We start from the raw sequence: 72,089 nt of genomic DNA, 5'->3' as shown, positions 1-72,089 counted from the left end.
GTAAATCTTTATTATTTATTGTGAGCTCCTGAATAATCTTTTTATTTTTTTAAGCCAGATCTCCATAATAATGTTTAGTGTTTTTTTTTTTTTTTATAGTCATCTTTTTTTCCCTTTTTTATTGAAATCAAGATCTCCTGTTTTTTTATGATTTGAAAATAATTTTCTAGTGATCTCCATAATTTCTTTTGTGTCAAGTTACCTTATTACATTATTATCTTTTTTTTAACCTCAAGGAGGTTGGTTGGTGTCCCTTGTTAATTTGACATTGTATTTTTGAAATGTACCTGCCTACTCACAAACAAACTGTTCGTTTTAAGAAAAACACATCCAAAACACAATCCATTTATTCTGGGTCATAACAAAATAAAGAGAAAGCCAACGCTGGAGAAACTGCTGGAATTTGCAAAGCCTTTGGACCCCATGGCAGACATCAAGTATTTGCAAATCAAAATTGGTAGCCTGAGAAGTCCATATAATAGGGAGCACTATCTGGTCCAGGACTCCGAGAGATCAGGAACAGCAGCAGATGACATATATGTCCCCAGTCTGTGGTACTACAACAGCCTGTGTCTTCTGTCAGACCAGACTGAACCCAGGCCATCACTTTCTTATGTTCTTTACACACGTCCCTCCACGCTTCCCTCCAGGCTTTCCTCCAGGCTTTCTTCCAGACTGTGGCTCTGGTGGGGGACTTGTGGAAGGAGGTGGAGGAGGAGGAGGATGGTCGAGCTCACAAAGTGTGTTTTTTGTGTCAGTTCATCCCTCAACCCCTTATTTAGGGCCATAACAATAAGTTCCTCACAGAAGAGGCATTGGCCCTCCTCCATGTTCTGCATTTTAGCTGCTACCAATCGGCCATAGGCCTCTGCATTAGCCTCCCTAATGAGACCGAGTGGATACTTGGGGTGTCTCCATGTGTGAAACTTGTGCAAAAAGGGTAAGTATTCCAGCTTTGGTAAGGGAAAAAATCATGTCTTCAGCTTGGAACTCTGCCAAAACAGACAATTGTACCACACTTCCAAGCAATGTTTCATATTCCTATTTCTGTCCTCAAATATCTGTGTGCTAAGTATACCTTTTGTTTCATTCTCATAGGGGAGAAAAGACTTGGGACATCTGAGGACACCAGGAACCCCACACCTCCTAAATAAGGGGAACTCAGCACACCACAACCTGAGGATGTGGAGGGAGGAGAGTTTTATGAAGTGGGCGAAATAGACAACAAGTCAGTGTCTAAAACCTGTAATACATGCATGCCTGCATATTTTTAATACATGGTGTGTTTTTTTTTATTTTAGATGATGTGGATGAACAATCTCGTTTCAAACATTCTTGGTCAACATCAGGATAATGTTTATTTTAAGGAGTATTTAAAGACAAAAATATAAGGTCCACTTATCAGATGGGGGGAGGGTTCCAAATGAGTGACATGGCGACTAGCCTTTGCTCGGGAGTCATGGCTTGCCCCATGCAGGTGTCCTGCTTCGTAATATAAGGGGACAGCAAAGCCAACAGATGGTGAAAAACAGGGTCTGTCATCCGGAGATCATTCCTGAAATCATCAGGATTATTCTCCTGGATCTCGTGCAACAAAGGCATATGAGAGAATTGGTCATGCTGAAGCAACAAATTCTTTGTCCATGAACTCCTCCCCACCCTGTTCATAGACTGGGCTTGGGTCAAAGTAAGAACCCCAACACCAAGTCCCCGCACAGAACGAACTCTAGGACGAGTACGTAGCCGCAACATGGCTAGAAAAACGGTCGGCTGGTCAGAACAAACTAACAGAACACACTGAAGAACAGAAAGGCCTGCGAAGAACGAGCTGAAAATCAGAAACGAGTGGACAAGAATGCACTGAAAACCAGATACGAACTGACTACACGCACTGATATGAACCCACAAGCACAAACTGAAGAGCAGTAACGGACTGAAAAGCATGAAAGCTGAAGCGTGAATCGTCTCTCACCAAACTTCTACTAACACGAGATTAGCAGAAGGAGCCCTTAGGGTGGCGCACTGGGTATTGAACTTTCCTTTTATAGTGCCGTCGTACGTGTTGTGTGTCACCGCGTTCTTGACAGTTCAAATTTTGTGTGACCATGTGTATGCAACTCAAGATTGAGTCAAAATTCAGTCGGAAAAACATCCACGGTTTTCTTGTCGGAATTTATGATCGTGTGTACACGGCATTAGGCTACTTTCACACTGAGGCACTTTACAGGCGTTTTAGCTCTAAAAATAGCGCCTGCAAAGCACCTGTAAAGTGCCTCTCCTGTCACTCCAGTGTGAAAGCCCGAATGCTTTCACACTGGAGCGGTGTAATTGTGAGATGTGAAAAAAAAGTCCTGCTGGAATCATCTTTGAGGTGCTTTAGGAGCGATGTATACACTGCTCCTAAAGTGACCCTGCCCATTTAAATCAATGGGCAGCGCCACTGAAGCACCTGCAAAGTGCTTCGGCAGCGGCGATTTGCAGGTGCCATTAACCCCTTCATAAGCCGCTAGAAGAGGTTTAATGCACCCCGCTAGCAGCCAAAATGCGCCGCTAAAACGATGGTAAAACGCAGCTAAAAATATTGACACATTAACGTGACCCCCCTGCCCTTGTGTAAAAAGTGCCCTAAGATAATCAACAGCCAAACACCCAGAAAATGCTTTGATTAATCAGGGATCCCACAATAATTTTGTAATGAGGTGAAGTGAACACAATACTAGCAGACAGACAGAAACAATAGGTGACTCAATTAACACATGGAGACACCCCAAATTAACAATGGGGATTCACATCTAGGAGGCACACAATGTAGAATATTAGCATAAAGGGTACCACAATAGATTAAAACAAATGTAGCACTAAATTTCATTTATGATGGACAGAACAGAAATACATTACATTATCACACCCAACACTATGGTTATTGGATCACCTTTACTGTTCTCAGTATCAGGAATTTCCTTATACCCTAGTCCTTTCTTGGAGACACTCCTTTCCCCCAAATGATTTTCTTATTTGCTTACCTTTTTCAGATGTCTTCTGTCCAGTTACATTATGCCGGATTGTATTTTTTTCTCCAGTGCTGGGCAGAGCATTGTTGTGTGATCACTAGAGTTAATCAATTCATAAATAGACTGTAGCTGATTTACAGAATGTTGAGTCTGAGGGGGGCAGTACCCAATATAAAGATATTATTTCATTGCAATAATTATATTTTGAGTTTTAATAAATGCTGGACTACTGAATTATAAAGTTGGGATTTAGCTCTTAGGCCCCATACACACCAGAGGATAAATCCTTTGGCGGATTTGGATCTGATGGCTGTACTCACCATCAGATCGAAATCCGCGCGGAATACATCCGCGGTGACGTGTCGCGCCGTCGCGGCGACGATGACGCGGCGACGTGCGCGACGCTGGAAGGTAAGTACTTCCACGCATGCGTCGAATCATTACGACGCATGCGAGGGAGGGGAGCGGACGGACTGATCCGGTGAGTCTGTACAGACGACCGGATCAGTCCGCTGGACTGGATACCAGCGGATAAATTTCTAAGCATGCTAAGACATTTTTATCCGCTGGAAATCCGTCGGCTGGAGAAATCTCCGCCGAAAAATGTCCGCTAGGCCTTACACACGACCGGATTTGTCTGCTGGAACTGGTCCGCGGATCAATCCCAGCGGATAGATCCGGTCGTGTGTACGAGGCCTTAGGTGTGCTAAATAGATCTAAAGGCATGTTAGAATATCATAAAATGTTGATGAATGCTTTATCCCCTCGGACACAGTATGCTCCCACTTGGGGTGGGGTGGAGGGTCTCCTAACCATCTGCCATCTATATATATTTGAATACTAGGACTCTTGAGGTACTACATATGTTATAACACTAAGGCACTGGACAAGAGGGAAAGGTTGGTGGGAGATGAGAGAGGGTGGGTGGTCATTCCAGCTAAGTTTAGTTGCTTTCAAGAAACTTATGCTCTCATGTTCATTTCATTATCTCTTACACTTGGATAGATCAATGTTTAAGAATGAGAAAGAAGTGAACAATGTGTGCTATGATATATAGGGTTGTGTATCACATTGTATTGATATTCTGTAATGTTCTTTAAAGTGTATTGACTCTATTCAGAAAATAAACTTAAACTTGAATGATAAAAAAAAAAAAAATTTTAATGAAAAAATATCACCTTAGCATTCCCTAAATGATCTTTAGGGTTCCATAAATACTGCAAAATGCACAAAATACATTTGTCTGCATCTGCTCTGATACCTGGCTGAAAATGATTAATATGTAATACTTGTAATGTTTTATTAATATATACTGTATGTTTATAAGAAACACTGATGCTTTGAAGTGAGAAAACACAAATGATTATTAAACAGTTAAATTAAGCAATGGAAATTAAAAAAAGGCTCTGAACCTGGTCAAATATGTCCTTAAATTATGTTAGAAGCCATATTATGTCATTCTATTTTTATTTAGCAAATATAATCAGACATTTGCAATTTTTTTTAAATTTAACTTTGGCTTACCAGTATTTGCTGTGTAATGTGTGGTGTGCTAATCCATGTTTAAGCCATTACGACATGTGCTCACTGACCATCCAAGGATGATTCGCCTATTTTAACTAGGATCTGCCAAGCGGCTGACAGCTATTTTGTTAGCTTTAACATCTGTTTCCTAATTCCCTGAAGCCTTTGTCATCACAACCAGGTTTTCCAGGTATATTGTAAATGTAATCCTGCAATTAATATCCACTAATGTATTTTATTGCCAGATTGCCTTCCTTGTACTTATAGAATTATGAATATTTATTGTGATTGTATTTGATACATCACTGGCATAAATGTTAGTTATATAAGTTTAGTAGCAAAAAAAAAAGAAAAAGAAAAAAAAGAACTGTCCCGAATTTCCTGGGATTTAGACCTTATTCCCGTTTTTGCGATTCCCGGAAAATCCTTTTTTTCCAGATTTTTCACCACCGCTAGAGGTCTGCTGCCAGCGAAGACATTGGCCCGGATTCACATACATCGGTGCATATCTATGCCGCGTAGCGTATCTTTTTTACACTACACCGGCGCAGTGTGGAAAGGCAAGCATGGAATTCACAAAGCAAATGCTCCCAACATTGTGCCGGCGTAACGTAAATTCGTAGGCGTAAGCCGGCGTAGGTGGAAGTGGGTGTGACCCCATGCAAATGATGGTCCGAGCGTGGAGCAGTGTTTTACGCCCGGCGTATCATGAGCGTCGCATGCACAGTGACGCGGACGTATGACCGCACCCCTGTGCACATACTCACAACTATGCTGGCGCAACTTCCTGGGATATGCCGGCCCACTGGCTTACGCCAAGCGCATAAATGCGCCCAGCCATACGCCCGTCCGGCGCAAAAGTACATCCTGCTTGTTTCCCCCCCTGAAGGAGGAAGAAAAATTTCTCACCAGATGAGAGGACTGTCCTCATCTCTGCTATAGAGAAATTTGATGTTTTCCTCCATGGCTCCCAGAGTGCCCAGACCAGCAGGGCCAGGAAACAACAGATCCTGGAGAAGATCACCCAGGATGTTAATGCCCTTGGTCATGAGTCCCGGACCTCTAAGGACATTAGCAAGAAAATGACTTGCGTCGGCTTGTCCGGGATAAAGTGGCTGCCAGCAGAAGGCACCACAGGGGCACGGGGGGTGGACCACCATCTGCTGTGAAGTTAACCACCGAGGAGGTGATCGCCAGGTGTCTGGAGAGGGATCAGGTGGAGGGCCTGGAGGGCTTTGACTCCGGTGACCAGGCCTTGAGGACAGGTAAGTGCTTTATATCGCCCATCCGGTGTGTAGCACGTGAGGGGGTGGAAGGGAATATGTGACAAGTGTGTGGGTCCACCAACATGTCAATGTTTTGTGTCATCCACAGATGTGCTGGAGGGAGCTGGGCCATCTGCTGCCGGTGTCCAACCCACGCCATCCCCGGAGGAGTGTGCCCACACCTCTCATCTAGAGGAAGTTGAGGAGGAGCATGGGGACCTTGAGGAAGGTGTGTACCTCGAGGAGGAGAACCTCATCCCTGGACCCTCTCAAACCTCCTCCATCAGGGGAAGCCCCTCACCCTCCTCACCCATCAGGGAAAGCCCCTCACCCTCCTCACCCATCAGGGAAAGCCCCTCAAGGGCCTCCCCGTACAGACGGCCCCAATCCTCTCCTGCCCCCAGGAAGGCTATGTGCAAGACAAGGGGTGTTCCTGAATCCCTCCCGGAAAATCTTGCGAGGGAACAAGCCCGCCAGAGCCGCCATATGGGTGCTTTGACGGGGGACCTGCGCCGTGTGGCAGACAGCCTGGCCTCCTCGGCCCAGATAACTGACAGCATGCAGAATGTGAGTGGTAACTGCGCTGCTCTGGTCACCTGCGTTGGGGAGCTGCAGGCCACAACATCAGGCCTCGTGGCAGAGGTGGCCCACGACAGGGCAAATGAGTGCCTTTTTTTTCTTTTCTTTGCTCAGGTTATGAGCTTTTTGTTTTTGTAGTGACTGCGCACGGTCAGTAGTGCAGGCTACAGTGTGACTGGTGTGTGAATGTGGGTAACATGCCAGCCAGCAAGGCGTGTCACCTTGGGTCATCGGGGAGAGGTTATCCCCACGACCGTGTGAATGTGGTATGAATGGACAGCAACACCATTGGGGCCTTGGCGTGGCGTTGCTGCTCCCAAGTCCTGCGTGGTGGACTTGGGCAAAACCAATGTGAAGTGGATGTGGTGTGTGTGAGCACAGGACCCCAGATGGCAAGTCACCTTTTAGTTCCTTTTTTTTTATATACATTTTTCTTTATTTCGTCTTTCTCAATTCATGTCGTTCTTATCTATTGTTTAGTTTTGGTTGTTGATTGTGGCAAACCCTATGCTCATTCCTATGTACACGTTTCCACTGTTTTGTTTGTTCTTTGTTTATTTCCTCTGTGATTGTACGACTGATTGCTCTGTATCTTTTTTATTTTCTCTTGTGAAAATAAAATTCTCTGAAAGTAATAAATGTGAAACAAAAATCATGCAATAACCATTAGTGAATTGACTCTGTAGTATCTACACCTTAGGAAGCCAGCCCTATTGCTTTCACTGGCATTTTCTTGTAGCTGTAATGTCATTGATAATAAAAAGAGAATATTGTGTTAAATTGCATATGTATTATATATAAGATCTTGCAAATTCAAGTTGGGGAAAGTGCCACACACGCCCATTTTGTGACCAGATAAGTCTACTGGAGTTCCTTTACTAATGCTGGAAAGTGCAAAATCAGGCTCACTTCTACATAGAAATCAATAAGCTTCAAGGTTTTATTGCCAAAGCTTAATTGAATGAGCTGAGGTTAGAAGCTGATTGGTTTCTATGCAGATGTGAGCCTGGTTTTGCTCTCTCCAGCTTTGGTAAATCAACCCCACAGAGTTTGCAGGAAGTTGGCTCTTTGCCCTCTAAAATGATAAAGCAAATCCTACCAACTAAAATGTAAAATACTTAAAGTTCCTTATGAGAACCACATCTGTTCATAGACACAAATATCACTGTGTGGTTCTGAAGCAAAATATATGTATCTACTGCCACCTAATGGTAAGAAAAAAATAAGACTATTTTTTCGCCTCTGATTTTGGCTGTAAGGCAGCTTTTTCCAACCAGAGTCCCTTTGAACCCTAAGATTCATCCAGAGGTTTCCAGGGGTTCCTTAAAGCGGTTGTATACCTGCAATAATTTTTATTTTATTTTTTACACCTGAAAGGCAAAAGGCATAATGAGCTAGTATGCACTGCATACTAGCTCATTATGACATTCTTACCTTGGAACGAGGTGTAGAGAACTTACCTGGTCGACGCCGAGCGAGATGTCATCTTGCCTCGGCGTGTCTTCCGGGTATCGCCGCTCCAGCGCTGTGATTGGCTGGAGCAGCGATGTCGTCACTCCCGCGCCTGCTATCAGCGGCGCATTGCGAGGGGAATATCTCCTAAACCGTACAGGTCTAGGAGATATTCTTTATATCTACAGGTAAGCCTTAATATATAGGCTTACCTGTAGGTAAAAGTGGTAGTAAAGACTTTACTACCACTTTAAGGAATCAGCAATATCTTCCTCCCATAAGTAAGCATTGACACCATTGATCTTTTTAACTATATGTAAGATAGAATTCCTCCCACTGACCATGAATGTTTAAAACATTAGGCTTAAAATCTGGAGAAAGCATTTACTGGTCTCCAGATTAAAAGGGGATTACTGCATACCCAATTTCTTCACTGGCCTCTTGATAATGAAAAGTTTAGGTGGCATTAAACCTTTAAGACACAAATGGGATATATTGCGGCTTAGCAATACTTAAATGTAGTGGCTGCACTAGGTTTTTTTAATGCATTTTATCCCATTTTTTTTTACCTGGTGATCCAGCCTGGTAACACAACTACTGTCTTAGGCTGTGTCCACTCTGGATGAAGGAGCAAAAAAGACACCTTTGAACAACAGCATTGTCAGTCTGGATAGAGGCTGGCATTATACTAGCAAATTTAGATAAACTTGACTAACAGATTAACCACTTGCCTACTGGGCACATTCATCCCCTTCCTACAATGTTTATCTTTCAGTGCTGTTGCACTTTCAATGACAATTTCATGGCCATGCAACACTGTACCCAAACAAGATTATTATCAGATAAAAAGAGCTTTTTTTATGGTATTTTAATCACCACTGGGTGTTTTATTTTTTTGCTAAACAAATACAATTTTATAAAATTGTGTAAATAAGTAATTTTTCTTCTTCAGTCATGTGCACTGATGAGGCCACACTGATATGCTGCACTAATGGACACTGATAGGTGGCACTGATGAGGAGGCACTGATGAGACTGCACTGATATGTGGCACTGATGGACACTAATAGGTGGCACTGATAGGCAGCACTGATGGGTGGCACTGATAGGCGTCACTGATGGGCACTGATATGTGGTAATGATAGGCATCACTGGTAGGCATCACCGATAGGTGACAATGATTGGCACTGAGAGGCATCACTGATGGCCATTGACTGGCACTGATTGGCAGAACTGTTGGGCACTGTTGGGGCTGCACTCATAATCAGGACAGTGCCCTGATTGTCAGTGCAGATGTGCTTTGTGTGGATGTGCTGGTTTTTGACTCTCCTCTCCTTACGCGCTGTCAGTATGAGTGGAGTATTTCCGATAACTGGCAAATCCTGTTTACATTGTGATCAGCTTTGATTGGACACAGCTGATCAATGTGATTGGCTTTTTACCCAGATCTGGGTTTTACATACATGAATAAAAGCTGATCATTGTAGGAACCCCTCTTAAGCCCTGTACACACGATCGGTTTGTCTAATGAAAACAGACCAATGGTCCGTAAATAGAACATGTTTTAAAATTTTCCTATGGCTAAAAAAACGATAGAAAAAAACAATCGTCTGTGTGGAAGTCAAAAATGGGTAAAAAAATAAACACATGCTCAGAATCAAGTCGACGCAAGCTCGGAAGTATTAAACTTAATTTTTTTCAGCACGTCGTAGTGTTTTACGTCACCGCGTTGGACACGGTCTGATATTTGACTGTTGGTGTGTAGGCAAGACTGATGAAAGTCAGCTTCATCAGATATCCGGCGAAAAAATCCATCGGATTAGATTCCATCAGATATCCGATTGTGTGTACAGGGCTTTAGTGTTAGTGTTTGTCTCAACCCTAACTGACACTTTTGTTGGACAGCTTGATTTGTTAAGGGAACTTAAAAAACAACAGACTTACTGGAAGAGCATTAGGAAGAGCATTAGGGCTGGGTATCTATAACCATTTTATTGTTTTTGTTTTGGATGGAATGGGTGAGGTTTATAACTCCTGTACATTTTTACTACAATACAAGCCTACTTTACAGAGATTTCCCCTCACTTTCTGTTCTAGTGACATACTTTTCATCCTTACATAAATCCATGCAATAGCTGTGCATAAACAATATAATAAAGTGATGAGAACTCTCCAATGACACAGACAGAAATAAAATGTTTTTTTTTTTTTTTAAGTTCAGTAGGGGAGTTCAAATACTCTTGTCATCTTGTTATTGTTGTTTGTTTCCATTTTGCAGCTTCTACTTCACTTCCTGTCTGGTAAAACTCTGTCACCAGAACAGATATTGAGGAGAAACCTCTCTAAAGGAGTCACTGATAGGAGTACAACGTTACATGGATTGTAACCTTCTCCCACTACACCCCTAAACAGAGGAAACATTTTGGGCTATAGATATACTTTAAAGTGGTTGTAAATCCCTACATATACTGGGCCAGATTCACATATACTTGCGGCGGCGTAACATATAGTCTATACGTTACACCGCCGCAAGTTTTCAGCGCAAGTGCCTGATTCACCAAGCACTTGCGTGTAAACTTACGGCGGTGTAACGTAAAGGCGTCCGGCGCAAGCCAGCCCAATTCAAATGGGGCGTGTACCATTTAAATTAGGCGCGCTCCCACGCCAGACGTACTGCGCATGCTCCGTTTTGAAATTCCCACCGTGCTTTGCGCAAAGTGACGTCATTTTTTGGAACGGCGACGTGCGTAACGTACTTTCGTATTCCCAGACGTCTTACGCAAATAAAAAAAAAATATTGAAATTCGACCCGGGAACAACGGCCATACTTTTACATGGCTCATCTAAAGTTAAGCCATGTTAAAGCAGCCGTAACTTTGCGACGGGAAAAAATTACTAGCGACGACGTAACGAACGCGAAAACCTTCGTGGATCGCCGTAAAACCTCATTTGCATACCCACCGGCGGCCGAAGTATTGCATCCTAAGATCCGACGGTGTAAGTCAATTACACCTGTCGGATCTAAGGCCCCGTACACACGACCGGATCTATCCGCTGGGATTGATCCGCGGATCATTTCCAGCAGATAGATCCGGTCGTGTGTACGTCCGAGCGGACATTTCCCAGCGGATAAAAATCCAGCCGACGAATTCCCAGCGGATAAAAATTTCTTAGCATGCGGACCGTTTTCAGCGAATATCCTCTCGTCTGTACGAGGCCTTAGGCCCCATACACACCATAGAATCTATCCGCAGATAAATCCCATCAAATGGGTTTCTGCGGATAGATCCTATGGTGTGTACACTCCGTCGGATATCTATCCGCAGATAAATCTCCCCTGGGATGGATTTCCAGCAGATGGATATTTGCTGACATGCACAACAAATCCATCTGCTGGAATCCATTCCAACGGATGGATCCGCTCGTCTGTACAGACTTACCGGATCCATCCGTCCAAAGGGATTCCCCGCACGCGTTGTAATGATTTGACGCATGCGTGGAATTCCTTATATGACAGCGTCGCGCCCGTCGCCGCGTCATAATAGCGGCGACGGCGCGACACGTCATCGGCAGAGGATTTCAGCGGGGATTTCAATGCGATGGTGTGTACACGCCATCGCATAAAAATCCTCTGAAATCCTCGAGAGGATTTATCCGCGGATACGGTCCGCTGGACCGTATCTGCGGATAAATCCTCTCGTGTGTATGGGGCCTAAGGGTTATCTATGCGTAACTGATTCTATGAATCAGTCGCATAGATACACTCAGAGATACGACGGCATCTAGTGAAATGACTAGCATCAGGTGATATGCAGAGGTGAAACAAGTCTTGTTTATCTGAAGTCTTCTGAAGTCTTCTCTACAGCTGTTCAAAGTCCAGAATTTATACAGCTTGTCTGAGCTTTCAGAAAGCAGGGGGTGGGCAACTGAAGCTACATTCTGCAGAGCTCAGTGAGAACCCCCTTCACACAGCACACAGGAACAGAGCTGAGGCTGTCAACCACAGGCTGTGCACTCGGACTTCTTCCCCTATCACGTTTTTACCCTTTGGTGTTAGGAAAACATGTTAGAAGTGACTCATGCAGCTAGCAGAGTAATGAGGCAGAAGGCAGAAATTATACTTAGTGCTCTGGATTTAGACAAGTACACTCTATAGAGGTGTATGCTTTGTTTGTATTTTATGTCAGAAGTTTACAATCACTTTAAGGACACCTGTTGTGCAGAACATTGCTTTTTAATGTGTTGACTCCTTGTAAGTCCTTTAACAGTTTTCTTTTTTTTCTCCCTGAATCTCTGGTTTAACCCCCTGAGCGGTATTCCTGAGTCTGGCTCGGGGTGGAATTTCAGGACCAAAAGCGGTAACCCCGAGCCAAACTCTGGATCGCTCGCAGTGTCCACAGGCACAAGTTACTTACCTTGTCCCTTGATCCTACGATGCCGCCCACTGTGTGATCGAGCGGTGTCCTCCTCGCTCGATTTACAGTGCAGAGTGCCCCCGAGATCCGTTCCCTGCGACATTACGACGCACGGGGGCGGAGATCGGCGCCAAATTTAAAAAAGTAAGTAAACACAATACATACAAGTTACTGTAATCTTATAGATTACAGTACTGTATGAAAAAAATGCACACCCCCTTTGTCCCTAGTGGTCTGCCCAGTGTCCTACATACACTTTTATATAATAAATGCTGTTCTTTCTGCCTGGAAACTGTAGATTGTCCATAGCAACCAAAAAGTGTCCCTTTATGTCAAAAGTGGTTTGAGATCAGCTAAAAAACAGCGATAATAAATTAGAATCACTTGCAGAATTGAGCGATAGCGATTTGTGGGGAAATTCGTCATCAAAAAATTAGTAGTAATCATTTTTATTATTATTATATTATTTGTTAGAATTATTTATTTTTATTTATTATATTATAATTTATGATTTTGTGGTTCAAATTTTATTATACCGGAGATGTCTACTAGACTCTTGTTTGGACATAATTAAGTGAGTTATCCTTAAGAATTGCAGGCCTACAATATAAAACGCCAAATTTTCATGCAAAATAATGGTACCGCTTTCAGCACCTAAAATCTGAAATAATCATACCGCCAGGGAGGTTAATATCTTTTACTAGTTTAAATCAATGTGCCACTCTAAAACCCCTAAGTGATAACTAATCACACATCCTTTCTTTGTGTATGCAAAAGTGAATTGACAGAAAATAAGAAATAGAAAAATATTGTGAAAATGTAATTTGTGTACCAACTTACACATTATATATATATATATATATATATATATATATATATATATATATATATATATATATATATATATATATTATATATATATATATATATATATATATACATTCCTTTCTGTAAGTATTACCTATAGAGACCGTGTCTGCTTAATAATAATTTATGTGGTCCAATTTACTGGACCTCACCAATTTACCTTAAGATACTTGATCTTATTCTGAAATCCTCTCACGGCCATGTATATGTTTTTTTCATCCATCAGTCGCATTTCGGGCTCATATAGCTTCTTTTTGTGACCGTCCTCGGAACATTGTGTTGATCCAACCCAGGGTTTGTACATCCATGTCTATGGGAGTCACCGTATATGGCTAATTTGATTATTTTCTTTCACCTAGTTATAAACATTTTTGAACGGATTTTGCTTTCCCCTGAAGAAGCAAAAATCGCGAAACATGTTAGGAACATGCGATCTCTGTGTGCTTTAAACTGCATCATTGTTTATTGATGACCACCATAAATCATAACTTTGATTGGATCATGATTTTATACATATTTTGTATTTAATAAAACTATTTTGTAATTTTTTAAGACACGTTCTTTCTCATCATTACTGCTCTACCTATTGCACCGCAAAATATCCTCTTTCTCTTTTTGTCCTTAATTCAACATATATAAAGTGACATCCTTACATAAATTCATGCAATATCTGTGCATAAACAACATAACACATATCAGTGCAATCCATATATAAAATCCTATGGAAATAACTAGTATTGTGTTGCCGTCCACCAGAACCAACATCTGTTTAACTACTTTAGACCCGGGCCATAGTAAAAATACGGCCTCAAGGTGGCTCTATAAATCCGGAAGGCCGTCTTTTTACGGCCTTGGGTCCTCCGCCCTCGGGTCCTCCAGCCTGACAGGATCCATGTCCTGTCAGGGAGAGGAGACTGATGCTGTGTCCCTTGTACATAGGAACACAGATCGGTCACCTCCCCCAGTCAGTCCTCTCCCCCCACAGTAAGAATCACTCCCAGGGTACACATTTAACCCCTTCCTCGCCCCCTAGTGTTAACCCCTTCCCTGGCAGTCACATTTATACAGTAATCAGTGCATATTTATAGCACTGTTCGCTGTATAAATGTGAATGGTCCCAAAAATGTGTCAAAAGTGTCCGAAGTTTACTAGTAAAAAAAAAAATGTCATAATTCTATCCCCTATTTTGTAGCCGCTATAACTTTTGCGCAAAACCAATCACTATGCGCTTATTGCGATTTTTTTTTACCAAAAATATGTAGAATACATATCGGCCTAAACTGAGAATTTTTTTTATTTTTATTTTTTAAATGGGATATTTATTATAGCAAAAAGTAAAAAATATTGTGTTTTTTTTTCAAAATTTTCGCTATTTTCTTGTTTATAGCGCAAAAAATAAAAACCGCAGAGGTGATCAAATACCACCAAAAGAAAGCTCTATTTGTGGGAAAAAAGGACGTCAATTTTGTTTTGGAGGCACGTCGCAAGACCGTGCAATTGTCAGTTAAAGCGACGCAGTGCCGGAAGCTGACATTTTTCCTGGGCAGGAGGGGGGTATATGTGCCCAGTAAGCAAGTGGTTAAATTTGTATATTAGGCACATTTGTATGGGTATGTGAAAGTGCTTGCAGCTGTTTTCTAGTAGACATGTGCAGGATGAAAAAATGTGTTTAGTTTAGTTATTTAACTAAATTAATTTAGTTACATTTGTTACATTCAGATTTTTTTCCAAATGCCGTCAAATTTTTTCAAATGCGTTTTTTTCAAATTTGAATACGAAACTAATCTTTTCAAATTCCATTTCATTCTACAAGAAATTTGAATTTAATATAGAATGAATTCAAATTTGAATAGAAAAGATTAGAATAGAAAAGAATAGAAAAGAAAAAAAAACAATAGAACAGAATATAATAAAATATAATATATATTATATTTTATTCTATTCTGTTCTATTGTTTTTCTATTCTTTTCTATTTTAGTTTCCATTGTTTTGAATTATTTTCCAATCTTTTCTCAAATTCGAATTTATACTATTCAAATTTCGGAAGACGGATATGTTTTATTTTATTACATTATATATCTATTCTATATTTTTACTTTTTTGTTCTATACAATTTTTTTTATTCTATTGCTTTATTGTTTTATATTCCATTTTATTTCATTCTTTAGAAAATCGATTTCTATTGTTTCTATTTCGATTTAAATTTGTTTTCGAATTTGTTTTCGAATTCGATTCAAATCAAATTTTGTTTGTGTTTTTTTTTTTTATTTGAATCGTTATTTCGTATTCGTTTAAATTTGTTACTTTTGTAATTCAGAAATTCGGATGCAAACGAATTTCCGAATAATGAAAAAGTTGTCCGAATTTTGATTTGGAACAAAACAAAATGCACATGTCTATTTTCTAGGACTAGCTAACACACATAATCGCTCACAAGATCGTACCATTAATACCTCTTACTGCTTTGTATCTTTGTCTGATAATGATAGCACTAATTTAGTATAGTGTCCATGTGTCTAATAGATTTGGCATAATGAAAAGGGATCATAACAATCATCTCTGGTATTAATTTACAGTATGTGCCCCAAACCAAGTGGCCTTTACACCTATATGAGCATCTTGAACTGGGCATTGATATGTAGTTAGGAAGGCAGAGGAGAAATCACAGCAGATAACCCCACAGGTGCTGGCCCAGCTCGCCACTGCGACAAACAAGGAAAATTGGAATAGGTAAATACAACAGGATACCAATAAAAACGTGTTTATTCTAATGTACTGTAGACAGACGCAGTCACAGGAATGAACGGAAGGTGCTCATCTTGTGCCTAGTCATAACTATTTGGTATCCCGTTGCGGTGTGCAGAAGCCTGTACCAAGTTTCGTTGATATGTAGTTGCCCCCTCCTTTGTGGCTACAGCACCTACTCTTTTTTTGGACGACTTTCCAGTATTTTTTGAAGTGTACTTGTGGGAATTTTGCACATTCAGCTAAAAGGGCATTTTATAAGGTCAGGTACTGAAGATGGATGAGAAGACCTGGCTTGCAGTTGACAATCCAATTTATCTAAATTGGCTTAACATCTTGGCACCGGCTCCTTCAGGCCTTTTAAGGGGTTTGGCATCTGTGGAGGTGGGTAAGGGTTTGTAACCATGTGACTGCTGTGATTGGCTGCCACGGCAGTCAAGTGATCAGAAGACTCCCGATCCTAAGAGTGTCAAACAACTCAGTTGGACTTTGGAAAAAAGTGGTAAACAATTGTTAGGGCAGACAGGCAACTTAGCACTTCTAATCCAAAGAAGAAATTCATTAATTTCCTTTCCTCATATTCCAGATCTCTTCCTGATGGACAAGTTTCTTCTCCAACAAGTGTATAAATAAGAAATTCACACCATGTGATTGGACCATATGTTCATCTCCATCAGCATCACTTGCAACAAAGTGTCTGTATATGGTGAAATCATTTACATTTAATGATGTATAAAAGGTTATGGTGACCATCTCAAAAAGTTTCACCCTTTGTTGTGGAACCTTTTGTGTTTTGGAATTCATAAAGTTTACATCAGAGGTATTTTTTTGAAAATGAGCAGTGGGGCTAAAAAAATAGAGGGCACAGCAGATTTACAATGTACTAACATTACTTAAATCTCTGGAATGAGAAAACAAATTAACTTCATTACAGCTAACTAATGCAAAATTGAGTAAATGTAAGCACAAACTACGGTAACAAAGCAGGCACATTGGGCCAAATCCTCAGCCAGGCGGCGTAACTTAACTTTCAGCAGTTAAGTTACACTGACTTAAAGTTTCTACCTAAGTGCCTGATCCACAAAGCACTTACCTAGAAATTTCAGGCCGTGTAACTTAAGTGCCGCCGTCGTAAGGCGGTCCTCCTCTCCGGGGGGCATTTAAAATTTAAATGAGGCGCGCTCCCGCGCCGGCCGTACTGCGCATGCGTGTGACGTCATTTTCCCGACGTGCAGCGCGCAAACGTAATTGACGCCGGGCGGCTTTGTGGATTGCGACGGGACACTAAAGTTGCGACGGGTGAAAAAAATATACACGCCGGGAAAACAAATAATTATAAAAAAAAATGACAGCGTCGCTCAGCATGCATTCCAATTTTCAAAGAAAAAACCGGCATGGGTTCCCCCCCCCAGGAGCATACCAGGCCCTTAGGTCTGGTATGGGTTGTAAGGAGACCCCCCCCACGCCAAAAATTCGACATAGGGGGTCCCCCTACAATCCATACCAGACCCGTATCCAAAGCACGCTACCCGGCCGGTCAGGAAGGGAGTGGGGACGAGCGAGCGCCCCCCCCCCCTCCTGAGCCGTGCCAGGCCGCATGCCCTCAACATGGGGGGGTTGGGTGCTCTGGGGCAGGGGGGGCACACTGCGGGCCCCCCCACCCCAGAGCACCCTGTCCCCATGTTGATGAGGACAGGACCTCTTCCCGACAACCCTTGCCGTTGGTTGTCGGGGTCTGCGGGCGGGGGCTTATCGGAATCTGGGAGTCCCCTACCCATTCACTTGTAGGCAAAAAGTAAAAGTTATTAAACACACAACACAAGGGTTTTTAAAATAATTTATTATTCTGCTCCGGAGGCACCCCCCTGTCTTCTTTATTAGCTCTATTACCAGGAGGGGCTTCTTCTTCCACTCTCCGGGGGTCTTCTTCCACTCTCCGGGGGGGTTTTGTTCTTCCGCTCTCCGGGGGGGAGCTTCTCCGCTCTCCGGGGGTCTTCTTCTATCTTCTCCCCTCTTCCGCTGTTGACTCGGCGAACCCCGGTTCTTCTGCAGATGTCCGGTGCCTTCTTCTTCAGCGCTGGCTGCCTGCTATCTTTGTGTGTTAGCTCAATTTCTAGCAGGCAGCCATCGCGGTCTTCTGTGACGTCAGGTTCTTCTCTTCTGTTCTTCTCCCCTCTTCCGATGTTGCCTCGTCGCCTCTTGTCACTGTAATGATGGAAGCGCGCCTTGCATCCCATTTATATAGGCATCACCGTCCCATCATGCTCCGGCAGGTACCCACGTGGTGGGTGCCTACCCACGTGCACCCACCACGGGCGGTCCCCGCACACTGTGCAGGGCCGCCCAGTCAGATCTCCACTCTCCCCTATGGGGGGATCAGATGAACACGGACTGTCTGTCCGTGTTTACCCGATCCGTTTTGCAGATGGATGGAAAAATAGGATTTTCCTCCGTCTGCAGAATCGGAGGATTGCAGACACTGATGAGATCGGGTGTCAGCGGATGTTCATCCGCTGATACCCGCTATCTCATAGGGATCAATGTATGTCCCTTTTTCATCCCTACACAGATGGATGAAAAAGTGGACATACAGTCCACATGTGTGAAAGGGGCCTTATCAGTGCCTATAAGTGCAGCCTATCAGTTCCCACGAGTGCAGTCTCATCAGCGCACAATAGTGAAGAAGAAAAATAATTTGCAAAATGTATACCAGAAACTAAGAGAATTTTTTTTTCAAAATGTTTGGCCTTTTTTTGTTTGTTTAGCATAGAAAACTGGGTGAATAAATACCACCAAAAGAAAGCTCTGTCTTAAAAACAATTAAAAATAAATTAATTTGGGTACAGTGTTGCATGACCACGCAACTGCCATTCAAAGTGCAACAACACTGAAAGCTAAAAATTGACCTGGGCAGGAAGGGGGTGAAAGTGCACAGTATTGAAATGGTTAAAACATGCATTGTCAGACACAAATTATCATATTTATTTCAGAAGATAGTAGATGCATTGAGTAAATACTACTGTACAGCACATTATATAACTTGAAAAATGATTCTTCTATACCTTAACCAGCCACGAACATGATTAGCAATTTTCTAGATAAAATTAATATATATATAAGAAAAAGCATCTTTTAATGCTTAATGCTCCTCTTTCTATTGAGAAAATCAACAACACTATTAAAATCCTACTGCTACAAACATTTTTTGGTCAAGATGGATTCTACAGGGAATACTACAGTATATCTTTCCAACCTGAAATGTCAATGCTACAGTACTTACTTTCCCCAAACCTAGAAAGCAGTAAGTATTTCCACAAAACCTTCAGAAGAGTTCCCTATTAAATTCCGACCTGATCAAATCAATAGGTATATTCAATTTTTTTTTTAGTTATTTGAAAGGCCCATGGGGTGCCTCCTCTGCTCCTGGCTTTGGATGCAAACAAGGCAGTTCTGAAGAATCAATAGGGGAACAGAATATTTATAGCATAAAATATCAGAAATTGGCACACAATTTTGGATAGGGGTAAAAAGACATACCCCGTGAACAGCTAACCCAATATTACATTTGTCACTAGTTAAAAACATGATGATGTTTACCAGCAAAGAATGCATCCATTCATCCAGTATATTAACCGCATAGGAGGGACCTTATTAACCAGCCAGATTGGGGGCCACATGGACCAGAAAGGCCTAATACTAATATTTTAGAGAATGTATAATTACATCACCAAACATTTTCATAAATTATACATTCTCTATATTATAGTGACGTATGAAGCCTTTCCTGTCCATGTTGCCACCAATTTGGTTGCTTATGTGGCCCCTCCTCTGTGATTAACATACTGGATTATGGGATACATTTATATCGCTGGGTACATTGCCTAATGTAATGCTGGGTTATTGCTCTTCAGGAGTTAGGTCTTTTGACCCCTATACAAAATTTGTATGCCAATTTCTGATATTGTATGCTATAAATTTGCTGTAAATTTGCGTATCAGTTTATTGTTTCCCAAATATTCCTGAAGCAGAATTTGGGATATCCCAATACTTACTTTAATCAAAGAATAGAATGATGTACAGTGTGTGTTAGTTAATTAAATATAGTTAAATATGAGTACTGGGGTATCTGGGGTGGGTTGATGTATATTAAGTCTATATTTGGGGCAGCACAGTTAGCACCTCCACCTAGCAGCACCAGGGTCCTTGGTTCAAATCTCAACCACGGCACCACCTGCCTGGAGTTTGTTCTCAGTGTGCCTGCATGGGTTTCCTCTTTGCACTCCGGTTCCCACCACACTCCAAAGACATGTAGGTAGGTTAATTGGCCCCTAGTATGTCTATGTATGAATGTGAGTTAGGGACCCTAGATTGTAAGCTCCTTGAGGGCAGGGACTGATGTGTACGTATAATATATGTGTAAAGCACTGTGTAAAATTGATATATAAGTACCTGTAATAAATAATAATAGGTACTGTATGTGGAATACTATTTAGCAAGTGTTTTACTTTTAAAACTTCTAATGATATGAATAAAAATACATTATTTTATTTAATATTGTTATGATTTCGTACCTTTAACCACTGCAGCCCCGGAAGTATTACCATGACCGGGGCATTTTTTGCGATACGTCACTTCGTTACTTTAACCTCCCTGGCGGTATGATTCTTTCAGAAAAAACATGCTGAAAGCGGTACCATTATTTGCAAGAAAATTTGGCGGTTTATATTGTAGGTCTGTCATTTTTAGAAATAACTCACTTAAATCTGACCAAACAAGCTTCTAATAGGCATCCCGGGTATGACATTTTTTTAAAAACAAAATTATAAATTATAATATAATAAATAATTATAAATAATTATAACAAATAATAATATAATTATAATAAAAATTATTCAATAATGTAATCAAATCAAAATCACTGAAATTTGCTCAGTTGCAGAATTGTTGCTGTCATTATTTTTTTTTTTTATGACGAATTTCCCCACAAATTGCTATCGCACAATTCTGCAAGTGATTATAATTTATTATCGCTGTTTTTTAGCTGATCTAAAACTATTTTTGACATAAAGGGACACTTTTGGTTGCTATGGACAATCTACAGTTTGCAGGGAGAAAGAAACGTTTTTTTTATATAAAATGACATGCATGACACAGGACAGACCACTAAGGACAAGGGGTGTGTGTTTTTTTTACATACAGTACTGTAATCTATAAGATTACAGTATACTGTATGTATAGTGTTTGTTTACTTTTTTGAATTTGGCGCCGTTCTCCGTCCCCGTGCGTCGTAACGTCGCAGGGAACGGAGATCGGCGTCACACGGAGGCACTGTGTGAATCGAGCGAGGTCCTGCTCGCTCACACAGCGCGGTGGCATCGCTGGATCCAGGGACAAGGTAAGTAAAACTCCCTGTACATCCAGCGAGGCGAGCCCGAGTCTGACTCAGGGTTACCGATCGTAGCCCAAAAATCTCACCCCGAGTCAGACTCGGGAACACCGCCCAGGAGGTTAAAGGAGTTGTAAAGGAAAAAATGTTTTTGCCTAAAATTAATGTCTGCAAGGTAGACAGACAGAATAGTGTAATGATTCTGTTAAAAAAAGAGTAAATACCTATTAAATTCCTTCATCTATATCACCTCCGGCGTTCTAGTTTCGGTTCTCTCATTCACTTCCTGGTTTGCTGCACTCGTTCATGTAAGAACTACATTTCCCAGTATGCATTGCGGCACGCCCAGTAATTCCCACCTCCTTGAAGTCTCTAACACGTAGAGAGTGTCCTGCCGCACAGATGTAGTTCCCAGGAGGGGGCGAGCACGTCACTGACCACCGCAGTAAAGCCTCCCTTCACGGTGGTGAGTAACAATCAGACAAGCAGGAAGTGAACAGAACAGAGAAGAAATAGAGCAACTTCTGAGCAAAAACGAACAATGAGGAAGTGAAAAGAGGAATGTCTGCAGGTAAAGGATGCTTATTATGAAAAAAAAAAAAAAATTCCTTTACAACCCCTTTAACTGACACTGTTAACACGATACTGTACCCAAATAAAATGTATGTCCTTTTTTTCCCCACAAATAGAGCTTTCTTTTGGTGGTATTTGATTGGTTTTTATTTTTTGCCCTTTGAACAAAAAAAGACAGACAATTTTGAAAAAAACAAAACAATATTGTTACTTTCTGCTTAAAAAAAATCAATAATAAAAAAAAAAAAAAAAAAATCGAATGTATTCATAAATTTAGGCCAATATGTATTCTGCTACATATTTTTGGTAAAAAATCCCAATAAGCATATATGGATTCGTTTGCGGCAATCAGAGATTTTTAGCGGGACTGCGTCACTGCGGTGGACAAATCTGACACTAAGTGACACTTTTTGGGGACCAGTGACACCATATAAATGACACTGGCAGGGGGTTAACATCAAGGACAATCAAAGGGTTAAATGTGTTCCCTAGGTGTGCTTTATAACTGTAGTGGAGGGCTCTGATTATAGGAAAACATGAGATCTCCATTTTCCTTTCTGACAAAACAGCAGTCTACCTTGTTAACATAGGCAGATTGCCGTTCTGCCTCTCTATGAACGATCGCCGGGTTCCAATCACAGCGGGAGCAGGGCTCTGGCGGTGAATCAGAATTACCTACAGGTACATGATTTTGTTCTAAAGGGCCACCCTGCCACAATAAATGTCCTTGGGGCGGTCCTTAAGTGGTAAAAGTCCTGTTGTTGTTTTTTTCTGTAAGGGTTCCTCTTTATAAACTAAGTTATGTAACCCTGTTGCTACATATAAGGTTATTTTTAATACTTTGTACTATAGAAAATGTATCAAAATCTACAAGAAATTGCCACTTTACCCTAAACTGGTAAAAGTCTCTTTAGGACAGCCTTTTTAAACTCTTCAGTTAAAATATCAAGTATTTAGGATACAACAGTATAAAATGGTTATTGTTTTCACTTTTTGTGATACCATTGTGATTTGGTACGTGTTATATTTTATTACATATGTTACTATAGAAGCTGAAAAACTATAATTTCTATTGTGTTTTTTTTTTTCTATGCACACTAAATCATGCTTTGAAGTTTTCAGTATGGCTACATTGTTTAGAATCTTTGGTGTTGGTAACAATATGCTTGAGCCACATTAAGCATTATATAACAGTCCACAGATTAAGTTTAAAGTAATTCCATGTCCTTGTATATAAGTCACCCATGAGAAATGCAAATATATATCAGGAAACAGAAATGTATTATTTGATGAGAGAGATCTGCAAGGACACATGTAAAATGTTAGGAACAAATAATAAGGTCTTATGATGTCAAATTAAAGCCAAGTCATCACCAAGAAGCAGGAGGAGCCACCACACCATATGAACATTGTGAGCGTATAAAAGGTAGATGCTAACATAATGTTCTTCAGATAATTGGTTGGGTATTTGTTCTAAAAACCTGACACCAGTAATCTCAATCATGAAACTCGCAATAGCTTTCCTGCTTCTGGGCATTTGCCTTGGTAAGACTTATTTTTACTAACATATACTCCAATTTAGGTAAATTAACCTTATAGTATATTTAAAAACCAAACTTTTTAAAATGTTGAATGGACTTAAAAAGCATTTTTAGATTTGTATTGCTGTCTGTTTTTCTCCGGTGGAGATTCATTCTCTCTATTTGTCCCGGGCACCATCATCTCTGGGACCCAAAGTGTAATGAAATCTTCCAATAGGGACAACCTCTCTCTATCCATTATTTAAAATCATGTTATACATAGTTCTGACATATTCAAAATACTGTAAATATAAGTGTGCTTTCAATAACTTATGAATGTATTTCTGTAGGTGAAGTTGAATATTTACATAGTTGGCTTCATGTAATCATAATTTACACATTTAAAAAAAAATGAAGGCAGATATACAATACAAACCTTAATTCATTAACAAATTATTAAAAATATTTTTTTTCATTCAAGCAGTGCAAATGCCTTAGTCAGCCTCTGTATAGTAGACCTCATGCACAATGAGGGAGAAGAAACACAAGGAGCCAATCAGGTGTGCTACAGTACAAGTAGCATGCTTATGGGAGGAGAAAGCAGAGTGAAGCCTCGTACACACGTCCGAGGAACTCGACGGGCGAAACACATCGTTTTGCTTGTCGAGTTCCTTGTGAAGCCGTCGAGGATCTCGGCGAGCCAAATTTTCCCATTCCCGTAGAGGAAAAAGAAGACATGCTTTCTTTTTGGCCCGACGAGATCCTTAACGGTTTCCTCGTCGAAAAGTGTACACACGACCGGTTTCCTCGGCAAAAAAAAAACACAGCAAGCTTCTTGCTGTTTTTTGCCAAGAAACTCGGTCGTATGTACGAGGCCTGACAGATGAGCTGATCTGTGTGCTTCCTCTTCTTTTACTGTCCAATCACAGGCTGGGGTGGGGAGGGGACATGTAAGTGAAAGTCAAAATGCAGTAAAGAAAAAAACAGAACCCCTCAACTACAACAAAATGGCTGTGCTGTCGAAATTTAAGGACTAGATGTAAGAACAGACAGATAAAACAGAATATGTGAATGTATTTCATCTATTTATCTAGCTGTTTGCTTGGAGTTCATCTTTAGGTGTATCAATTTTATTAATAGTTAGCATTTGAAGTCATTGCAGCAATAATGATACTGTAGGTTTAGCAGTGTAAATAAAATCATAAGAATAATCCAATAAAACATGAAAAACACAAAAAGGGAGCATTTAGGAGTATAACTATTTAAAGGGAAATTTCTATTAGCAAATTAGAATATGTTTGGCAGATATTTTAGACTATCATCGTTGCCATTATTATTCACATCTTTATTGTTGTCCCCCAGACCTTTCTATTTATTTAAGGGATACTAAAGTCTCCTTTTGTTTTTGGTTAAAAATAACAAACATGTCATACTTACCTGTTCTGTACAGTGGTTTTGCACAGAGTAGCCCAGGTCCTCTTCTTCTCGGGTCCCTTTTTGCCGTTCCTTGCCCCTCCCTCCTGTTGAGAGCCCCCACAGCAAGCAGCTGAGCCGCAGCTCCCTGTGTCCATTCAGACAAGGAGCCGCAGCCCGGCCCCGCCCTCTCTCCTTGTTGGCTCACTGACTTTTATTGACCGCAGCGGGAGCCAATGGTGCTTTGCTGCTATATCAGCCAATTGAGGAGGAAGAGTCCCGGACAGCAGAGTCTCTCCTGCAGCATTGGATCTAAATGGGCTCAGATAAGTATTAGGGGGGCTGCTGCACACAGAAGGTTTTTTATCCTATTGCATAGAATGCATTAAGATAAAAAAAAAAAAAAATTCTGCCTTAACAACCACTTTAAGCCCAGGTTCACACTGGGCTGCGGGAATGAAGCAGTGTGAGTTCAGCTGAACGCACACAATTTAACTCCCGCTTGTCAGTCCCGATTTCGGACGTGATTTCAGAGACATCTGTGCAGGTTTCTGCAAAGATGTCAATGTAAATCGCAGCCCGAAATCGCAAAAAGTGGTACAGAAACTACTTTTTGAACTCGGTGCAGCACCGCAGATGTGCTGTCACACCGATTAGGACGGTGCCCGGCAATTGCCTGCAAATGTCGCCGATTTGACATGTGGTTTGACACGTCAAATCGCATGTCAAATTGTACCAATGTGAACCAGAGCTAATACATATAAGGGTTGATTTAATGGAGAGTGCAAAATCTGATGCAGCTGTGCATAGAAACGAATCAGCTTTTAGGTTTTATTGTCAAAGCTTGATTGAGGAAGCTGAAGTTAGAAGCTGATTGGCTACCATGCACATCGTCACCAGATTTTGCTGTCTCCAGTTTTAGCAAATCAACCCCATAGTTTATTAGATAGATAGATAGATAGATAGATAGATAGATAGATAGATAGATAGATAGATAGATAGATAGATAGATAGATAGATAGATAGATAGTAAAATTACTAGTGGTACTTCTTGTATATACAGTAACAATACTAATCTTACCTATATAAAAGCAGCATTATTTTTTTAATATTTTCTTAATTATTGTATCCAATATTTTAAAAACAAACCTTGCATTTTTGTATGTGACATATGTTTTTTTACCACGCATATGCTTATTTTTCAGTTCCCACAAATGCAAATTATGGAAGAAGAAGAATGACAGTAAGGAACATTTGTATTTTTTACTTTTATGGGCATTGATGGACAAATTCAGCGTGCTGACACTTTCAGATGCTTTTCACAACACACTGCAGGTGCAGTTAACCTGCACTTTATCGCTTTTAAGCTGCTTTTGCATCCACAGACTTGTATGAAGCGAGAGTCAGTTCTGATATGGACAAAAACCCACCGACACTGTCCATTATGTGTACTACACATTCAAATGAAGTTTTTAGATAAAAGAAAGATGTTTTTGTCACGTTACTTTCTTTAACAATTGAAATTACGTTATGGGTGGATTTTTAACATTAGATTAAGATTTTATCTGTTTACCTATAAAAAAAAAGATGCATGCCGCTTCCAAATTATAAACATACTAACTGTCATCTTACTTTGTTATAGACTCACGAAGGATATGCTCATTCTCGCATGTTTACCCAATGTATGCAACGATGGATTGAAATTGAGGTACTTAGAAGTAAAGAAAATTCTTCAGCCTAATGAGAACATATTGCTGTCTATTAGTATTTAATTATAGTGTATGTCCCGGTACGCACATTTCCCCCAAATCTTCCTCTACAGAATGTTTCAGCATTCCATTTTTTTTCTTTTACCTTGTTTTTGTAGCAAAAAACAGCCTTTATTACTCTCTGCATAATCATCACAAGGCTTGTACATTTCTTATAGGGGCAGCTGTTAGGAGGTCATTTATTTGCTACTGATGTTCCTATTGATGTATGCGCATCCCCAGAACTACATCTTCCAACAGCCTATTTTCTTATAAAGAGTGTGTGGTGTTTGGGCAAGCTATTGGAAGGCAGGGAGGGAGTAATGTTTGCATGTGGAGAGGGACAGATGGGTTGGGGGATAGATGGAGTTTGTAATTGTTGTCTCCCAGTGAATCATTGGGGAGACTTTCCCTCACTTTCTGTCCCAGTCACAGGGGGAAAGAGGGATTGGAAATCATAATATATCTATGGAAGTAGAGCAAACAATAAAATTACCTTTGTTGCATATCAAGAAAGGGTTAATAAAGTTAGTTTATATTAAGTAAGAGTTAAAGCCATTGTCTTTGTTTTCCTCTCCTGGTGACACCCTTTCCCATATTTTTTGTCATGGTGTCACAGGGAAAAATAAAATGGAAATTATACCAATATACCAATGGGCATTGGGCATTGGTGGGTAGTGACCCCACACAGCAAAAAAAACATGACAGGTGGACTATACATATTACAATATGACTGAACAACCACTCAAAAAAATAAAATAAAAAAAAACTAATTATGGACTACATAGTTGTTGGTAGATCCAATGGAGTTTGTACAATCAGATTGTAATGTGTATGGTCAGTTTAAGTCTTCATGCCTCTACTCAAGGTTAGAGATCTGTTTGTATGTTGTTTCTTTTTGTAGGGAATTGCTGATAGTTAAAGGAAAACAATACAAAAATATCACATAAACTGGTGATGTTCCATATTTAACCTACGATTTTGTTTGCTGCATTGTCTGGCAGATGTCACCTTGCATTACCTGCTTCTGTGTTCTCTTTTCCCAGAAATGCAACAGGAGGTGCACTGACAATGAAAGAGTGTGCAGACAGAGGGCCTTCCTAGAAAACGTATGCTTCCTTCTGGTAAGTCACTTTGGGTTGCAGATACCCTATTTTATGTAGTAAGAATATAGGAAAAAAAAAAACATAATCTCTGCAACAAAGACATGAGTTGGATTTTCTAAAGGTGTAGAGACTATTCACTTATGTCTATGCTAACAGAGCTTAGTAAATAGGTGTTCACTTTGAATACCCGATCATGTGCAAAGGAAATAAAAAAAAGGGGGAACACCGTTTTAACTTACAAAGGACAGTATTCTTTGGAGATGTATTATTCCCTTAGCTTAGTGAAAACAGTGGTACTATATTCGCTTTGACTACCTAACTAAATGAACCTTAATTAAAAAAAAAGCAGGATTTTGTTTTTCTTGTATATGAAGTAAACATGCATCTTGTTATTATCGAAGGTAAGTATAATGTTTAAAAAAAAAAATCAACCCCAATACACTCTATTTTATATATATTGGTATATTGGCTAATCAAACTCCTGAGCCATTTTTGAATTTCACCTGTGAGACTATTAATTCAGTAGTAAGTTTGTTATGACCAAAGATGAGCCACAAAAAAAAAAAAGATTTTGTGTTTGTGAAAATCGGAGGGAATTATTATGTAACCTCCCTGGTGGTATGATTATTTCAGAAAAAAGGTGCTGAAAGCGGTACCATTATTTGCAAGGAAATTTGGCGTTTTATACTGTAGGCCTGTAATTCTAAGGGATTACTCACTTAAATCTGACCAAACAAGAGTCTAGTAGGCATCCCGGGTATGATTTTTTTTAAAAACTAAATTCTAAATTATAATATAATAAATAATTATAACAAATAATAATATAATAAAAATAAAAATTATTCAATAATGTAATCAACTCAAAATCACTGAAATTTGCTCAGTTGCAGAATTGTCGCTGTCATTACTTTTATTTTTTATGACGAATTTCCCCACAAATCGCTATCGCACAAATAAAAAGCAAAATATATATATTTTTTTAAAGCCTCAGCCCACCGAGCGACCGCATACATAAGTCGTGCCTGCATATGAAAACGGTGTTCAAACCACACCTGTGAGGTATCGGCACGATCGTTAGAGCGAGAGCAATAATTTTTTATTTATTTAAAAAAGTGTATTTTTTCCAAAGAAATTGCGTTTGTGAGACCGCTGCGCAAATACGGTGTGACATGTGACAAGTATTGCAACGTCTGCCATTTTATTCTGTAAGACGTCTGAAAAAAAATATATATATAATGTTTGGGGCTTCCAAGTAATTTTCTAGCAAGAAAAAAAAATGACACCAAAGCTCAAAACGAGGTTCGGTCCTTAAGTGGTTAAAGAGTTATTAAACCCTAACCTTTTAAAAACCATGACCCTAGTATAACTTGCTGAGCAGGGGGTGTTTTAATAAAACAGAGTTTACAGTTTTACATAACATGCAGATGTGTATTGGACAGGTATAAAAAGTAATAATAGAGACACGTTTTTACTTTTTTTATATTCTAGAAACTGCTTGCTCACGACTTGCAATTGGAATTTGCTGAGCTCCTGGGCGGACTGGTAAGATGGGATTTGATAATTCCGTAGAACTAGATGAGGCTTAATGCAGATTTCTATAAAATACAAGTAAAAAGCATAGTAGGGTACGAATACGATACTGAATTAATTGCACATGTTGCATATGACACATACACATTATGGAACCCTTTATAGGAGATACAATGAGCATTATCATCGCCACTACTTGCCTCAATATGTATATAGTGAGACCCCAAAAAATATGAACACAGTTAACATACTAATGTTGTATGTATTAGAAAGATAAAAATAACCCATCCAAATGCATGTGCTACAGGAACAGCTCTGTAAACTATATATTGGAATTTAATTATTTTTTATTATTTTTACAATAATATAAGTTTGAATAGTCCCATAAGACAGGCAAGCAACTCCACTTTCAGAAGGATATCAGCAATAGCAGCTTTCCTGCTTCAATCACTACACTCACAACTTACTTAATGTAGGAATCCTAAAGTGTGGCTGTTGATATTGCCCACTAATATTCAGTAAATGTAGTGCTACAGGAAGTTGTCAGAGACTATTAACATGCAGCAAAAACTGAAAACATCTTACAAGAGATGGTCAGAGACTAAAATGGTCAGGGACTAAAATAGTCAAAGACTGCAGACATGATACAAGAGATGATCACAGACTGAAGACACATTACATGCCATTCCTATTAGGCCCTGTACACACTGGCAAAAATCTCGTCAGAAAAAAAACGTTGTTTTCCCTGACGAGATTCTTGGCAAGAATCTCTTGCCGCCCGAGTGTACACACTGACCTTTTCCAAAGAACCACGGTTCTCTTTAAAGGCAAGAATGCGGTGATGTCATTGCGTACGATGAGCATGCGCTCGTCACATTCAATGCCGTCGCCGCCATCTTGCTTCACCCTACCAATGCCGTGGAAGCTACCACGCATGCATCAAAGTCATTTTGAGCATGCACGGGTTTCCACAGCGACAGGTAAGTATACACACTCTCGGGTTTCTTGTCAGGAAACAGGCCGACAAGAATCTCCATGAGAAAAAAGAGCGCAGGTTCTCTTTTTTTCTCGTTGAGATTCTGGCCAGATTTCCTGACAAGAAACCTGAAAGCTTCGGACACATGAAGGGTAATCTCAGCAAGAAGCAGTTTTCTTGTTGATTTTTGCCGAGAAAACTGGTCCTGTGTACGAAAGCCTTACTGTCCCTTTGCAAATCAATGCTTGAAGCATGTTTACTAAAGCCCCCTTTAAATACTTGTGGTTTATATGGTGTTTTTTCAACAAGACCAATTGGAAAATCACAAATAGAAAAAAAAATATGACAGAACAGAGTGAAAGAAAAAAAAACGGACCATTTGACTGCTGCAATACAGTCTAATGCCACGTACACACGATTGAAAATTTGGACTTTTGCTGTTGGAATTTCCACCAACAAAAGATTGAGAGCAGGTTCTCTATTTTTCCGACGGAAAAAATTCCTATCGGAAAATCTGAACACATGTGCGAATTAGATGCATACCCATAGAAGATAATGGGACTGAATTCGCACCTGAGCCGCACCGCAAGACATAAAAACCGCATGCGGTTTGGAGGCAATACGCAGTGCGGATGCATCGCACATATGTGAACCAGCCTCATTGAAAACAATGTATTTTGAAATGTCCTGCGAATTAGATGCGGTTTAAACCGCACTCAATTCGCATAGGTGTGAACCTGGCCTAAAAGAAAAACACAGTGAGCAGGATTAAAACATTCCACAATGTTTTTCCTGCTTTCTGTGCCTTTCTGTTCCTGTGAGCCCCTCCCCCAGTAGGGTTGCCACCTTTTCTTCAAGCCATACCTGAAAACTCTTGCAGCACAGGAATTTTTTTTTTTTGCAGTAAACACTATAGGATTATAAAAGACCTTGGATACATTTGGGTGCCCTAAGGAGAGTAGTAATGTAGCACACAGAAAGCACCTTGGCAAACAGTGGGTGTGGCCAAACTGCTCAAACTGCTCTTGCTCACATTGTCACCCCACCCTTCAGTCAAACCTGCTCCCGGACAGCAACAGATTTGTGTATGACTATCTTGTTTACTTGGGGAGCAACAGCCTGGTCTGAATATTGTGTCCAGGTTTCAGGTGGACTAAACCCTGGACACCTGATTCAAAACCTGAACTGACTGGGTAAATCCTGGACAGGTGGCAACCCTATCCCCCAGTCATTATTTGTATGGGCATCACAGTGAAAGCAAGGAAAGCTAAATCTTCCCAGTGGGATTGCAGGCAAAAAAGTTACAGTTGCAAAACATATATTGGCATTCACACTGCTCTACTTAAAAATAAGGATAAATTCTCATTTTTCTTGTATAACCTTAACAAAGAATTTGCTATCTGCTTATCTTTCAGAACTGTGGCATTCATGTTAGCTATGTCATATCTGCAGTACAGGTAACATCCTTTTCTCTTTTCTCCATCTGTACTCATTGTTGGACGTGTGTTTTTTTGTTTTTTTTTAGTAATGGGCAAGCATGCATTCATTTATGCAGGACTTCCAGTATACTAGGAATCTAACCCTTTGCAGTACCAGGCTATAAAGCCCAATTGTAGCTTAGGCTATCTTAAGGAATATAAACAGTTGGCTCTTTAATAGTCTTGCTTTTTCTTTAACCACTTGCCGACTAGCTGCCATCATTATACTGCAGCTTTGCAGTTCGTTCCATCGAATAGCTGTAGCTGTATGACTGTCCGTTTGCATGGCAGGGGAGCTTTATGCGCATGGCTGGCAGCCACACCTCCCAGGGAACACATTTAACCCCTTGATTACCACTAGTGTTAACCCCTTCCCCACCTGTGTCATTTGTACATTAACCAGTGCATTTTTATAGCACTGATTGCTGTATAAATGTCACTGGTCCTCAAAAAGTGTCAAAAGTGTCCGATCTGTCTGCCACAGTGCAGTTCCGCTATATACAATATATATATAATAAAAATGCCACAAATCTATCCCCTATTTTGTAGATGCTATAACTTTTGTGCAAACCAATCAACAAACTCTTTTTGTGATTTTTTTTTTTTAACCAAAAATGTGTAAAAGAATACATATTGGACTAAACATATTTTTTTTTTTTTTGGGGGGGGGGGGGATATTTATTATAGCAAAAAGTAAAAAAATATAGTTTAAAAAAAAGTTTATAGCGCAAAAAAATGTAGTTTGGGTACAGCAACACACAACCACACAATTGTCAGTTAAAGCGACGCAGTGATGTATCGCAAAAAAATAGTTTGGTCATTAAGGGTCCTTTCACACTAGCGGACCGTTCGTCCGCTTATTACAAGTCCGTTTATGGACTTGTAATGAATCCCTATGGGATCGCGTCCGTTAGCGGATGGAGCATCCGCTAACGTCCGCGTCCGTCGGGATCCGCTTTTGCGAACGGAAGAAACCCTATTTTTTTTCCGTCCGGCGGAACGGATCAGATGCAGACCGAGAGACGGTCCGTCTGCATCCGATCCCCCATAGGGGAGAGCGGAGCAGAGACAGGGCGGTCTCTGCACTGTGTGCGGGGACCGCCCTATCCGCCGGCAGCTCAGCGGGGATGACGGATGATCCCCGCTGAGCTTTGGCGGACACACGGAGCGGACACAGAAACGGTCCGCTCCATGTGAAAGGACCCTAACGGGGGAAATCATCCGGTCCGTAAGTGGTAATAGTTTTGCAGTACTAACACAAACTCCCCTTCCCAGGCAGCACCCTGATAAAGACTGCCAAGCTTTGTGTGAGATCAGGGGTCTATCTCCAACACAAAGGGGCAACTCACCCCATGTGCCATCACAATTATTGTTCTCCAGTCAGCAGAGAGTGTTGCTTGATGATTGTGACTGTGTAGGAGGCATATTAGACCACTGGACATAAAACTTTGGTCTTTTTTGGTCTGTTCAAAATGCCATTGAAAGAGTTTAGTTATATTTGTTCAATAACTGCAAATAATAAGCTGTAGATCCTGCCAAAAATCTTACTTCCCGCCTGTGCCGACTCCTACCTATTACATTGTTTTCAGATATCTCTGTGGATTACGAAACAAATACCCCCCAATATAGTGGAGAAAAATGTATGGAGATGTGTTCTGTAGTCCCAACACACTTTAGGGGTAACTAAAACTAAAAGTGCACTCAGAATCTGGTGCAGCTGTGCATGGTAACAAATCAGCCTTTAACCTTTATCTTGTTCAATTAAGCTTTGGCAATAAAACCTGAAAGCCGATTGGATTCTATGCAACGTTGCACCAGATTTGGCACTCCCCAGTTTTAGTAAATAAGCCCCTTTGTGTCCTTGCGTGACAACTCTCCTCCTCTTTATACAAAGTACAGTGAGCGAGCATTGTCAGCCTAGGGTAGGAAGTGTTTTATAAGTATTGATTTTACAGTTTCATAAATGTTTCCCTTTCTTCAGCATGGACACATTGACCAACTTTCCGCACAACTGACATACTATAATGCATGGAATCCATTTTATAAAGGGTTCAGTCAATTTTTGGTAAGTTTTCTACTACTACTACTACTACTACTACTACTACTACTACTACTACTACTAGATTATTTATTCTATTATTCTATCTAGATGATGAACACTGGTTTCTAGAAAGATTATCTTTCTCGTGATTGGCTGTACCAGTGGTTTTGTTTCATGTAATACTGTATTTGTTTAAATGTATAAAACAGTTTTAAGAAATACACCAAAAGTAACATGTTAACATGCAAGTCGAAAGATCATTTTGTTATTTGCATATGTGTCTGGTTGTCTTGCGATATGAATAAGCAAAACTGGGGATAGCATTTAGTTAAGATGAACTGTTCAAAGGAAACAATACTCTCAGGCCCCGTACACACGGCCGAGGAACTCGACGTGCCAAGCACGTCGAGTTCTGGGATGAAGACGCCGAGGAGCTCGGCGGGCCGCCTTCTCCCATAGAACAACGAGAAAATAGAGAACATGTTCTCTATTTTCTCGACGAGCTCCTCGGCAGCTCCATCGAGCCAAAAGTGTACAGACGACAGAGTTTCTCGGCAGAATCCGGGTTTTGACCGAGTTTCTCGGTGAATTCTGCCGAGAAACTCTGTCGTGTGTACGAGGCCTAATGGTGGATAACAGGATACCTTACGACCTGCACATACCTTTACATGCCTCTCCAGTGTCCCTTGTGCCCTGAATCCTGGGGGATTGTAACATGCGCATTTTACATTTTCTGATGCAGGTAGAAGCTTGCATGTTGTTTTCTGCATTTTACAATTAGACAAGAAAACCAAAACCCATAGAGATGGGTCAAAGTGAACATACAGGAGGCTAAGAAAAGTAGTTCCCAACACTTTCTTTAAGGCCGGGTTCACATCTATGAGAATTGAGTGCGGCTTAAACTGCATCCAATTCGAACATTTCTAAATACATTGTTTTCAATGAGGCTGGTTCACATATGTGCGATGCATTCGCACTGTGCATTGCCGAAAAAACGTGCGCGTTTTCTAGGCATTGCGGTGCAGCTCAGGTACGAATTCAGGCCCATTATCTTCTATGGGCACGCATCTGATTCGCAGATGTGTTCAGTTCTCATCAGGATTTCTCTCATTCTCTTCAATACACTTCCCCCTCCCCCTCCCCTCTCCCAGGTCTCCAAATTTGCAGCTAAAACGGAGATGATCTGCTGAACAGCTCTCTTATCTTTTTGCAGAGATAACAGAGCTGGAATTCGCACCGCACAAGTGTGAATCCAGCCTCAGAGTTGAAATTTATATGTTACATAATCCAGAATGCTAAAATGGGCAACTGAGCATGTGTGCAGGCACAATTAGGTCAACCAAATTTTGATGGTAATATTTGGGATAACTCCAACAAGAAGAATCACACAACAGCACATACTGTACCTGTAAACTCTAACTACCATAACCATTAGAAAGTCTAACTTGGGGTCCCTGTTCATGTCCTGCAGTCTCTGAGATTAAAAAAAAAATTAATTACATCTCCTCAAAGACCCTTAGAAAGTTGACAGACCAAAAAACTCTTTGGAGAGGTAAATAACAATGTTTCCTGGGCCCTTGTATCTAGAACAATGCGTCTAAAATGCAGCAACCTATAGCCAGCACATATCTTTTGCTTCAAGTACTTCTTTAAAAAAAAGTCAGCCTTCCAAACATTTAAAACAAAAGTAACACTTAAGAGCAGATAATGTTTTTGTGTACCTCTTTCACTTGATTTATTGTCTTTTTACCTAGGAGCTTGCACTTTTTTAATGTCATGACTAAGCCCTGCCCATCTCCCCCCCCCCCAGTCCCAAATGAATCTCTAGAGGCACTTTTATCGGACAGAATGCTTAGGCTCCATTCACACCTAGGCGTTTTTATGCCCGACGCTATTGCAGCCTGCAATACGCTGGAGGGGTGATTTAACATTGTCGGCTATGGAGATCACATCTCCACGCCGAACGCCGAAACGCCATAAGCCTGAAGCTCAAAACAAGTCCCGGACCCTTTTTTCAGGCGGCTTCGGCGTTCGGCATAGCCGACAATGTTAAATCACCCCTCCAGCGTATTGTAGGCTAAAAAACGACGTTTTTTTTCGCGGCAAATCGCGGGACAAAACACCGCAATTTGTCGCGGCAAATCGCGGTACAATACGCCGCGTTCAGGTGTGAATGCAGCCTTAGCCCAAAATCAATGAAAGCCAAGCTTAGTAGCAACGTAGAACTAAATGATTGAGGTGCACTAGAAGGTTAATAGCAAACAACCTGTTCTCCGTGTCTTAGGCAGGACGTTTACTTTTAAAAGGTTTGGATGGATGAGATTGCTTTTACTTAAAAGCATCTAAGTTGTAAATTTGTACAGAAAGTTGCAAAGCTGTCTCGGTAAAATGAGTTATTACCTGCCTGGCTGCTCAGAGTGGCAAGGTAGGCGACTTACAAAAGTGTCTGAACAGAATGATAACACATTTGATAAAAAAATACGCACATGTATTTCAGCATTGTACTTGGCTGTTTGACTGGAGTTGTATCTAAATGTCACCAACAGCTATATGTTTTAGCAATTACATTGTATATCATAATTATATTTTTCAGAATGAAATATTGGTAAGCGTAAATGTGGACTTAGGGTACTCTATTGCCTCAGTGAACGCTTGTTCGGTAAGAAACCTTGTTTTTCAATTTTGTTATAAGCAAGTAGTACTAAGCAGATTAGTTTAATACAATCAGAATTTGCAATGAATTGCATGAATCTATGTATCTCAGACTGGCAATTCCTTCATCAAGAAAACTGTTCCCTTTGAGGACTATAAAAGTGTATGATGAGCGCAAAGGAATAAAACATATAACATAAACAAAATGATTAGGGTGAACAATAGAGAAATTGATTGCTTAAGATCCTCTAAAACTAGAGGAAATAGCTCAAATCCACATGCAGTGGCCTGAGACAAGTGCTAAACACAAATAGTCCAATGAAGTGATACAAATAAGAAGCTATATGAATAAATGAATGTCCCAAATAGTAACAACCAATAATAAAGTGATTCGTGTGAACGTGTTGGCAGCGATGGAGTGATCCAATTACATAAGGTGAATATCACCCGATGATCGGGCTCACAATGCGCTTACCTCCCTCACAGGGAAAAACAGCATCGGAATCCTCAGCTGGACTGCCCCACAACTTCTCAAACGAGCGACCACCGTCCTCTAGATTATTCTCCAGACGCGTGTCCTTCACTCTGTGTATGGATCCGGGCTTCCCAAAAATGGCGACTCCGTATCCCAGCAAACACAAGATGATTGAAAAGAAGAAAAGGGCTCCAATAGTGAAGTAATTCTCAACGAATATTTAATGGATAAAAGCAATCTGGGTGCATAGCATAAAACTTTAAAAATAGAAACACGAGATGACATACAACGGTAGTACTACCGCTGTATGTCATCTCGTGTTTCTATTTTTAAAGTTTTATGCTATGCACCCAGATTGCTTTTATCCATTAAATATTCGTTGAGAATTACTTCACTATTGGAGCCCTTTTCTTCTTTTCAATCATCTTGTGTTTGCTGGGATACAGAGTCGCCATTTTTGGGAAGCCCGGATCCATACACAGAGTGAAGGGACATGCGTCTGGAGAATAATCTAGAGGACGGTGGTCGCTCGTTTGAGAAGTTGTGGGGCAGTCCAGCTGAGGATTCCGATGCTGTTTTTCCCTGTGAGGGAGGTAAGCGCATTGTGAGCCCGATCATCGGGTGATATTCACCATATGTAATTGGATCACTCCATCGCTGCCAACACGTTCACACGAATCACTTTATTATTGGTTGTTACTATTTGGGACATTCATTTATTCATATAGCTTCTTATTTGTATCACTTCATTGGACTATTTGTGTTTAGCACTTGTCTCAGGCCACTGTATGTGGATTTGAGCTATTTCCTCTAGTTTTAGAGGATCTTAAGCAATCAATTTCTCTATTGTTCACCCTAATCATTTTGTTTATGTTATATGTTTTATTTCTTTGCGCTCATCATACACTTTTATATTCACTGTTTTTGTTGTTAGCACCAATTAGATTTGAGCTGCATTGGGGTCTTTTATTATTTATCTAGATTGTCAGCACATTTCTCATTTCATTTGGTTAGTATTAGCCAGCGCTTTAGTCCCCCCCCTTTATTCACACATCCCTTTGAGGACTGGTTAAGAATTTTTGTACTCCTTAGCAGGTCACCGAGTGTACAGTACCTCTTCCAGAGTATGGGTCTCCCATCCACCCTTGCAAAGGTCATTGGGTTACACCTATTATACTGTTTAAATAAATCAAGGCTTAATGTTTAGTCCATATCCTCATAATATAACTGCCCTTATTTGGGCAATGTCTTTATCTGACCTTGCATAGTCCACATAAGGACAATTACATCATAAGCTTGCCCTACCCTGCCAAGTAGAGGAAGGGAGAAATATGTTTTGGAATGGAAGGTATCTGCAATCCATCAATGATGGGCTGCTTAAAGATCAAAGGAACCCATTTGCCATTTACTTCTAGGCTCCCTGAGAGGTGAATTACAAAATATGAGGATTTGCCTAACATTAGTTATAACTAATTAGCATCATTGTTATTTATATAATGATTAGTATGGTAGGTTAAAACAAGTCTTGAAAATATCAGTGTAGCAGGTATATGTTATGCACTTGGGGAATAGTTATTTGGAAATGTACAATAAAATAAGGTTGAATTACTACAGAAGCTGAGAATCTGTATTGTCTCAATTATCCAGTGGTGTATAGATCAAATTCCAATGTATTTATTTCATCTACACTTTTAAATGATTGGCAAAAATCTTCACTCTTTTTGGCAAATCAGTTGTGTTGCCTTTTTCTATAATTGTTAGGCAGATTCAGGTAAAACACATCTGAAGCTTAAAATAGAACTAGTGTCCTTAACCCTTTCGCTGACAGACCCTTTTTTCCCACACACACACACACAATAACATACACATTTTTGGCCTGAAAATGTCCTAAAATTCCCCAAAAATGTGGTTTTCTGAAAGAAGAGGACTTGCAGGATACAGAGATGGTTGTTGCAATTCCTATGTAACGTTGCAAAATTGTTTATTAATCCTTTTTTTTCAGTAAATATATACTAAAATAAAATTTAGTGCACATAAACACAATATAATTCCCATTTTTGTAAAAAAATTACAATTTAAAAAAAATGTGACTGTGTTAAGAAAATAGATACCAAAATAGATTCAAATCAGTGTCAAACTACAATACCCAAACAATGTTTGAGTATTGTAGTTCGACACTGAAGTTATTATATGGCACTGAAGTTATTATGTGGTGTACAAATCATCTGGACAGCTGTAAGGCCAAAGAGCAGAACCTGCTGAACCATTTTGAACAATGTTAAATCAAGCTTATGGCTGAAGCTCCTATAATTTGTATATTATTGGCAGTCAAAGGGTTAAACATACAGTAAAATAATAATAAAAAAAAGCAGTATGTAAAAGACATGTTAAAAGGCCTCACACACACTGGATGTTTTTTTCAGTTGCTTCCTAGGGGCATCTGGTGTTTATTTTACTCCCATGCATGTTAGCCTATGTGTCCATGCACACATAGGGGGAGATTTACTAAAACGGGTGCACTCAGAATCTGGTGCAGCTGTGCATGGTAGCCAATCAGCTTGTAAATTTAGCTTGTTCAATTAAGGTTTGGCCATAAAACCTGCAAGATGATTGATTTCTTTGCAGAATTGCATCAGATTTTACACGCTCCAGTCTTAGTAAATAATCATCATATCATTTTAGAAGAGTTTAGAGTCAGAAAAAAAAAAAACACTGCTAGTGCATCCAGGAGCGTTTTGGCATAAAACATGCTCAGCGTCTCTAAATGCGTCCAAATAAGTGTTAATGCTAGGCACGTTTAGCGCTTGAGTGTTACACTTTGCGCTTCTTAATACATTTGATTGGTCAGAATAAATTATTATAAATAACTTAACCACTTGCTGACCTCCCCATGTAAATGTACTGCGGCTTCTGCAGGCAACATTATTACCTGTACGTTGTCTTCTACTTCCGGGTTTGTGGCGTGCACATGCGCCACCGGTGACTAGCCTTTGCTGTGATTGGACACAGCTGGAGCCAATCAGTGGGTCCGAAAGACCCAATGCCTGCTGGGACCCGCCGCCTGCTGGGACCTGCTGATCATTACCGACAGACGCAGAACTGCAGTCTGTGCCTATGTAAACAAGGCAGATAGTTGATCTGTGACATAGAAAGACAGAGATCCTGCGTTTCTGCTAAGCAGCAACATAGATCTCTGTCTTCCCACAGTTAAAGCACAGTTAGTAAGCACTCCCTAGGCACACATTTAACACTTTGATTGCCCCTGATGTTAACCTCTTCCCTGCCAGTGTCATCAGTACAGTGACAGTACATATTTTTTTAGCACTAATCACTGGTCCCCAAAAAAAAGAAACAAAGGTGTCATTTGGTTTCCAATTTGTCCACCATGATGTTGCAGTCCCTCTATAAATTACTGATCACTGCCATTACTAGTAAAATAAATAAATACAAATTCCATAAAAATATCCTATAGTTTGTAGACACTATGGGCCAAATCCTCAAAATTCCTGCCTAACTTAACTTTTCCCATTTAAGTTACACTGACTTAAAATTTCTACCTAAGTGCCCGATCCACAAAGCACTTACCTAGAAATTTCAGGCCGTGTAACTTAAATGTCTCCGGCGCAAGGCGGTCCTCTTCTGCAGGGGGCGATGACAATTTAAATGAGGCGCGCTCCCGCGCCGGCCGTACTGCGCATGCTCGTGACGTCATTTTGCCGACGGGCAGCGCGCGAAATTACGTTACGTCGGGCTTTGTGGATTGCGACTGGACAATAAAGTTGCGTCGGGTAAAAAAAAAGTTACGCGCCGGGAAAAAAAATTCAAAATTGAAAAAAAAACACGGCAATCGAAAAAAAGATCTGTTTTTACAAGGTGTTACTAGTTTACACTTTGTAAAAGCAGAACTAATTTTACGTATGCAAACGTAAACTTACGCAGAAAACACAAAGCTGAAAAGCTTTGTGGATCTCCGTAAGTCCTCATTTGCATACGCAAAGCGGCATTTCGACTCGAAATGCCCCCAGCGGCGAATGCGGTACTGCATCCTAAGATCCGACAGTGTAAGTCTCTTACAGATGTCGGATCTTCTGCCTATCTTTGGAAAACTGCTTCTGAGGATCAGTTCCAAAGATAGGCACAGGGATACGCAGGCTGAACAGCAGTTCCGCCTGCGTATCCCTTTTGAGGATTTGGCCCTATAACTTTTGTGCAAACCAATCAATATAGGCTTACTGGGATTTTTTTAACCAAAAATATGTAGCAGAATACATATTGGCATAAACTGATAAAGAAATTTGATTTATATTTTATTTTATTGGATATGTTTTATAGCAGAAAGTGAAAATATATATTTTTTGAAAATTGTCAGTCTTTTTCTGTTTATAGCACACAAAATAAATACTACAGAGGTGATCAAATACCCCCAAAAGAAAGCCCTATTTGTGGGAAAAAAAGGACGTAAATTTTGTTTGGGTGCAACGTCGCACAACCGCACAATAGTCAGTTAAAGCGACGCAGTGCCGAATCGCAAAAATGGCGTGGTCATTGGGCAGCCAAATCCTCCGGGGCTGAAGTGGTTAAAGGATACTTATACTTTAAGTACAGTAGCTGTGTGCTGTACAAATAATTCTATCTATAACACATAGTGAAGCATTACCATGCAATGCATCTGAAAAAATAGTACATGTTTGATTTTCACAACATTGTGCAGTGGCAGGCTACATTAACACAATTTAATTTAACCCATAGGACAAAGCAAGTGTTGTGATAGTTTGAGTGACAATTGCTCATGCAACAGTATACCCAAGTACATTTTATATATATATTTTTTGAGACAGATAGAGCTTTATTTTGGTGCTATTTAATATCAAATGGATTTTTACTATAGAAAAAAAAAATGACCAACATTTTTTTTAAAGTTTACCTATACAGTGCCTTGAAAAACTATTCATACCCCTGGACATTTTCCAGATTTTGTCATGTTACAATCAAAAACGTAAATATATGTTATTGGGATTGTATGTGATAGACCAACACAAAGTGGCACATAATTGTAACGTGGAAGGAAAATGATAAATGGTTTTCCAAATGTTTTACAAATACCTGAAATACTGTATTTGTAGCATTTGTATTCAGCCCCCTTTACTACGATACCCCTAACTAAAATCTAGTGGAACCAATTGCCTTCAGAAGTCACCTAATTAAAAAAAATACAGTCCACCTGTGTGTAATTTAATTTCATAATAAATATAGCTGTTCTGCGAAGCCCTCAGAGGTTTGTTAGAGAATTGTAGTGAACAAACAGCATCATGAAGGCCAAGGTACACACCAGAGAAGTCAGGGATAGTGTTGTGGAGAAGTTTAAAGCCGGGTTAGGTTATAAAATAAATATCCCAAGCCTTGAACATCTCACGGAGCACTGTTCAATCCATTATCCACAAAATGGAAAGAGTATGGCACAGCTGCAAATCTACAGTAGCAAGACATGGCTGTCCACCTAAACTAACAGGCCGGACAAGGAGAGCATTAATCAGAGAAGCAACCAAGAGGCCCATGATAATTCTTGAGAAGCTGCAGAGATCCACAGCTCAGGTGGGAGAATCTGTCCTCAGGACAACTATTAGTTTTTCCAGACTTTCCAAATCTGACCTTTATGGAAGAGTGGCAAAAAGAAAGCCATAAGAATTCCCATCTGCAGTTTGCGAGAAGCCATGTGGGGGACTCAGCAAACACATAGAAGAAAATGCTCTGGTCAGATGAGACCAAAATTGAACTTTTTGTCCAAAACGCTGTGTGTGGCAAAAAACTAACTGCACATCATCCTAAACACACCATCCCACCGTGAAACATGGTGGTGGCAGCATCATGTTGTGGGGATGCTTTTCTTCTTTAGGGACAAGGAAGCTGGTCAGAGTTGATGGGAAGATAGATGGGGTCAAATACAGGGCAATCTTCAAAGAAAACATGTTAGAGTCCACAAAAGACTTGAGACTGGAATGGAGGTTCACCTTCCAGCAAGACTATAACCCTAAACATATAACCAGAGCTACAATGGAATGATTTACATCAAAGCATATTCATGTGTTAGAATGACCCAGTCAAAGTCCAGACCTAAATCCATTCGAGAATCTGTGGCAAGGCTTGCCATCCAATCTGACAGAGCTTGCGCTATTTTGCAAAGAAAAATGGGCAAACATTTCACTCTCTAGATGTTCAAAGCTGGTAGAGACATCCCCAAAAAGACTTTCAGCTGTAATTGCTGTAAAAGGTGGTTCTACAAAGTATTGACTCAGGGGGGCTTAATATAAATACACGCCATGCTTTTCACATATTCATTTGTAAAAAAAAAAAAAAATTGAAAACCATTTATCATTTTCCTTCCACTTCACAATTACGTGCCACTTTGTGTCAGTCTACCACATAAAATCCCAATAAAATGCATTTGTTTTTGGTTGTAACATGACCAAATGTGGAACATTACAAAAGGTATGAATACTTTTTCAAGGCACTGTATTTCCCATTATAAAGCATATCAAATACACATGCAGGGCAGTACATACACACCCAAAATTACCCCTTTTAGGAAAGTAGAGACCTCAAGGTGATCAAATTGTTTGCCATCATTTTTAAGAAATGAAAAAACATGCTGATATTGAGGTAGATAATATATGGACCTTGAAGGAAGGAGGAGGTAAGGGCGTTAATGTAGGTGTCACATACAGAGGCAGGATGGACAAGAGAGTGTTAATGAACAGGATAACGGTGGTGAAGGTGTTAATATACAGGAACTACAGAGACAGGATGGAGGTGAGACGTATGATGGAGCTGTGTGAAAGGGTTAAAAAAATTACCACATAATGAAATTAATCATATCTGCTGCTGCTGCCTACCCTTCATTTATTAAATATTTATTTTTTTATAATCCTCCCCTTTCATCTGTTTTAAAGTGGTTGTAAACCCACTATTTGGACTTTTTCCTACAGGCTTACCTGTAGGTAAGGAGAATATCTCCTAAACCTGCACGGTTTAGGAGATATTTCCCCCGCAATGCGGGCGGCGCATGCGCAGGGGGGAATCCACGGCTGAAGGACCGGCAGCCGCCGGACCCTGCCGATTTTAAATCTCCCGCGCGCACGCGCGGGAGTGACGTCATCGCCGCTCCAGCGAATTACAGCGCTGGAGCGGCGATACCCGGAAGACACGCCGGAGCAAGATGACATCCTGCTCGGCGTGGACCAGGTAAGTGGTACACACCTCGTTCCGAGGTAAGTATTTCATAATAGGCTAGTATGCGGTGCATACTAGCCTATTATGCCTTTTGCATTGCAGGTTTGGGAAAAAAAAAAAAAACAGTTTATGCGGTTTACAACCGCTTTAAGAAGAAGGGGAAGGCTCTTAAATGTAAATATTTGCAGTGATTTTTTAACTGCTTTGATTGGTCATTACAATGAACATAAAGCACAGAGCATCTCTGATTATAGGCATGCATTTTGCCTGTGATCTGCACTAAGCATGGTGTGCATGCCTTGTATGCACACAAGTAATGAACAGAGTGCAGTTTTTGAACTGTGCTAAAAAAAAAAAAAATTGCACTACAGTAGTAAGGTGGTTAGGATGCAGATTATGGAATATCCTAGCGTGGATGCTAATACAATTGAAACTGTGACATTTTGTACGATTCAAATTTAATAAAATACACTATATTTGCATTGCTAAGCATGCCTACAATTATACATATATCTTATTTTTTTTCCAGGGGAAAAGTCTCGAGACTGGTTATGGACCAATTCAAGATGTTATTAATGTTTTCCATAATATTGTCGGTGGTGGTGGTGGTAAATCTAAATCTGGTCTTTTCGGTGGACTAGTTGGGAGCCTTACTGGTGCTCTAGGCAATGTAGTTGGGGGCGTTGCTCGTGTTGCAGGCGATGTAGTTGGGGGCCTTGCTGGTGCTGCAGGCCAAGTAGTTGGAGGCGTTGCTGGTGCTGCAGGCAATGTAGCTGGTAACCTTGCTGGTGCTGCAGGCCAAGTAGTTGGAGGCGTTGCTGGTGCTGCAGGCAATGTAGCTGGTAACCTTGCTGGTGCTGCAGGCCAAGTAGTTGGAGGCGTTGCTGGTGCTGCAGGCAATGTAGCTGGTAACCTTGCTGGTGCTGCAGGCCAATTAGTTGGAGGCGTTGCTGGTGCTGCAGGCAATGCAGTTGGAGGCGTTGCTGGTGCTGCGGGCAAAGTAGTTGGGGAACTTGCTGGTGCTGCAGGCGGTGCTTTGGGTGCTGCTGGTGGTTTAGGTGGCGGAGTTGCAGGTGGTTTAACTGGTGGTGCAAGCCAAGTAGCCGGTGGCTTTGGCGGTGCTGCAGGTGGTGCTTTTGGTGGTGCAGGCCAAGTAGCCGGTGGCTTTGGCGGTTCTGCAGGTGGTGCTTTTGGTGGTGCAGGCCAAGTAGCCGGTGGCTTTGGCGGTGCTGCAGGTGGTGCTTTTGGTGGTGTAGGCCAAGTAGCCGGTGGCTTTGGCGGTGCTGCAGGTGGTTTAGGTGGCGGTCCTTTTGGTAGTGCAGGCCAAGTAGCTGGTGGCTTTGGCGGTGCTGCAGGTGGTTTAGGTGGCGGTCCTTTTGGTGGTACAGGCCAAATAGCCGGTGGCTTTGGTGGTGCTGCAGGTGGTGCTGCAGGCAAAGTAGCCGGTGGCTTTGGTGGTGCTGCAGGTGGTGCTTTTGGTGGTGCAGGCCAAGTAGCCGGTGGCTTTGGCGGTGCTGAAGGTGGCTTACCTGGCAGTGCTGGCTATGTTAACCGTGGTGGTTCCAGCTATAGTGGCACTGTACATTACAGCAAAGGATCCTCCTACTCTCCTCGTTAGTCACAGGTAATACTTCTTTTAATTATGAGCTTATTTCTCAACACTAAAACACATGTTAAAATGTAATAAATGAAGAAAACATATAAAATTCTAAATTTCACATGACTCAGAAGGGCACATGACTTTATTACTAAACTAAACTAAAGAACAACAATACAATACATTGCAATTTACCATTAGTTTTCACCTGTTGATCCGTAAAGTAATACACTTTTGGTTCTAGGGTGAAAATGCTCATTCACTTCACTTTACCTATGGAAAAGCAGCACTGCCACTCTGGGTAGAATATATCCCCCTCTCCTCTTCTCCATAATGTGAGGGGGGGGGTGTTTAGTCCGCAGAGATAGCTGCTAACTGATGAGACTACAGAACAGACAGGGAATAAAGGAATTTATGAGCTCATATGATTTCTAGCAGGATCAAACTGTTTTTTTTTTTAATTTAATAAACAAATGTTGCAAAATGATTTTAATGTTATATTTAACAGAAAACATTGAGTAAATAAGTTAGGGATTTTAGCAGCCATGCACAGTGGTTTAAAAATGTGCTGCCCCTAGAGAAGTTTAGAGAAGTTTTGCTTGTAGAAGCAACTAATGTTGTCCTATGTGTGAAAAAAGCGCTAAATGCTAGTAAAAAAAAAAAATCTGGTATCTGTAAGAGATGAAGTAGAGATTTCCCAGCACCTTGCATTCAAAGAAGATCTCTGGGTTTTGCAGCTTGGAGTTTGCAGTTTAGATAAATCCAAATTTATAATAAAAAATCCATGCCCAAAATGCACTGAATTTGTCCCCTGATTAGGTCAGAGCAAATATTTTGAAGTAGTGAATAAGCCAACCGCTTCACTAGAAAATAGTGGGATCACAGCAGTCATGTTGTCATTGTTTGATGGAGCTGGTTGGTGAAAGAGAATCTGCCTTGTTTCATTTTTCTTGGGGTTCAGTGAATCTTGTTTTAAACTCAGAGGGCCAGATTCAGGTACATTTTTTAGTATCTTGTGCCGGCTTAGCGCATCTCATATGCGCTACGCCGACGTAACATTGAGAGGCAAGCTGAGTATTCACAAAGCACTTGCTCCCATATTAATGCCAGCGTAACGTAAATAGGCCGGGTAAGCCTGCCTAATTCAAAGTAGGCAGGTAGTGGGCGTGTTGTATTAAAATGAATCGTGACCCCATGTAAATGCATGGCCGTACGAACGGCGCATGCTCAGAATCACGTTGCATATACTCCCTAAGATACGACGGCTCAATGCGTAAGACGTGAACGTAACTTATGCCCAGCCCCATTCACGTACGACGTAAAATACGACTGGTGTTCCGACGTCCATACCTTAACATGACTTACCCTTGCTTTATGAGGGGTAAACTTTACGTAAATGGCGTAGATTACTGCGACGGGAGTAAGTACGTATGTGAATCGACGTATCTTGCTCATTTACATATTCAACACGTAAATCAATGGAAGCGGCCAGCGTAAATATGCACCCAAGATACGACGGCATAGGAGACTTACGTCGGTCATAGGAAGTCAAAATTCAGGCATATCTTGTACTGTGAATTAGGTGCATAGATACGACGGCGCATTCGTGGACTTACGCTGGTGTATCATTAGATACGTTGGCGTAAGTCTTTGTGAATCCGGGCCAGAGAGCTCAAACCAGTAGGAAATAACTCTATGGAAGGCAAATGCTTGTATTCAATTCTGGATATTTTTAGGGCCTATAGGCAAGCTATTGTAAAAAAAAAAAAAAAAAGAGAAAAAAAGGAAATCTGGATCCTACCATGAGGGACACAGAACTAAAAAAGGAAAAAGGAAAAAAATAAAAAAAAATATTCTACATTGGGGACAGGGTGTTTTTATGAAGCTTTAAGGCTGATATTAAAACTACACAAATCTTTTAAATCACATGCTTGAAATACTTAAAAGGTGTGGGTAGGGTTTAATTTTCACAGACGGACTCAATGATAGAATGTAAGTTGGCTTACATACAACAATAGTAACCCCAATCTGGTTAATTTTAGCTTGGGTTCAAGGATACAGCAGTGTAAAATTAGCCATCAACAAGATAATAGGCCTAATTGATGTATGTTATGCCTACCGTATTTTTCCGCGTATAAGACGACTTTCTGGATGCAAAAACATGCATCCAAAGTCGGGGGTCGTCTTATACGCCGGGTACGTTCTCAATACTCACTTTTTTTTTCCAGCGGTGACAGTCTCCCATGCTGCGAGCGCGAGCGTGAATGATTTCAAAGCCGCGCCTTCTCTTCAGAATGTTCTGTGATAGGAGGAACACAAATCTTCCCAGCAGCGCCTCTGTTCTGTGTTCCTCCTATCACAGATGCCTTCTCATCCTCGGACGAGATGAGAATACGTCCGTGGTAGGCGGAAAACAGAACAGAGGCGCTGCTGGGAAAATGTGTGTTCCTCCTATCACAGAACACTCTGAAGAGAAGGCCGCGGCTTTCAAATCATTGATGCTCGCGCTCGCAGCATGGAGACTGTCACCGCTGGAAAAAAAAGTGAGTGTTTGCGGTCAGGCACAGTGGGGGCAAGTGATGGGGTATTACTTCTTCTTACCACCAATGTAACTTGATTATCATACAGATCGCTCATGTAAAGCACCTTCCCAGCACTTACCACCAATGTAATATGGTTATCCCACTATCCACCAATGTAATATGGTTATCCCACTATCCACCAATGTAATATGGTTATCCCACTATCCACCAATGTAATATGGTTATCCCACTATCCACCAATGTAACTAACTAGGTTATTCTACAAAGTACCCTTTTCAGGGCGGGGCATTCCTTCTCCTAAACATGGGCAAGTGATGACACAGTGAGAGGCAAGTGAGGGGCAAGTGATGGCAATGTAGGGGCATGTAATGTAATGGCACAGTGAGGAATGTAATGTAATGGCACAGTGAGGAATGTAATGTAATGGCACAGTGAGATTTGAAAAAGCCTGTTTCTGTCAGCGGTTCTGGCTCCCCCTTAGCTTCCAGAAAGACTAGTAAGAAGGGGGTAGACTTATACAGTGAGTATATCCCAAAATCAACATTTTTCCTGGAAAATTAGGGGGTCATCTTATACACCCAGTCATCTTATACGCCGGAAAATACGGTAACTTTTTTTTTTTTAAATAAGGAAATAGGGAAATGCAGAGAATGTGAGTTTATAGTCAGTTATGGCAAATTTACATACAGGGTAACCCAGGGTTTTAAACACAGGCACTGCATGACCTTTGAACTATGACCAGCAGGCTAAGTGGGACCACTAAGTGCATTTTTGGTTAAAGGGTTTGTAAAGGTAAAAAAAAAATCCCTAAATAGCTTCCTTTACCTTAGTGCAGTCCTCCTTCACTTACCCCATCATTCGATTTTGCGTTTAAATGTCCTTATTTCTTCTGGGGAATCCTCACTTCATGTTCTCTTGTCTGTAACTACTCACAGTAATGCAAGGCTTTCTCCCTGGTGTGGAGAAAGCCTCTTGAGGGGGGAGGGGCGAGCGTGTCCTGACCCTACTGCTCGCCCTCTCCCCGCCGCAAGATGCTTTCTTCACACCAGGGAGAAAGCCTCTTATTATGGTTTGTAGTTACAGACAGAAGAACAGGAAGTGAGGATTTCTCAGAAGAAATAAGGACATTTAAAAGCAAAATCGAAGGATGAAGTAAGTGAAGGAGGACTGCACTAAGGTAAAAGAAGCTATTTAGGGATTTTTTTTTTTTTACCTTTACAACCCTTTTAAGCTAGCCCCTAACTATAAAAGGAGGCACAGAGCAGCCAAAAGGATTTATGTATAAAACATCTGCTGAACAAATATGACAAACATCTGCACAGCCAGTACAATACGTTTGCTGTATTTTCTCTATTATGATTAATTCTCACTTCTTCAGGGCCATCAAGTGACCATAATTCAGTTTCTGTCCTGGTTAAAATGGAAGTAACCCCATTCATAAAACAGTTTTATTTACGGCACATGACAGAAATGTAACACTCCCATTGGTTGTGCTCTCAATCAAACTGTCAAACCATCCAATGGCTGGTGTCATCACTAATCACATGTGCAGCATCATGGCAGCTGTAGATTGAACAGAGGAAAAGATGGCAGCTTCCTTGGCTGAAAACGATAGGGGGAGGGAGGGTTTACTTGCACATTTAGGTATTTCTGGAAAACACATTAAGCCACTAGATGGTGCTGGCGATATAAGAACAAATCATATTAGAGAAAATAGTGGGAATTTTCATGTTGAGTTTGTGGGTGTTTGTTAACCTGTATGTATAGTGACCGTTTTATACATAGACTCCATAGTGTCAGTGAATTAGAAGCTGTTTCAGGGAAATCTTAAGGCCCATACACACGATTGGACTTTTTGACAACAAACTTCAAAATTACCATGTTTTTCAGAAAATCCTTCCGTGTGTAAGCTCCATCAGACAAACTTTTTCGGTTTTCGTGGGACAAACTTTTTCGGCAACAAAAGTTCAATGGTGCAAAGTCCGATCGTATGTACAGAAATCCATCGGACTTAAGTCCTAAAGCCTCATACACACGATCGGACTTTAAACAAACATTTCCGTGGATTTTTGTTTGAAAGGCGTTGGCCGTGAACTTGGTATGCATACACACGGCAGGACTTTTTCAGCAAACTTTCCCAAAACCACATGTTTTTTCAGCTCTTTACCACCACCCTTTGGTCAACTTCTGTATTGTTGTCTGATCTTTTGCATTGGTTCTGAGCATGCGTGTTTGTACTTTGGACCTAAGTCCGATAGATTTCCGTACACACAGCAGGACTTTGCACCATAGGACTTTTGTTGCTGGAAAGTTTGTCTGTTTGCAAAGCAAACCTTTGTCCGATGAAAACCAAAAAAGTTTGTTCGACAGTCAGATTTTTTGAAAAACCTGGCAATTTCGAAGTTTGTTGAAAAAAGTCGGATTGTGTGTATGAGGGCTTCCAGATTTCGATAAGCCCCCTGCCCGCAGACCTCCACAACCACCGGGCAAGGGTTGTGGGAATGAGACCCTTGTCCCCATCAACATCCCATGTTGAGGGCATGTGCCTGGTATGGTTCAGGAGGGGGGGCGCATATTTGCAGCAACTCTCTTTTATATATATTTTGCCGAATGCCAGCTGTTTGGAATGGGCAAAGCTCCAATACTTCTGGGTAATGTCAGAGTCTGCGCACTCACATCCCATGTTACTGGCCCATTACAATGATGGATTGGCTAGTTGGCGAATAGGAATGTACAGGAGAAGAATGCCTACGCATGCTCCATCAGTACAAAAAAATCCAAAGCTTTGCTCGTTTAGTATGGATACCATATGGCTATAGCAGAAATAAAAACTAAAAAACACACGTTCTTAATTAAAACAAAAAATATCATATGTGCATACGTAAAAACATGCATGTATCTTTAATGTAATACTAAATGCAAAGTAGATTCACCAAAGTACCAACGTCCAGGCACTACATCCTTATTGTAAAGGAAAAAAGCAAAACAAAACAAATTGAATTCAAATCCAGCCAATTCAAAGTAGATTCAACAGAATCCCAAAATGAGAGATCATCTTTTTTGATTAGAGTTTAGTAAGTGGAAGTCTGACTAACTACTTTTCCCACTGCTGCTTGGAATAGGTCCACATATCTTAGTTAAATAAGATAATCTTTTTTTTTTTTTTTTTGTTCACAAGAAGATAATCTATCATCAACTTAAACACTCAAAATAAACAAAGTGTACAGTATGGTAGCCCTTTGTGAACATTTCATTACCTGTAAAATGTTTAATTGTTATCCTACATATATCAGTCAAATCCTGTAACAAACTATATTTGTTGAATTGTCTTTCAGCTTCTGAATTCCTCAACATTCCCAGGACAAGAGAGTGACAGTTTTGTTACTTCAGTACATTTATTAATAATGTATCTCTCAATGTATGGACTTGTCTTCTCTTGTTTTAAAAGTCTATTAAACTTTGCCTTGTTTCACTCCATTGTCAATAAATTTAATGCATTCCATCTGAACATGTGTTATTTGCATTTTCTGTTCTCCTAAACTTAAAGTTAAGTTATCTTAAAGTATAAATAAAAAGGAAAATCTTCTGCGCTAGCCAAATGCATGTAGAAAAATCAAACCAGGGAAAGTGTGTCAAATATGGGAATGCTGCTCAAATCTATAAGTGTACAAACCACTAACAAGTTGAAATGAAAAAAAGAGTGATGAGTAGTGTTGCTCACGAATATTCGCATTGCGAATATTCAACTCGAATATAGCATATTCGAGAAATCGCGCTATATTTCGAATTTTGCGGTGAATATTCGCAATTCCGAATATTCAATTTTTTACAATTTTTTTTTTTAAACAGATCACATCCTAGATATCTCCATCGACGTCTAAAAGCATTGCTGGTATCATTAGAGACCCTGGGCCGAGTAGCTGAAGCGTTCATTGAATTTTCCAGAAAGATCGCAATGCGATTATTCGGCAAACGCAATATCGCGCGATTATTTTCCTCGCCCCGATCTTCCGCATCAGAGCGATTTTTACAGTTTCATTTTTAAAACAGATCACATCCTAGTGATCTCCATAGACGTCTAAAAGCATTGCTGGTATGATTAGAGACCTTGGGCCGAGTAGCTGAAGCGATCATTTTATATTGCCGAATATTCGCAATGCGAATATTCGGCAATAGGAATATTGCGCGATTATTTGCTCCGCCCTTTTGCATCAGAGCCAATCAGAGTTCTCCTTCCACACTCGTCAGAGGTTAGCAACCAATAGGAACCTGCCTGCATGGACATTATATAAGCTCACTCCCAGCACCATTTCATTGCAGATTCAGAAGCTGGCTAGAGAGTGTGGAGGCTGTTTCTGTGTTCCTGTGTCTTTGTTCCTGATTGATTTATATCATCACCAGCATTGCTATTTAGTGATTCCAGTGGATCTTTTCCAGTATATCAACTGCTTTTTTCAAAGCAATAGACCCAAGAGCTTTTTTCAAAGCTACGTTTTGTGCTGTTTTGTGCTGTTTTGTTCATTTGTGTTACTGTTTGATCCTGCATCTTCGCTGTTCAGTGATATTTGCTAGAGATTTCAGTGCACATTTTGCTGAGCTTTCTAAAAGAGCTTTTCTAAAAGCTAAGTTTTGTTCATCTTGTGTTACTGTTAGATCTTGCAGGTTCACTGTTCAGTGATATTTGCTAGGCCTTTACAGTGCACATTTTGTTTAGTTTTTCCTAAAGAGCTTTTCTAAAAGCTAAGTTTTGTGTTCAGTTTAGTTAAATTTTGTGTAGTAAGTGTACACACTGTTAGTGTACATTTATTTCATCTAGCTTAGCTTAGTGTGTGTTTAGTGTCTGTGTTTTGTGTTTGAAAAAAAAAAAAAAAAAAAAAAAAAAGTTAGTGTTTGTTTAGTGCTTTTTTTTTTTCTTTAATTTTGTAGTCCTTGTCTTTGGTGTACTACTTTTCTTATAGTTTAGTAGCTGTCTGTGTACGTCTTTGTCTGCGTGCCTGTCTTGTGAAAAAAACACAAAAACACATTTTGTTCACATTTCCCCCCCCCAATAAAGTTTACCCCCCCCACACACATATCAGCAATAATGAGCGGCATCCGTGGCCGTGGCAGCAGGGGTAGGGGAGTTACTCCCAGTGCTGGATCGCTGCCAGCACGGGGTACCTCTCGTGCCCTACTAGTGGTAGAGGATCGGGTGCAAGGGGAGTACGCCTGATCCGGGAGTTCTTCCCATCGGGCAGCCGCCCGATATTGCCATCTCAGGCTGAAGTAGTGGTGGACTACATGGGGCACAGCAGTGCCACTGAGTCGTCGGTCCCGACTCACAGTAGTACCACCATTACACCGGTGCCTGTAGTACCCCCCCCCAGCCCCCAAGAGTCCAGCATCTTACTGTTCGACAGCGACAGTGAGAGGGATATCTTGGGGGAGGCCATGCATCAGGCAGACCTTCAGCTCTGTCCTGATGGTCAGGACCTTTTTGAAAGGATGGATGAGGAGGATGGGATACCTGCTGGCAGTATCCCAGAGACATCCCTTCAAACTGGTGCTGCTGTTTTGGTGCAGGAAACAGCAGCACCTAGTCAGACCCAGGCGTGGGTGAGGGGACAGCGGAGCCAGGCTAGAGGCTCCATGTCAGTTGGTTCCCTCAGACCAACACATTTCAGCCCTTGGTCTGACATCTCTGGGGGCGAAGAGGGTGACCCATCATGGTTGCCATCTGACGCGTCGGCTCACTACGTCAGTGACGACGGGGAAGGTAGGCACCCTGGTGAAACGGTGCGCCAGGTCACCACCAGGGAGACCATCGTCAGGGTCTCCACTGGTGATGGCAGCAGGAGGTGTCAGGAGGAGGAGCAGCAGCAGCAGCAGCAGCAGCAGCAGGCAGCTCCACCTGTGCGCACCGAGTCCCAGCAGGTGCAAGTAAGCGTCACCCCATCTGACAGGAGGGCGGTGCTGAAGTCACCTGTCTGGAATTACTTTACCCTGGTGGCAGACAACCCTACCGTGGCCATCTGCCGGATTTGTAAAGTGAGGGTGAAGAGAGGGAAGTGTTTGGCTCGGGTGGGTACCACAGCCCTGAACCAGCACCTGAGGATAAACCACTGGGCGGTGTTTGACGAGATGAAGCGTGGTGGTGGTAGCAGCGCCACCACCACAAGTGAGCAGGGTACAGCAGCCCCTGCCACATCTTCATCTCTTTCCAGCAGGTCATGCCCCCCCGCTCCCTCGAGTAGAGGTACTGGTACCGGCAGCCAGACCTCTACTTCCACAGCACCCTCCGCGTCTGTGTCCCGCACTGCCGTCCGGCGCCAGGCGTCGATTTCAGACGCCTTTGACCGCACCACTCCCTTCCCCCCTGGAGACCGACGTGTGCGTTCCCTCAATGGGCTCCTGGCAAGGGTTATTGCCCAACATCTGCTGCCCTTCAACATAGTTGACAGCAACCCCTTCAGGCAGATGTTGGAGCAGGCCCAACCCCAATGGCGTGTCCCCAGCCGCCATTTCTTTGCCAGGACTGGTGTCCCTGCCCTACACCAGCACATTGTGCAGAATGTAACCCTGTCGCTGGATCACGCTGTCAGCGACAGGGTTCATCTGACAATGGATGGCTGGACCAGCAGGCATGGGCAGGGGCGCTACATCAGCTTCACGGCCCATTGGGTTTCCCTCCGAGGCGTCGGTGAGGGATCGGCGGCAACCGATCCTGTGGTGCCGCCCCGGGGTGTCCAGGGGAGAACTGCTGGTCTCCCTCAAGCCACTGTCTCCGCAGCTGCTGAGCCTCCCAGCAAGCGCCCCCGTAGCTACTCAAGTGTGGGGCACGTGCGCTGTCAGGCCGTGCTCCAGCTTGTTAGTTTAGGGGACCGGAGACACACTGGAGAAGAAGTGCTGAAAGCACTTCAGGCTCAGGTCCAGAAGTGGCTGACACCCCGAAGGCTCCAGGCAGGTATGGTTGTCTGCGATAACGGCAGCAACCTACTCGCCGCCCTCAGTGCTGGCAGTCTGACCCATGTGCCCTGTCTGGCACATGTCCTCAACCTGGTGGTGCAGAAGTTCCTGCGCACTTATCCAGGGTTGAGTGACATTGTGGCAAAGGCGCGTAGGATTGCCAGCCACTTCAGGCGCTCCCCAACCGCTACCGCGTCCCTGTCCAAGTTGCAGCGGAAGTACAGTCTGCCCCTTCACAGGCTGATTGTGGACAGTGTGACGCGGTGGAACTCCACCCTCCACATGCTGCAGAGGTTGTGGGAGCAGCAAAGGGCGGTGAGGGAGTACCTGATGGAACTAGGCACTGAGAGGGCTTCACCACAACTCCCTTTCATCGCCTGTGCGGAGTGGGGGCAGATAAAGCAGGTCTGCCAAGTGTTGTCCTCCTTCGAGCAGGCGACCAAGATGGTCAGCAGTGAGCACGTCGGCCTCAATGGCGTGCTGCCAATAGTGTTCATGATGGAGAGGACACTAGATCGCCTGCTCGAAGCTGGGGAGAGTGCCTTGGTGGAGCAGGAGGAGTCAGCAATGCTCGACCGAGACCAGGGCCAGGACGAGGAGGAGGAGGAGGATGATGATGATGATGAGGAGGTGGTTGCTGGTGTCGTCCCGGAGTCAGGGCCTGGTCAGGAGGGAGAGCCGGTGTTGGGGGCACCGATAGTCCGGGGGTTGGGCATCTCTGAGTTTGACCAGCAGCGCCTCAGGGATGAAGAGTCGCACCTCATTCACCTGGCCAGCATTGAGGAGTCACAGCGGGCTGTGCTCTTCCCCATGGCTGCCCACATGCTGAGATGCCTCAGGAGGGACCCCCGGGTTAAGACCATCAAGGCGAGGGATGATTTCTGGATGGCCACCCTTTTGGATCCCAGGTGCAAGGGGAAACTGGAGCAGTTCATCCCAGCCAGCCGGAGGCAGCACCGGATGGAGGAACTGCAGGCAGGCATTGTCAGACGGTTGGAGCAGGCAACTCCCCGGCCTCCAGTTGTCCCCCCTCATCTCACCCAGCAGGTGGCTGCACCCAGCAGCAGCCGAGCAGGGGACCTAATGGAAGAGATGAGGATGTTCTTCCAAACCGAGCGACCCAGTACCAGCACCAGCAGCAGCAGCAGTCACCACCAGCGGCTGGCCCACATGGTGGCAGACTACATGGCGTCCGTCGGTGATTCTGACAGTATGAGCACCGACGACCCCATGGAGTACTGGGTTGCCAGATTGGACACCTGCCGCGAGCTCGCTCAGTATGCGCTGGAGTTATTGTCTTTCCCCCCCTCCAGCGTACTATCTGAGCGGACATTCAGCGCGGCAGGTGGGGTGGTCACGGACAAGAGGACCCGTCTGTCCACAGACTCCGTGGACAGACTCACATTCATAAAGATGAATGAGTCCTGGATCGGCGGTGACTTTCTGGCACCCGTCGTCGGTTCAGGGCGCTGAAGGGTCCCTTGTCATGCATTCCCTGATGGAGCCCCGGACCTGATGTATTTACAATGCTGAATATAACTATTTTAACACCTGAGAAAATCAATGTTAATATTTGGTACAGTAGGCTTTCTTTGCAATTACAGCGGTCAAACCTTTCTTGTAGTTTTACACCAGCTTTGCACACACTGGAGGAGGGATTTTGGCCCACTCCTCCACACAGATCTTCTCTACATCAGTCAGGTTTCTGGGCTCTCGCTGAGAAACACGGAGTTTGAGCTCCCTCCAAAGATTCTCTATTGGGTTTAGGTCTGGAGACTGGCTAGGCCACGCCAGAACCTTGATATGCTCCTTACAGAGCCAATCCTTGGTTATCCTGGCTGTGTGCTTTGGGTCATTGTCATGTTGGAAGACCCAGCCTCGACCCATCTTCAAAGCTCTAACTCAGGGAAGGCGGTTGTTGCCCAAAATCTCGCAATACATGGCCACGGTCATCCTCTCCTTACTACAGTGTTGTCACCCTGTCCCATGTGCAGAAAAACACCACCAAAGCATGATGCTACCACCACCATGCTTCACATTAGGGATGGCGTTCTTGGCATTGTAGTCATCATTATTCTTCCTCCGAACACGGTTAGTGAAATTATGATCAAAAAGTTATATTATGGTCTCATCTGACCACATGATTTTCTCCCATGACTCCTCTGGATCAGTCAAGACACCTATGTCAGCAGTTATTTCACACCCTATATACTCTTATTAACACTGCTGTTCATCATGGCACCCCCTGCCCATGTGATATGACTCTGTATCAACTACTACTGTTAATACTACTACTGCTGCTTCTGCTGCTGCTGCCGCCCAGTCAATACACCTATGTCAGCAGTTATTTCACACTCTATATACTCCTATTCCTACTGCTGTTCATCATGGCACCTCCTGCCCATGTGATATGACTCTGTATCAACTACTACTGTTAATACTACTACTGCTGCTTCTGCTGCTGCTGCCGCCCAGTCAATACACCTATGTCAGCAGTTATTTCACACTCTATATACTCTTATTAAGACTGCTGTACATCATGGCAACTCCTGCCCAAGTGATATGACTCTGTGTCAACTACTACTGTTAATACTACTACTGCTGCTTCTGCTGCTGCTGCCGCCCAGTCAATACACCTATGTCAGCAGTTATTTCACACTCTATATACTCTTATTCCTACTGCTGTTCATCATGGCACCTCCTGCCCATGTGATATGACTCTGCATCAACTACTACTGTTAATACTACTACTGCTGCTTCTGCTGCTGCTGCCGCCCAGTCAATACACCTATGTCAGCAGTTATTTCACACTCTATATACTCCTATTCCTACTGCTGTTCATCATGGCACCTCCTGCCCATGTGATATGACTCTGTATCAACTACTACTGCTAATACTACTACTGCTGCTGCTGCTGCTGCTGCTGCTCAGTCAAGACAACTATGTCAAAAGTAATTTCCCACTCTATATACTCCTATTACCACTGCTGTTCATCATGGCACCTCCTGCCCAAGTGATATGACTCTGTATCTACTACTACTGCTGCTGCTGCTCAGTCAAGACACCTATGTAAAAAGTTAATTCCCACTCTATATACTCCTATTACCACTGCTGTTCACTGATACCACTGATAGTTAATTTATCCCTTAACTACCCCCATTTGTGAGGGTCGGGGTTTTTCTTTAAAGTCCCATGCAAATCAATGGAAAATGTATGTTCCCACATAACTTCTGTACGCCTAGAGATATTTCAATAATACCCGCTATACATATTACTTATATGACAAATAAAAATATATAACAGTTAAATTAACCCTTACCAACACCCTTATATAAAAGATGGGTATATTTATATTACTATGATTTTCCTCCCCAAAAGGTTAAGATAGGAAGACTGGGCAACGCCGGGTATTCAGCTAGTAATAGTATAAAATGTTTTCGGTTATTATTAAGCTAGATGTGTTGATGTTGATGTTGATGTTGATGTGTTAGATGTGAAGTTAGATGTGTTTAAAAAACTAACAATTTCAATAAGAAATGAAACCTTTGCAAAATATAACATTTTTTATTAAAAAAAAAAAAAAAAAAAATTAAGACATTAACTTCTGAAGCTCTGTCACCTCATCCATGTTTTTCGCCAGTTGTTGCACCAGCTGCTGATTTTGGCGCGTCAAAAAAAGTATCTGCTGCTCATTTGCCAGTACTCTCTGCGTCATGTTTTTCATGGCAGCTTGTTTCCCCTTGAGCTTTTTTATAACTGTTAGGATATAAGAAAAAAACATTTGGATTTCAAAGACCGTTACGAAAGATTATTTTCAGCCATAAAAATAATAAAGTCGGACTTAAGAGACTCTATGAAAGAGGATCTGGCAGAGGCAATTCTCTTCCTTAGAACTCTACATTGCATTTATTTGCATTTGCTAAGCCTAGAACTACATTTCAAGATTAATATAAACCATTTCTAGGTTTTTCATATTTTTTTTTTGGTTCATTATAGATAAGCTTTGTTTTTGTTCTAAAACAGCCAAATAATGTGGTCTGTATTTTTGAACTGTTCCTGATGTTTAAGCCTGCTGCTACTATCCAGTCACTTGATTGTTTTCATTGTGTTTGTCTTTTGCTTAAACTGTGCAATACAGTAGACTGTTGGCTTCCCAGCCAGTAGTCCTGTGGTAGGTTGCGTTTCTTTCCCTCAAGGAATCTATAAAATACATTCGCATATTAATACAGAGGAGTCGGAGTCGGGGAGTCGGGGAGTCGGAGTCTGAAGTACATAAAACTGAGGAGTCGGAGTCGAAAAATGTATCTACCGACTCCACAGCCCTGCTTTAAATGCTGTCCATTTTTAGAGCTACATTTTATTGTTGAAATTTTATTAATCTCTGTGCACATATTTACCCTCCTGATTGATGGTAAAATTAACCGTCTCATCCTGCTCCTCTTCCTCGTCACCCACTACTCCACCAGAAGTTTCGGGGGGGGGGTGCAGCTCCTCCTCTTGCTCCTCCACAGGAGCTGGGGGTGGTGATGTGGATGGCCCTGGCTGCTCCTCCTCATCCCTCTCCTCCTCTTCCACATCCTCCTCCTGCTCCTCCTCTGCGGCCTGTCGCCTTGTGCGCTTGGGGCGCACAGTTGGTAGCGGAGCTCCTATAATAACACAATGTTCATATATTATAAAAATGTTTTCTAATGACGTATGCAAATTCTGTGTACTCTGCTGTATTGTATATGAATACAAATTCATTTATATAGACAGTTAACCAATGGGACAATGTTATATTAAAGGGTCTTGTGGGCACTACAGGGGACTGAGCGTGAGCTGGGCTGCCACCATGGTAAAATGAGCTGTTTTTGTCTCCTTTGTTTTGTTCAGACGATCTCATGTTAAAAAAAGGACTTGATGGAGTACACGGGATTACTATAACAACCCCACGCCTAACACAGGAATTTAGTGGGAATCTATATATATAAAACTCAACGTGTGTGTGCATGTATGTATGTATGTTCCACCATCACGTCCAAACGGCTAAAGATATTTACATGAAACTTGGCACACAGGTTACTTATATGTCAGCCACAAATATAGGATTGGTGGTTTAACCCTTACCCACCCCCATTTGCCTTGGTCAGGGTTTTTCTTTAAAGTCCCATTCAACTCTATGGGAAATACATGTTACTTCATAACAGCTGTAGATATTTCGATAACACTTGGTCACATGTTATCTATACGTCCACTTAAAGTATAGGATCGTTAATTTATCCCTTAACTAACCCCATTGGTGAGGGTCGGGCTTTTTGTTTAAAGTCCCATGCAAAGCAATGGGAAAAGTATGTTCCCACATAACTTCTGTGTTCCTGTCTGCTGTCCCATGTTTTTTACCAACAGTACTATGAATACCTTGGCTGGTGGTGATATATGTTACAACAACATGGCGTCTTGGTTAACAACATCTGACCTTACATTAATTACATATGACCTTACATAACTGTCCCCAAGGGACCCGGGCTGGCTCAACGCGATTGCCACTGCGCTGACAAGCCATTCACCTCTGCAGCTAGGGGTTCGGATCCCGCTCTCGGCTACATGTGAATTGAGTTTGGTGGTCTCAGCTCGGCCCCCGGTGGGTGTGCTATGCGAGGTAAGCCTGCGCTTAGTATGCCCACCTCCCTCCCACAAAAACCACCACACTTACACACGCACTCGCAATTGGGTTAACATGCACGCACTCTGACCATGCGGTCTCTAAAAAGAGAGGCGAAGGACTAACGGGGCTGGTTGAGCGGGCAAATCCTCTCACTCCCTTATAGGGAGTCCCTCTGCCCCGTTGGGCTTCGAAGCGGAGCAGGTAGGACGGTCTGTGTGGGAGGACCCCCTCACACCCGCCATTGCCACCCGGGGCATGGAGAAAGGTGGCAGATTACCTCTGGGGGAGGCCTGCCTACTCCCAACTCCTGCAGTCCGGCTCCTCTCTCGAGTACACGCACAAAATACACTTTAGGGGAAAAAAACATAACTGTGACCAATAACTTACCAGGATGATATTTATTCCGGATACGCCTGACCCGGTTCATCTGGCGCCTCTTCAGGTCGGACCACTTTTTGAGGATCGCCATGCGAGTGTGTTCTTCGCCGTTTTGGGCGCGTAGTTCCTCAATCAGGGAGCTTAACTCCCTGTTTTTATTGCTGCCTCCGCAGCTCATCGTATCCTGTTTCCAGGAACTTCTGCAAGATGAAGAACAAAGTATATTGTAATACTTTTGTTGACAGCCTTATGGATATATGACGTAAATGTATGCTATTCAACAATTGGAAGCATTCTCGCCTTATTAATCAATGACAGGGGTAACATGACAGATTTTATATCCTGCCATTTCGGTCGCCACCTTTTTTACATAAATATAGCAGCCATTATCATTTGCATAATTATGAATATATTATTAACAACACAGGATACACGTATAGGGGAGATATGCGTTGCTAACTCTTTTCCCTGTCAGGAGCCTAACGCCCCGGGGGGTCAGAGACGGGACCTTTTCGGAGGACCACTGACGTATGCAACCGTCGCAGTTTTTTGTGATGTCACTCTTTAGGTGTGTGCAAATTTTTCCTTGCACCGGGTGGAGTTTTTGGGTTGTGTTTTGCACGCCACAGGCTTTTCAACAGAAAAAAACCAGCTGGAGGCAGAATGGTTGCAAAACACTACGGGTTTGTTACCTAACTCTGGGTTTCAAGACCAGTCCACCTCCAGCTGTTGCAAAACTACTACTCCCATCAGCCACGGTCTGTCAGTGCATGCTAAGAATTTTACTTTTGCTGCATCTAGGGTGCCACAGTTTAGAGACCCGTGCATAAAGGCCTGAAAAATGGGGGCCTGCAGAACTTACAATACTAGAAGTGCCAGCATTCCCAGGCATGCTGGAAGTTGTAGTTCTGCAACATCTAAAGGGCAATATGTATTCGAACGTCCTTGGGCCTTGAGGACACTGAAGTCAGGACGTTCGCATACGTCCTATGTCCAAAAAAATGTTAAATTCATTATGCTAAATAACAAGGAAAAGTGCCTAAATACACATTTGCCAACCAGGGTGTCTGCAGCTGTCCAGGCATGCTGGGACTTGTAGTTTTGTAAAAGCAGGAGACACATTTTTTGTGAAATACTAATATCTGATCATATATACTAACTTTTAAACTAGACTAAAATGCAGTTGAAGATGATGAAATAACAGTGGTCAAAATACTTACACAAATCAGCAACTTTTCCTCAGACTTAGTGAAATTGCTTCCAACCATGTTGCTGTGTGATTGCGCTGCGATCATAAGTTGGAAACTGGCAAGGCTCCAGGAAATGGTCGCGTGTTGTTCGCGCAATTGCGCATGCGCGATCGAAAAATCGCAATCGCAATATGTTTTTTGGTTAAAATATCATAAATATTCGATTTCAGAGTGCTGCTACAGCAGTTTTCGAAATATCTGCAATCAATTTCGCATTCGCATTTTGTGAAATTGCGTTAAAATATCTCGAATATTCGATTTCAGAGTGAGCCAATCAGAGCGCTCCTCCAGCATTTCTCGAAATTGCGCAATAAATATCGCATTCGCATGTTGCGATATTTCGATAAAATATCAGGAATATTCTGAGCGAATCAGAGCGCTCCTCCAGCATATCTCGAAATTGCGCAATAAATATCGCATTCGCATGTTGTGATATTTCGATAAAATATCACGAATATTCTGAGCCAATCAGAGCGCTCCTCCAGCATATCTCGAAATTGCGCAATAAATATCGCATTCGCATGTTGCGATATTTCGATAAAATATCACGAATATTCTGAGCCAATCAGAGCGCTCCTACCGCAGTTATAAAAAAATTGCAATTATTTTCGCATTCGCAATAGCGAAAAATCGCAATCAATTAATTTCGATAAAATATCACGAATATTCGAATTTAGCGAATATATCTCGAATATTCGAATATATATTCGAGATATATCGCGAAATCGAATATGGCATATTCTGCTCAACACTAGTGATGAGCGCAAACCCCAACACACTAACATATAAAGTATTGTATATAATATATACGCTGCTGAAAACGCAGTAAGTGTACCAATAAAGTGCAACTAATACCGGTAGTGCAAAACGACAATGGCTAATATAAAGGCCAATGGATGATGATGGTAGTAAAGCTAGCAATGAGTGCTGAAAACAAACAATGAAATAAATCAAACACAATGTGCCATAAGTACTGAATAAAGTCCAATCGCTGTGCTGCCAAATAAGTGCTTCAAAAGTTTTTCCAAATGCAGATCTTCTTATGCTACTACATGCCCAACATATAGATCTTGGGCATGTAGTAGCTGTAGACAAGCTTGCTGGGCAGAGGATGTCTTAAGACTATTCTTCTCAATCCACCTGGTAACGATGCTGCACTCCAGCAAAATGGAGGCTCACAATAGGATGTAGTGGTTAACCAGCGGAGAAGAACAAACAGAATGCTCCCATAGTGAAGTAAATTTTAAACAGGCAAATTTAATGAATACAATAAATGCTTACAAGCATAAAAGCTTCCAAACGCGGATATACAATGAAAACTCCGGACGGACAGGCTGGTCACGTGCAGAGGTGAATTTAGGTTTTGTGCTGCCCTAGGCCTGACTAAATTCATGCACCCCCTAATTTAAATACGACCCACACTTCCTGTCAAAGCCACACTCCTTCCAATTTAGGACCCGCCCTATCATCTGCAAACCACACCCCTTCCAGACCCCCGCCCCCTCCATCTCCCCCTAGCAGCAAAAATACCCCCCTTTCAGCACAAATCTTCACCCTCATATAACCCCTTCCAGTGAATATCATTCTTCCCAGCACAAATTACATCTCTCGGCACAAATCCTCCCCATCTCCCCCTTCCAGCATAAATCCTCACGTTCAGAAAAAAAATCCCCCCTCATCTCAAACCTGTGCCTCCTTCTCTCCCCTCCCAGTACAACCCCCCCCCCAGCTCCTTCACCTGTTCTGTAAGAGCAGCCTGCTCTGCTGGGACTTGTAGTGCCCTCTGGGGGGCTGAAATATGGCAGCCTCCTATGCTGGGACTTTTAGTGCACTCTGGGGGGGCTGAGATATGGCAGCCGCCTATGCTGGGACTTGTAGTGCACTCTGAGGGGGTTGAGAAATGGCAGCCTCCTATGCTGGGACTTGTCGTGCATTCTGGGGGGGCTGAGATATAGCAGCCTCCTATGCTGGGACTTGTAGTGCACTCTTGGGGGCTGAGAAATGGCAGCCTCCTATGCTGGGACTTGTAGTGCCCTAGACTACAGGGGATGGAAGAATGGCAGCCCACTCTGCTGGGACTTGTAGTGCCCTCAGTGGCAGAATGAGGATTCCTCAGTCCCCCCACAGTCTAAGGCACTACAAGTCCCAGCATAGGAGGCTGCCATATCTCAGCCCCCACAGTGCACTACAAGTCCCAGCAAAAACGGAGCTGCCATATTTCAGCCCCCACAGTGCACTACAAGTCCCAGCAAAACGGAGCTGCCATATTTCAGCCTCCACACAGTGCACTACAAGCAGAGGTGTATTTAAGTTGTGTGCTGCCCTAGGCCTGACTAAATTCATGCACCCCCTAATTTAAATACGACCCACACTTCTTGTCAAAGCCACACCCCTTCCAATTTAAGACCCGCCCTATCATCTGTAAACCACACCCCTTCCAGACCCCCACCCCCTCCATCTCCCCCTAGCAGCAAAAATACCCCCCTTTCAGCACAAATCCTCACCCTCATATAACCCCTTCCAGTGAATATCATCCTTCCCAGCACAAATTACATCTCTCGGCACAAATCCTCCCCATCTCCCCCTTCCAGCATAAATCGTCACATTCAGAAAAAAAATCCCCCCTCATTTTAAACCTGTGCCTCCTTCTCTCCCCTCCCAGTACAACCCCCCCCCCAGCTCTTTCTCCTGTTCTGTAAGAGCAGCTTGCTCTGCTGGGACTTGTAGTGCACTCTGGGGGGCTAAAATATGGCAGCCTCCTATGCTGGGACTTGTAGTAAACTCTGGGGGCTGAGATATGGCAGCCTCCTATGCTGGGACTTGTAGTGCACTCTGGGGGGGCTGAGATATGGCAGCCGCCTATGCTGGGACTTGTAGTGCATTCTGGGGGGGCTGACATATGGCAGCCTCCTATGCTGGGACTTGTAGTGCATTCTGGGGGGGGCTGACATATGGCAGCCTCCTATGCTGGGACTTGTAGTGCACTCTTGGGGGCTGAGAAATGGCAGCCTTCTATGTTGGAACTTGTAGTGCCCTAGACTACAGTTGATGGAAGAATAGCAGCCCACTCTGCTGGGACTTGTAGTGTCCTCAGTGGCAGAATGAGGATTCGTCAGTCCCCCCACAGTCTAAGGCACTACAAGTCCCGGCATAGGAGGCATATCTCAGCCCCCACAGTGCACTACAATTCCCAGCAAAATGGAGCTGCCATATTTCAGCTCCCACACAGTGCACTACAAGTCCCAGCAAAACAGAGCTGCCATATTTCAGCCCCCACACAGTGCACTAGCCTGTATGTATTCACATGTAAAAAAAAGTTAATAAGCGGGGAGGGGGGGGGGGGGGGGGTTGTGGGTTAGACATCATGCTGTATGTATTCACATGTAAAATAAAAAAAAGACATCAGACAGCTCTGAGCTCTCATCGAATTTTGTACCTGCTATTAGATGAAGCTCTCTCAGTCTCGCTCCTCCTCCTCCACCCGTCCCGAACAGATGCTATGATGCCGCGCGGAGGCTGGGAGGCGGAGCTCCCCACACTCCCACAGTATGCAGCGGTGACAGTAACACATACAGAATGGCAGCCAGCCACGGGAAGCAGCGGGAAGCAGCAGGCGGCAGCTCCGTGGCAAGCAATCTCTGCGGGTGGCTGCCTCTGTATTCGGGAAGACGCGAAACGCGGCCACCCCCCCGCAAAGTGTCGGCCTAGGCCAAGATACATCTCTGGTCACGTGACTTCATCAGAGGATTCCGATTGGGTGAATGAAGTTTCCTTATAACTACTAAGGGCGGAAGTGCACCAGGGGCCATTTTGGCCCCTGCGCAGCGCTGCTGCAGAACACATTTTTAAAAGCCTTAAAGGGCCCATTTTTATGACTACAGGAGGGGGGGGCAGCGCCCTGGCGCCCCCTATGGACAGGCCGCCACTGCTTACCAGAATCTTAAAATATAGCTGAACTCCAGCCCCCAGCCATTGTGAATAAACGCTCATGCTGTGACAAGGTCCTTTATTAAAAAAAAAATGTCCCATGGTGTAAATTTATTGTAAACTTTATTCAATGATCCTGACAAACCACTGACACAAAAATGGGAAACGCTGACTTCTCCTCAAGACTCTTGTTTCAGCTGAATGGGACCATGGCACAGTCACTGGTTGCTACTATGCAGGTGGCCAATGTAAGGGAGAGATGGATGAGCACAGCCCTGAGTAGGAAGTTATCACTTTTAGTAGTGGTAGTAACTTTAGTGGGTGGGTTAAGAAACTTTCCTGACGCCAAACCATGGCAGCATACTAGTGATAGAGCTCTGCCTCTTGACCACTCCCTCAGGACCAGTGAATAGCATAAATTAAGGCATGGTTAGCCGCCACCCTATTCTTCTTTTTTTCCTCATACCTCACGCACCAGTGACGAGTAAGCAGTACGATGTCCCCCCTCTGCCTCAGTGCAGTAGCCGGCTGGGTTGAGCTTCTCCCAGTGCGAAGTCCCAGCGTTCAGGCTGCTAAAAGCGCTATTGTCTGGGAGCCCCTTCTGTGGGTCTTATTGGGGCCCCTGCAGTGTTTCCTCTTTAGGAATGAAATCTGCTTTTAAAATTGATAACTGCAGCGCTTGTGGAATATGGAGGGGCCAGCTATGCTTTATCTCTCTTGGCCCCTTGTGCCATACAGGGTTACCTGTACCTTTTTACCTCTATCTCCCTCTTTTGTCTTTCATTACCTTTCTTATTCACTGCTTCAGCAAAACAAACAGAAGAAACTACAGGCTTGACTTCTAACACAGGTACAGAGATAGGAAAGGTTCAGTCTCTTTAGCCAACAGATTGATATATAGACAAAGTACACGGCTATAGCCAGAGCTACAGTCTCTGATATGGTTTTGCTCACCCCAGTAGGTACACAATCCAACAATGGATCCTCTCACACAGCATGCTGCTGTCTGTCTCTCTCCAGACACACAACTCATCTCTGACATGTTTAGCTCAGCTGACAATCAGGTCTGAAAGGGAAATTCCTACCCTATTCAATTAACCCCTTCCTAACCCGCCCCAGACTGACCCTATATATATATATATATATATATATATATATATATATATATATATATATATATATATATATATATATATATATATATGTGTGTAGGTATGTAGGTGTATGTAGATAAATCAGGAAGGAAAGTGGAATCCTTTCTCCTATGTCTACTCCTGCTCCTTCTGTCGCTCTTTTTCAGCTATCCTTACCTCAGCTGGCCGTCCCATTTCTCCACAGATCAAGAGTCAGTTACTGCTCATAATACAAAGACCCTCAACAACTAGGGTGGGGACCACCGTATAGGTAAGTTTTCAGGAAAAGAGTGCCCTCTTGTGCGGATTGCTTTGATTTTCTTCAGCCCCGCATGCCCACGCTCTCAATAGAGCCGGGCCAAGGCAACGCAGACGTTCTTCAGGGGAGTATAGCCTGGATGGCGCACCCACTCAGGAGAAAATTTCCAAGGAAGACGTCTTTGCTCCTCTTCCCCAGAAGTGGTGCCCCAGCAAGAGTCCTGCAAGGCCTATGGCGCAGTACCTATGCCCAGGAAGCTGGTGAGTAGACACTAAGGATGAGCTCCGGCGTGTTCGCATTGAACACGTGAGGAGCCCGCCAGGAAGTCAGCACCCGCGCTGCGCTAATCACAGCCAGGCAGACATTTCCCGATCTCTGCAGCCGAGCATCGGGAAATGTCTGCCTGGCTGTGATTAGCGCAGCGCGGGTGCCGTCTTCCTTGCGGGCTCCTCACGTGTTCAATGCGAACACGCCGGAGCTCATCCTTAGTAGACACTGCCTGGAGAAGTATGCAGCTAACAGGTAATGCCAAATGTCTTTATTATTGATAAAAGTGGCACAAGATTCTGTTTTGAACTCACCTTAACCACTTCCTTACTGGGCACGTATACCCCTTCCTGACCAGGTAAAATTTCAGCTTCTGGCACTGCGTCGCTTTAACTGACAATTGCACGGTCGTGCGACGTGGCTCCCAAACAAAATTGGCGTCCTTTTTTCCCCACAAATAGAGCTTTCTTTTGGTGGTATTTGATCATCTCTGCGGTTTTTATTTTTTGCGCTATAAACAAAAAAAGAGCGAAAATTTTGAAAAAAAGTCAATATTTTTTACTTGTTGCTATAATAAATAGCCCATTTTTTTATTTATTTTTTTAACTTTTTTTTTCTCAGTTTAGGCGGATACGCATTCTTCTACATATTTTTGGTTAAAAAAAAAATCGCAATAAGCGACTGGTTTGCGCAATAGTTATAGCGCTTACAAAAAAGGGGACAGAATTTATTATTTTTATTATTAATTTTTTTTACTAGTAATGGCGGCGATCTGCAATTTTTATTGGGACTGCGACGTTATGGCGGACACATCGGACACGTTTGACACATTTTTGGCGCCATTCACATTTATACTGCGATCAGTGCTATAAAAATGCACCGATTACTGTATAAATGTGACTGGCAGTGAAGGGGTTAACACTAGGGGGGCATGGAAGGGGTTAAATGTATTCCCTGGGTGTGTTCTAACTGTGGGGGGAGGGGGGTGACTGGGGGAGGTGACCGATGCTGTGTCCCTATGTACAAGGGACACAGATCGGTCTCCTCTCTCCCCTGACAGGACATGGATCTCTGTGTTTACACACAGAGATCCATGTCCTTGTCCCTGTAACCACCAATTGCGAGTGCCTGGCGGACATCGCGGCCGCCAGGCACGCGCACCGGTATCTCAGGAATGCGGCGGGCACGCGCGCGCCGCCGGCGGCGCTCGCGCACCCTCTAGTGGCCTGGAAGAGCGGAGGACAGATATATGCGTCCTGTCAGAGATTTAGAACCACCCCGCGGCCGCACATATTCGTACAGCCGTCGGGAAGTGGTTAATTCCCTGAAGCTACTGTTACACTTGTATTGTAAACTGTTGTAGACTGTTGCCATAGGAGACAGCGTTCCTATCAGTGCAGATGTGGCATCTTGCTGGATGCTTTTACCTGCGTGGCTGTCCTTCTGTAGAAGTCTTGGAGTCTGCCGGGTTGGTGTTGCGGCCGCCTGGGGTATCCTGGCCCTAATCCTCTCTCCCAGAGTTCTGTTAAGGAGAGATGGAATTGCTTTGCAGACTGAGGCCCTGACACATGATTCAAAGCCCAAATTGTCCTGGTGAATCCTGGACAGGTGACACAACATAGGTGTCTGGCGCCCATGAATTTACTTTGCACTGCACCCATTGGGCCAAATTCTCAAAAATCTTGCTTAACTTAACTTTAGGGAGTTAAGTTACACTGCCGCAATTTTCCGAAATTAAGTACCGATTCTCAAAGCACTTACCCGGAAAATTGCGGCAGCGCAACTTAACTCCGTCCGTCGCAAGGCGTTCCTAGTTTAAATGGGCGATTCCCATTTAAATTAGGCGCGCTCCCGCACCGGACGTACTGCGCATGCGTGTGACGTCATTTTTCCCGACGGGCAGCGCGCAAACGTAATTTACGCCGGGCTTTGTGGATCGCGACGGGACAATAAAGTTGCGTCGGGAGAGAAAAAAAATATGCGCCGGGAAAAAAAATTCAAATTTTAAAAAAAAACGCGGCGATCGAAAAAAAGGTCTGATTTTACATGGTGGACTAACTTTCCACATTGTAAAACCAGCCCTAGTTTTGCGCAAGCAAATCGGAACTTACGCAGAAACCACAATGCTTAAAAGCTTTGTGGATCTGCTTAAGTCCTCATTTGCATACGCAAAGCGGCATTTCAATGAGAAATGCCCCCAGCGGCGGATGCGGTACTGCATCCTAAGATCTGACAGTGTAAGTGTCTTACAGATGTCAGATCTTCTGCCTAACTTTGGAAAAATCCTTTTGAGGATCGTTTCCAAAGTTAGGCACAGAGATACGCAGGCTGAACAGCAGTTCCGCCTGCGTATCTCTTTTGAGAATTTGGCCCATTATACCTTATGACCCACTCTATGTGAAGGGATGTCAGCAACTTGTGGTTCTAGTTAGACTGTAGGAGGCCTGGGTCCTTGCTACATATATTACAGATTGCTACTCAGGATATGGAGGCTGCACAGGAAGTCCCACATAGTTGCGTTTTAAACCACTGGAAGACCATCCTGGCACTTTGGTAGCTAGGGAGGCCATACGGTTGAGACCCTGGGCTGAGTATTGCTTCCTAGAAACAAAAGTGGGAAAGAATGGAAGGAGTTAGAGAATAATTCCCATATAAACAGGCTGTCAAAACTGTATACCCTGAACAAGCTAGGGGTCAACCCGCTCCTACATTCTGTAGCCTCTACAGGTGCCAGCAATAATCAGTCCATGTGTTGGGCGAGTCTAATTGGAATGGTTGAATAAATATCAACCAGCTGCTGCACCTGCAGGACTCTGAGGAGAGTGACAGGGTCTGCATCCCTTTAGACATGATTTCCTTTTGGGAGTATCTTGCCAAAAATGACATTTTTGTAGCAGTGGGTGCAAAAAAGTCTGACTTGTATCTTAGCTCAGACTTCTGGGAAAAAATCAGTCACACAAGTGCATGCCCAAACTCTAGGGCTCAGTTTCCTTTAGTGCGACTTGAGACTGGAAGGTCGCATGACAGACTTCTGGGAAAAATCGGTCACACAAGTGCATGCCCAGACTCTAGGGATCAGTTTCCTTTAAGCGAACTTGAGACTGGAAAGTCGCATGACAGGACGTTCCCCATGATTTCCAATGAGTATCGTTTATATCTGTGCGACTTGAAGTGGCAACAACTTCAAGATAGTCCCTGCACTACTTTGACCCCACTTTGATTTGACTTACACAAGCATTGTTTCCAGTCACATCAAAATTGCAGCAAAAAAAACCTGCAAAAAATCGCCGCAAGATCACACGACTTTGGGGTTGCAATAGTGGAAATGGAGCCTTGAGGTAAGACCTAGAGGGCACACTTTACATGTTTCTGGACAGCATGTGGTACAGGTCCTTGGATGAAGGTATCAGGCACTCATGGTCACTTCGGGAAATTCCTCACTGCTCCTCCTCCAGACCATTTCTCTCCCACGCATATGCCAAGTCCACCACAACAGGTGTGCTGCTACAATGCTTACAATGCTACAATACACTTCAGACTCAAGGGATTGCAGGTTTTCTATACAATCCTGTTTGAAGTTTGCAGGGGATGTTGGCTAGTGTCCAGTAGCAGATCGGAAGAGGTCGAACCCTTCTGGGCCCTCTTTGAGATCTTTAAGATGAAGTCCATTAAACATCACAACCACATGGCTGGATGCTGTTGCTGTATTGTCAGGATGCCTATCCTATCCTCAGAACCTTAGAGGGAAAGCAAAACCAACTGTCTCCATCCAACGGTTAGTGTACCCTGGGGGTGCTCTAGTTCCTCCTATTTCTATCAGAGGAAGTGGTGACAGTCAGGAACAGAATTCTGAGGAAGTATACTTCCGCTGTTTTGATGGTTTCTCAGTGCCTCAGTCATCTGGGCACAACGTTGTCATGCATACAGATGATTCCTGGGGTGCATGGGCACCTGCGCAAATTTCAACTTCAATTTCAAGAATTCTGCAAGGGAGGAAACAGGATCGAACACCGCTAATTACAGTGTTACTCAGTATGAGTAGCGGTCCGCAGTGATGGAAGGTCCTTTCCTTGAGAAAATTTCGGTCCGTTAGGACTTTTACACTGGAGAATTGCTACGAATCATGTCTACAAGACACTCGGGAAGATGCACTGTGAGGGACTT

At 42.5% G+C, this 72,089-nt stretch overlaps 1 protein-coding gene and 1 long non-coding RNA gene across 8 annotated transcripts; one reads left to right on the top strand and one right to left on the bottom strand.

Moving 5' to 3' along the window:
* The first annotated feature begins 23,252 nt into the window (after window positions 1–23,252).
* LOC120932235 (glycine-rich cell wall structural protein-like) lies at window positions 23,253–51,630 on the top strand. Of its 7 annotated transcripts, none has more exons than XM_040344482.1 (11): window positions 23,253–23,361; window positions 25,955–25,992; window positions 26,392–26,457; window positions 27,544–27,621; window positions 29,092–29,145; window positions 31,525–31,566; window positions 33,569–33,652; window positions 36,222–36,287; window positions 44,512–45,076; window positions 45,131–45,606; window positions 51,458–51,630. In XM_040344482.1, the coding sequence occupies exons 1-10, from the start codon at window positions 23,319–23,321 to the stop codon at window positions 45,598–45,600; spliced, it is 1,506 nt and encodes a 501-aa protein (XP_040200416.1). In that variant the 5' UTR covers window positions 23,253–23,318; the 3' UTR covers window positions 45,601–45,606; window positions 51,458–51,630. The 7 variants fall into 7 exon arrangements, with proteins under 7 accessions (XP_040200416.1, XP_040200418.1, XP_040200419.1 ...); XM_040344484.1 differs by having other exon boundaries at window positions 44,512–45,100; window positions 45,440–45,606; XM_040344485.1 differs by having other exon boundaries at window positions 44,512–45,109; window positions 45,449–45,606.
* Window positions 28,930–67,322, bottom strand: LOC120932236. The gene is made up of 3 exons (XR_005747948.1): window positions 67,221–67,322; window positions 35,035–35,102; window positions 28,930–29,198 (listed from the first exon to the last, which is right to left on the bottom strand). It is a non-coding gene; the product is annotated as an uncharacterized LOC120932236 (long non-coding RNA).
* Window positions 67,323–72,089: the final 4,767 nt, after the last annotated feature.

Source organism: Rana temporaria, chromosome 3, assembly GCF_905171775.1.
Source record: "Rana temporaria chromosome 3, aRanTem1.1, whole genome shotgun sequence".
Lineage (NCBI taxonomy): Eukaryota > Metazoa > Chordata > Amphibia > Anura > Ranidae > Rana > Rana temporaria.
Note: the sequence above shows the minus strand (reverse complement) of the source record. Positions and strands in the feature narration are given on the sequence as shown.

Excerpts from the sequence above, each read along its gene's own strand:
- LOC120932235 (XM_040344479.1), top strand. The coding sequence starts at position 23,319 with ATGAAACTCGCAATAGCTTTCCTGCTTCTGGGCATTTGCCTTG. Across the intron at positions 23,362-25,954 it reads GCTTCTGGGCATTTGCCTTG|TTCCCACAAATGCAAATTAT; the intron begins GTAAGACTTATT and ends CTTATTTTTCAG. Across the intron at positions 27,622-29,091 it reads AAAACGTATGCTTCCTTCTG|AAACTGCTTGCTCACGACTT; the intron begins GTAAGTCACTTT and ends TTTATATTCTAG.